The sequence below is a fragment of the Staurois parvus genome, unplaced genomic scaffold (assembly GCF_062004578.1).
Source record: "Staurois parvus isolate SC_StPar_1 unplaced genomic scaffold, SC_StPar_1.0 ptg001805l, whole genome shotgun sequence".
NCBI lineage: Eukaryota > Metazoa > Chordata > Amphibia > Anura > Ranidae > Staurois > Staurois parvus.
Window position 1 is genome coordinate 3208569 of NW_028319601.1, and position 59264 is coordinate 3267832.

At 43.2% G+C, this 59264-nt stretch overlaps 1 protein-coding gene across 3 annotated transcripts; it reads right to left on the reverse strand.

Moving 5' to 3' along the window:
- Window positions 1-506: 506 nt before the first annotated feature.
- Window positions 507-50607, reverse strand: CPEB1 (cytoplasmic polyadenylation element binding protein 1). Of its 3 annotated transcripts, none has more exons than XM_089663968.1 (11): window positions 50455-50607; window positions 50121-50321; window positions 29345-29562; window positions 25237-25489; window positions 23662-23775; window positions 15351-15440; window positions 12908-13044; window positions 12575-12773; window positions 12129-12223; window positions 9778-9858; window positions 507-1934 (listed from the first exon to the last, which is right to left on the reverse strand). In XM_089663968.1, the coding sequence occupies exons 2-11, from the start codon at window positions 50284-50286 to the stop codon at window positions 1824-1826; spliced, it is 1464 nt and encodes a 487-aa protein (XP_089520094.1). In that variant the 5' UTR covers window positions 50287-50321; window positions 50455-50607; the 3' UTR covers window positions 507-1823. The 3 variants fall into 3 exon arrangements, with proteins under 3 accessions (XP_089520094.1, XP_089520095.1, XP_089520096.1); XM_089663969.1 differs by having other exon boundaries at window positions 50435-50607; XM_089663970.1 differs by having other exon boundaries at window positions 50431-50607.
- Window positions 50608-59264: the final 8657 nt, after the last annotated feature.

Below are 59264 nucleotides of genomic sequence, written 5' to 3' on the forward strand. Positions count from 1 at the left end.
CACCAATGCCTCGGTCGGCGGAGCGGGCTCTGCCCCGCTGGGACCATCTGGGGCCGACGCCCCCACCCTACAACGGGCATTCCAGTGTGAAACTGGCTGAAAGGTCCCCCCCCTCACAAGGCCCCTGCCTCGCTTGGAGGAAGGGGGGGGCCTCAGCCAGGGACCCTCTGTACTCCGCCAGAGAGCCCAGACAAAAATAAAAAACGGGCGTAGCTCCTTCCTGGCCGGAGGAAACACTAAAACTGGGGGCCAATGGGAGAGAGGACGCCTATAAAGGGGGGGAAAAAAAAAAAAGGTGGAGCAGGTGTTTCCTGGGAGGAGCCCTATCTCTCAAGTGAGCTGTCCTAGAAGATGACTCGGGAAAAAACAACCAAAAACATCAAACACCCCTAAGCAGCAGCTGTGAAAATATCCAGGGAGCATGAGGCCTAAATGCTGAAGTGCATGTAAATGTTTAAACCAGAAATAAACAAAAACAAAAAAAAAAAAAAACACCCAGTCACACATACTGCTTCAACGTGTTTATTATGTGCCAAAACAAAAAAACAAAGAAAACGACACCACATCTGTAGGATAAGTGCATTTTTCTGCTTGCATAACTACAATGAGGTAGAGACTTTACACACAGCTTCACAGAAAATACCCGCACAGGGCAGCTAGTGCAGACTTAGCTCAGCGTGTACTGGAAAGAGGGAACATTACAGACAGTGGAATCTTTGGCACGGAGCTTCCAAACAGAAGGGGGACAGAAATAAAACATGGACACATTTCAAAAAGGCTAGCAACAGTTTTCATAGGTCAGCTTCTTCCTATAACAAAAACACTCAATACCTAAGAGCATGGGCACATCCCCTCCAGGAGAAAGATCTCATCTCTCTAGCCTCTACCCCATTTTTAAAAGAAAATATACAATACAGCCCTTTACTGTCCAGCCAAACATTAAGTGATTAAAAACTACCATCCCCTGAAGTGCAAATTAAAAAAGTGCAACAAACATCCTTAAAACTATATACACACACAAGGTCATCATCTGTTTCAGCCAAGGCCTCAAGTCTGTCTTTTGTTGGAAGTTCAGTTGTACAAATATATTTTATGTTTATTCTCAAACTAGCAGCTCCCAGAAACAGAAAAGTTGCAGTAATGTTAAAAGCTGCCAGGAAAAAAAAATTTGACTTAAAAACCATCTAAGAGTGTAAAAAGGAACTAGTAAAAATCCCAGAGGGTAAAATATGAAATATGATTTGATTCTAAATAAAGAGCAGATACTGCTATTGTTGTTCCAGTAAAATGCCAACTGAACAACCAGTTTATGCAGTTCAGATGGGACATTAAAGAAATTGGAAGGCATCGGAAGGCACTGTATGGCAACGGCAAAAAACTGGGCAACTGTCATGAATACCTGCAGTATTTGCAAGGAATGTAAAAGAAGCGCCTGCAATAAAAAAAACAAAAAAAAAAACAAAAAAAAACCAAAAAAAGACTGAGGCATTAATAGTCAAACCTTCAGACAACTGTCCACACACTGCTTACACTCAGCAAGTGTGAGGACTACAATGGAAACTGCAAAACATTGGGAGGCAAAAATATGCACCTCCATAACCATAAAAGAAAAATCCTCTATCCTTGGCAAAACTCACTGTGCACAAGTGCAAAAACTATTTCAATGTACAGTAAGTGCCAAACCACTATCATGTGACTTCCCCCACCATCCACTGACTCCTGTCAACAAAAAGTTACAAGTGCTCCATGTGCTGCCTAGAGGGGCACAGGACCTAATCATCTCTTCGGCACACTTGCTCTGAAGCATATTTCTATTGGCAACATTAGCTGGAATCACGGCTCTTCTGGTTGCGCATGAGTGGGCGGTGGTGACGGAGGATCTCCATTGAGTGCTGCCAGTGCCAGCAGGAACGGCAGAAATACTTGAAGCAAACCTTGAAGAAAAAGGTATAAGGATTACTTTTGAAACACTGATTTCTTAACTATTTAGCACTGGACTAAGGGCTTAGACAACTATGGACAAATTCACTGAGGCATTTTCCACACTTCACAAAAATGGCAGATAAATTACAAACTGTAAAAAACACTGATGTGCATTACCAAGTAGTATGTGCTGTACCACTAAAGTAGAAATGTTAGAGGGCATGCCTACAAAAGCTCAGCCATGATGCCACATGTGGCCGGGTCATTGGTACTTGTAGTCTATCCATTCACAGGAAACATCAGCCATTGTGGCAAAGAGCATGTAGTCCTCCCATGAACAGAGTGCTGGTGAGCGCTTGTAGTCTATTGATCCTCCTGCTCTCAGGTAACTGCCTGTCTGTACAGGGTATGGGCAGACAGCAATCCCAGGCCGCAGGAGACAGATTTTCACCCACAAGCTGCCGATTGTGGGTGCAGTGCTCTGCAGTCTTCGGAAAACAAAAATTAGTTGCACTTTACTGGGGGGGGGGGGGGGGGTAGTGCAGTATTTTCTTCCTATAAAGGTGAACTTATATTGGTAGGCGGACTAACTCCTTAAAGCGGAGCCCCACCCAAAAGGGAAAGTTCTGCTTTAAGCCTGTCACCTGCCCCCCCATTAAGGATTGCCACCTTAGGAGAGCGGGTACCAGAGTTTGACAGGTACCCGCTCCCACTGCAATCACCTAGGCAATCAGAAGTTGTCCTCCCCCCTCCCCATAGTCCTCTGCACACGTGATTGGCCCCGTAGTTTTCTGGAACCCTTTCACAAAGTGCAGCGCTTCTTGCGCATGTGCAGTGGGCATCCGGCTGTGAAGCTGCAAGCTGTCACAGCCGGGTGCTCCCACTGCCAATGCCCACGCCACGGAGAGAAGACAGCCGGTGAAACCAGCAGTGGCAAGGACACTGCTTGACACACAAGTGTATTTTTTTAAAATGTCAGCAGCTACAGTGTTTCTAGCCGCTATTTTTTTTCCCGCTGGAACTCCACTTTAAGGCTAGGTTCACACCTATGCAGTGTGCATTTGATCAGTTTCTGCAGAGCATTTCGCACATGCAGTTTTTAATAGGCACATTTAAAAATGCAAAAACTATCAAAAACCCGGCAAAAATGTTTTTTACGTTTCCATTGAGGTCTATAGAAACAAAAAAAAAAAAAAAAACCAAACAAAAAACACGCAATTTTGCAATTAAAGTCCAACCCTTTCCAAAAATCGCACTGGGTGAAAAACACAGAGATGTGAACCTGTCCCATAGGAAATATTAAATAGACTATAGTGAGCTTCTGCAAAATGCTGCGGAAAACACTTTAGGTGTGAACCTATGGTAAAGGATGTTATTCAGGAAGACTTGAAGGATTATGTCCCTGGCTAGACTTTAGGATTACGTGCAGTCCTCCGAGTTTTGAGTTAATGTGCCATCTATACCTTTGCCTCAAATTTTACACATTGAGAGCTCAGAAACTTGGACAGTGTTCACTGCTATTGACATGTGAAAGGGGAGATTTACTAAACTGGTTAGGCTGTGCATAGTAACCCGCTTCTAACTTCGGCTTGTTCAGTTAAGCTTTGGTGCAGCTGTACATAGACAACTATTTTCATAATCCATTATGTCGATTAGTCGTTTCAGCCCTGATTGTTATTTTGTAATCCATTATTTGGCCTGCATATAAAAAATTTTCTCATCAGAAAATACAGTGCAGCACATATACAAGCTCAGTACACAGTTCTTACATGTCTGTATACACAATACACCGTTCATGAAAGAAGCAACACCCCATGGGAAATAAGTGGTTCTAAGGGGGAAAGATTTTATCTGACTATAGGCACTCTAAAGTCTGGAGGGCACAGAAGCATTGGCAGGGACCCTAGAAGAGAAAATTGGATTCTCTGTGCAAAACCATTATACAAAGCATGAATGACATGTTAGCTGATATAAAGGCATTACAATTAAATTTAAAGTAAAAAAGTTTACCAGTATTGTGCATTAAAATATCCATTAAAAAAAAAGTCAGGCTTTAGTACAATAGAAATGGTTTATATCCCCCATCCACTGTTCATAAAGCTTCATGTGACTCCCAGTTCATATACATTGTACATCCTACTTCTGGAGAGACTATATAAATATACACTATATTGCCAAAAGTACTGGGAAGCCTGCCTTTACATGCACAAACTTTAATGAATCCCAGTCTTCGTCCGTAGGATTCATTATGGCGTTTGCCCACCCTTTGCAACTATAACAGCTTCAACTCTACTGGGAAGGCTGTCCACAAGGTTTAGGAATGTTTGACCATTCTTCCAGAAGCGCATTCGAGAGGTCAGGCACCGATGTCAGACAAGGCGGCCTGGCTTGCAGTCTCCAATATCTGGTTGAGGTCGGGACTGAGCATTCCAGTCAAATTCCTCCACCCCAAACTTTCTCATCCATGTCTTAATGGACCTTGCTTTGTGCACTGGCGCACAGTCAGGTTGTAACAGGAAGGGGCCATCCCAAAAGTCTTCACACAAAGTCGGGAGCAGGAAATTGTTCAAATTTCTTGATAAGTTGATGCCTTAATGAGTTCCCTTCACTGGAACTAAGAGGCCAAGCCCAACCCATGAAAAACCCCACACCATAATCCCCCCTCCAAACTTTACACTTGGCACAATGCAGTCAAGTACCGTTCTGGCAACTGCCAAACCCAGACATGTCCATCAGATTGCCAGACAGAAGAGTGTCATTGGTCACTCCAAAGAACATGTCTCCACTGCTCTAGAGTCAAGTATTGGCATGCTTTACACCACTGCATCTGTTGCTCTGCATTGCACTTGGTGATGTAAGGCTTGGATGCAGCTGCTCGGCCATGGAAACCCATTCCATGAAGTTGTCTACACAGTGTTGTGCCAATCTGAAGGTCACACAAAGTTTGGAGGTATTAAGCTATTGACTCAGACAGTTAGCGACTTCTGTGCACTTCAGCATACACTTACCCCACTGTCATTTTACGTGGCCTACTACTTTGTGGTACTATACAGTGAAGGAAATAAGTATTTGATCTCCTGCTGCTTTTGAATGTTTGCCGACTCAAAAGAAACGATCAGTCTAAAAATCGAATGGTAGGTGTATTGTAACAAAGACAGAACAAAAAAATCAAAAGAAATGCATGTCTAACAAATTATTCACCGATTTGCATGCTCATGAGGGAAATAAGTATTTGATTGCCTATCATTCAGCAGGATTTCTGGCTACCAGGTGTCTTACAGTTAACAAGCTGAGATTAGAAGCAGTCTCTTAAAAGGGAGTGCTGCTAATCTCATTTTGTTGTTATCTGTATAAAAAGACCTGTCCACAGGAGCACACAATCAGATTCCAAACTTTCCACCAAGGCAAAGACCAAAGAGCTGTCCAAGGATGTCAGGGACAAGATTTTAGACCTACACAAGGCTGGACTGGGCTATCAAACTATCACCAAGCAGCTTGGTGAGAAGGTAACAGTTGGTGCAATAATTCGCAAATGGAAGAAACCCTAAACAACTGTCAGTCTCCCTAGGTCTGGTGCACCATGCAAGATCACCTCGTGGAGTGTCAATGATCATGAGAACAGTGAGGAATCATCCCAGAACTACACGTGAGGATCTTGTCAATGATCTCCAGGCAGCTGGCACCACAGTCACCAAGAAAATTGGTAACACTACACCGACAAGGATTGAAAGCCTGCAGTGCCCGCAAGGTCTCTCTGCTCAAGAAAGCACATGTCCAGGCCCATCTGAAGTTTTCCACTGAACATCTGAATGATGCAGAGGACTCGTTGAAAGAGCTCGATTTTGGTCTCATCTGACCACAGCACTTTCAACGAGTCCTCTGAAGTTTGCCACTGAACATCTGAATGATGCAGAGGACTCGTTGAAAGTGCTCGATTTTGGTCTCATCTGACCACAGCACTTTCAACGAGTCCTCTGAAGTTTGCCACTGAACATCTGAATGATGCAGAGGACTCGTTGAAAGTGCTGTGGTCAGATGAGACCAAAATCGAGCTCTTTGGCATCAACTCAACTCACTGTTTGGAGGAGGAATACTGCCTATGACCCCAAGAACACCATCCCAACTGTCAAACATGGTGGTGGAAACATTCTGCTTTGGGGGTGTTTCTGCTAAGGGGACATGACAACTGCACCGCATCAAAGGGACGATGGACAGGGCAATGTACCATCAAATCTTGGGTGAGAACCTTCTTTCCTCAGCCAGGGCATTGAAAATGGGTCGTGGATGGATGCTCCAGCATGACAATGACCCAAAACACACGGCCAAGGCAACAAAGCAGTGGCTTAAGAAGCATATTAAGGTCCTGGAGTGGCCTAGCCAGTCTCCAGACCTTAATCCGAGTGAAAATCTGGAGGGAGCTGAAAGTTCAAATTGCCAAACGTCAGCCACCAAATCTTAATGGTTTAGAGAGGATCTGCCAAGAGGAGTGGGCTAAAATCCCTCCCGAGATTTGTGCAAACCTGGTGGCCAACTCCAGGAAACGTCTGACCTCTGATTGCCAACAAGGGATTTGCCACCAAGTACTAAGCCAAGTTTTGTGAAGGGGATCAAATACGTATTTCCCTCATGAACATGCAAATCAGTGCATAATTTGTTAGAACAAATAATTCCAAAGAAATACATGTCTGTTACAATACACCTATTTGATTTTTAGACTGATCATTTCTTTGTGAGTGGGCAAACATTCAAAATCAGCAGGGGATCAAATACTCATTTCCTTCACTGTACAAGTGTTCCCAGTTGCTACTAAATATTCCACAGTCAACTGCTGGTGGTGGTATAACAGAGGAAGAAAGGAAAATGTTGCTCCTGAGAGCAACCCATTTCACAAATGTTTGTAGAAGCAGTCTGCGTGCCTGATTTAATACACCTGTGATCATGGAGGCGATTGGAACACCCGAACCCAATGATTTGGAGGGGTGTCCCAATACTTCTGGCAATATAGTATATATTATACACACACTGCTCCAGAAAAAAAAAAAAAACCCACTTTAAAAACATCAGATCTCAATAGGGAAAAATATGCTAGATATCTATACAATATGGACTGGTAATGTTTTAGGAATGCAAGGATGCCCCATCATTTGATGGAAATGAAAATCAACCTACAAAAAGGACTAAATTCAGACACCCCAAAAATCAAAGTGAAAAAATGATGCACCAGGCTAGTACAAGCACCACCTAGTGTACACCAAGCACAAAGCTAGGTACTCTTAACCCTCTTTTTTCCCCTTCCCAACCAGTGTAATTAGTAACGTGATCAGTATATTAACACTGATCACCAGTGTCACTGGTTCCCACAAAGTGGGAGTTAGTCTAAAAATGTCCACTGCAATTCCACTATAAGTCATTGATTGCTGCAATTACTAGTATAAAAATAAATTAGAAAATTCCAGTATATACGTACCATAATTTGTAGATTCTATAGCTTTTCTGCAAATACATTTAGTTTTTTGTAAAATCCCACACACTTTTTGAACTGAAAAGCTTGAGTCATTATATAAATTACACAGTGATACAATTCAAGCATTTTTGATTATGGCTTGCATAGCTAGTGAAAACCTAAAATTCAGTAACTAGATTACATAAGACCAAAAAAAGGATTTTTAATACAAAAAATGTTGCCATACTGAAAACTGTGTTCATGTACAGTATGCACACAGTATTTTGTCAGGGCTCCTTCTGCAGTAATTACTGCATCAAAGCAACATGGCATGGAGATCAGCCTGTGGCACTGCTGAGGCGTTATGGAAGTCCAGGTTTCTTTGATAGCAGCCTTCAGCTTGTCTGCATTGCTAGGTCTGGTGTCTCATCTGCCTCTTGACAATACTAGATTCTCTATGGGGTTTAGGTCAGGCACATTTGCTGGCCAATCAAGCACAGTGATACCATGATCATTAAACCAGATACTGGTACTTTTGGCAGTGGGGGCAGGTGCCAAGTCCTGCTGGAAAATTAAGTCAGCATCTCCATAAAGCTGGAGGGAAGCACGAAGTACTCTAGAATTTCCTGGTAGTGGACTGTGCCGACTTTGGACACAGTGGACCAAAATCAGAAGATGACATGGCTCCACAAATCACTGACTGCAAACTTCACACTGGATCTCATGCAACTGATTTGGGGCTCTTCCACTCTTCCTCCAGACTCTGGGACCTTGATTTACAAATTAAATGCAAAATTTACTTTAATCCAAAGATGACTTGACCATTGAGCAACAGTCCAGTCCTTTTTCTCCTTAGCCCAGGTACGATGCTTCCGACCTAGTCTCTGGTTCAGGAGTGGCTTGATACGAGGAATGCGACAGTTGTAGCCCATGTCCAGGATATGTCTGTGAGGTAGCTCCTGAAGCACCGACACCAGCCGTAGTCCACTCCTTGTGAATCTACCCCAAATTCTTGAATGGCTTTTGTTTCACAATCCTCTCAAGGCTGCGGTCATCCCAGTCTTCTGGAGAACGGTTAAGTCAGCAGTCTTCCATGATTGTAGCTAGATGGCAACCATTTAAAACAAAGGATCTGCCCATCAAAGCGGGTTTTGCCAACTCACTGCAATCAGTACTGTCACTGTAACCAAATTACACTTCTCAAAAAAGGAAATTTTTTTCAGCAAGGAGCTGAAGCAGAAAGTGGTTACCTATGTGACAAGAGTGGTTTAATAAACCATATCGTAAAAAATATAAATTATAATAAACCAGAGTCTAGGATATACAAAATACACATAAATTTTTTAAACAGCAGGAAACCTTTACAGGCGTTTTGAGCTAGCCGATTAGAATGAGACCATGAGTCTACAATATTGAACTCACAATATTCTAAATTTGAGATACTGAATTTGGGGTTTCACTAGCTGTAAACCATAATCCTCAAAGAAATGCTTGAAATAAATCATTGTAATGAATCTATATGCTTACAGCGATTCTCTGTCCAGGAGAGAATCACACATTTCTTTTAAGGCTGTCAGACTCCTGGCACCCAGATTGATCACACCCCAACAGTGTCCCTGAAGAGACTGAAATTTTGTACCCTTTTGAGATCACGGATTGAACCCATAGGTCTGGGACATCTGAAAGGAATGCAAACTAACCACTGTCTTATGCTCTTTGTGCCTCTTCATTGTGAGGAGGACTTTGGGGTAGACTTGGCAGAGTGTGCTGAAAGGTGGAGGAAGTACCGGAGTACCATATAAGCAGTCTGGGCCGTAGTGGTGGTAAAAATGCAGCCTGTGGTGATGCAATACCTGGTCATCTACCTGAAACAAAGCTCTGAATGGAATTTTTACTGTTAAATTTTAAAGTTTTAATACCCGATAATGAAATCAAACATTCCTTCCTGCTAGTTTTGCACAAGCAATGCCATTTATGGGACATGCATTCAAGTGTACTGCAAGTATTTGGAATTTTGAGTCTCAAACCTGCTGTAAACATCTGATAACCAGGATGAGCATCTTACCTTACCATGTTGCCAACCTCTATACAGGTCTACATTCAGTTAGCTGTCAGCGGGGGTATACCCTTCTGGGCCTTCCACAGTTGTGGTAACATGCACCTTTTGTCATACATTTGGCAAAGCTACAGGTCAAACTACATTTTACGGAACACCCCCATATGTAAAACGAGTCCCTAAAGGTTAAAATTCAATGAAAGTGGAATGATGCAAAGCAGCAAACCGGCAATTAACCCAAAGTGAAGTAAAGCACAAGACTATCACAGGGCACCGCATTTTATTCCTTGCACTGAACAAGCTTGGAGGTTATAAGGAATGTTGGTCTAAGCCACTTTGGTGGATTTAGAATTACCTGGTCTCTGCAGAAAAATGGACCAGGCTGGGAATTGCAAGCCTGGCACACCGAATCTTCAAGATAAGGGTCAATCTGAACCTAGAAAGAAGAAAGGGATTTCCACTGTATCATGAATTTACTTAATATTGAAACCACCATGGCAAAAGTATTCTAAACCAATCCCAGAATTACTTAACCATTTTAGTCTTTTCCTAGAAGTTGAACAGGAGTAGGTGAAGAGGCATGTTTAAAGGTTTGCTGTACCTAATTTCAGATTTTTGGACAGTACCAAAAATGTTTACAGCGATGAGTCTAATTTACTAAAGGAGCTGAGAATCTACACTTTAGGACCAGTGATTTTGTCCAGAACATGGCAGTACTCCATTCTGGCACCTGCGTCATGCTCCGCAAGGTGTACATTGTAAACACTGATGCCAGTATTCTGGCTTCAGAGTTTACAATGAGCGCGCTTCTATAGTGCATAGACTGTCAAAAGGAGGCTGGTCAGCTACACTAGCCTCCTGGCAGCTGCATTCCCAGCAGTCCTTGCTTCCTGCCAGGACTTCCCCCTCTTCAGTATTTGCTGTTACGGAGTTGAGATTTTCTGCCCCTTTAGAATTCAGCATTCGATTCTAAAATGTACAGCAAAGAAATTACTGCAAAGACAAACCCCAACATGTGGAATTGCAATTCAAACATTAGAATGTCATTGCTTGTCCACAAAAACAAGAGACTCTGAAATGACATTTGGTTATGCAACTACACGTGACAAGCCTTCCCTATTTTTTTTGTAAGAGGTTTCTTGACTTTTGGTGCAGTTCTGCAGTCCAACAAGTGACAGGCTGCTGATCCACACAGGCAATACGGTTTTATTCAGCCCTTCAGAAAAGCGCATCACATAGCTCTTTGAGGGACAAGACATGTGCTGCAACATTCCATCCCATACATGTGGCCGAAAAGTAATAAAGCCTCAGGCGAGTTGCTTGCAGTGACATGTACTTTGTGGTCACTTCTGTAATATGGGCTGGGGCAAATAAGCAGTCTAGGACTTGTGAAAAATATTTCACAAGCAATGCATATGGCATTCCTTACATTTAGCCAAAGTCATGTTTATTGATTACATCCAAAATAAGATAGGCATGTTTGCTAGCAAGTTATATTTAGGTGTGCCTGTTGGGCACTAGGAGCTTTATTATTATTATACAGTATTTATAAAGCGTTGATAGTTCACTCAGCGCTGTACATTACAAAGGGGGACAGAACATGTGACAGAATACCAATACAATGCAAAACATGAGGGGATCAAGGGCCCAGCTCTTTCGATCTTACAATCTAGAAGGGACAGGATAGTGGTACAGGAGGAGATAGCTGTGGGGGATGGAGTGGTAGGAAGAGTGGAGGAGGTCAGTCAAGTTAGCAGGGGGTAGGCTTCCCTGAAGAGATGGGTTTTCAGGGTGCGCCTAAAGGAGAGGAGAGTAGGTGATAATCTGATGGGTTGGGGAAGGGAGAGTTGAAGGTGGAGAAGAGTCGGCGAGGGTTGGAGGAGAGGGTCTTGATGAGGGTCAGGAAGTAGGCTTGTTTGGCTGCGTGGAGGGAGGAGGTGTAGGTGCGGAAGGCAGATTTGTAGTGGGTGAAGGCTTGTTGGGATTGTGTTTTGCGCCATAGTCGCTCCAGGGCACGACTGTCGTTTGAGAATTTTGGTGTTATCAGTCTGCCAGGGCTGGAGCGGTCGGGGTCTGATGTTGCGTGTGGTTAAAGGCGCTAGTGAGTCAAGGGCTGTTGACAGCGCGTTGTTGTAGGCAGTCATAGCCAAGTTGGGGCAGGACAGGGGGAGGATGCTGTCATGGAGTTGATCAGCTGCAGAGTGGAGGGGGGCAGGGTTAAGGTTGCAGAGGTTACGGCTGGTAGTAGTGTGACATTTGGAGGGGTAGGCGTTGGAGGACGAGGAGATAGAGAAGGTAATCAGGTTGTGGTCAGAGAGAGGAAAGGGGGTGTTAGTGAGGTTGTGGGGAGCGTCGTGGTTGGAGAAGACCAGATCAAGAATATTACCGTTGGAGTGGGTGGTGGATTGTATGCACTGTGCAAGTGCAAAGGAGGAGGTTAAGTGGAAGAGACGGGCTGTGTCTGGGTTGTCGAGGTTGAGGTATGACTGAAGACTTCAGCTAGTGTCACAACATTTCATGCTTCTAACCTCAAAGGCTCCTCTTACTGGGTGTTACAAGTTAAATCGCTCTCATTTTTAGCAGCTAGCCCATTTATGCAACATAGCACTTATGTTAGTTACACCTGGGAGATATCAATTTGTGCAATTTTCACTTTATGGGCAAATATTGTTCAGACACTTTGCCAAGAGGCAAGTCAACACTTACCTTCTTGGTAAACTTGGCTGTTTTTATTTCCACAAAAGCTGCACTTACAGCCTTTAGATAACTGCGCTGGTTGTTGAAAGTGACGCGCCCAGAACCTGTGCAAGATGAAAAAGGTACAAGACAATTTGTTTCCTAGTTTGTAACAAGGGCACAGAACAAACTGACAAGTTCATTTTTAGCTACGCTGTTGAACAGCACCCACTAGTCAAAAGAAAAAACCACGAGAGCACGTAGTGCTGGGTTAGAAAGACCAAGCAAAATCTGACATCAATACCTGCACCCACTTGGATAAATATGCTTTTGCTACAATTTGTCAGTTTTTAAGCTTTGCATTTGTGTTGGGTACATTTTCCTCACTGGCTTTCTGATGGGGACAGTTTCTGACCTTTCCCTACTCTACAGCGACACACCAGTTGAAATGATCAGTTACTAAAAATGTTGCTCACCTATTGGGTACTTGTGCTTATCAGTATCAATGCCAGCGTAGACCACGCCACCGAAAAGGTCATTCATTATTGAGGCAAGGGCTTCCGCATTTAGCATGCCATGCAAAGCGCCAACAAATACAGTTTTACTAGGATCCAGGCGCTGTGATGGACTGCGCACAAAGTTGCTGTCGGCCAGCACCCAAGGAATGACCTGCACCTAGATGTTGCACAAAGACAGTGAGCAAAAATTGGCACACTGAAAAGTAAAAGGCATTTTCAAGCTTCAAAAAATTGTGTCACTTGTTTAACCCCTTGGTACTCCTGCCATAATGTATTGAGAAAGGCAGTTACCTCCTTGCAGCGCATTCTGCGACTTGACATTTTGAAGTAGTGTTCACTTAGTCCATCCTGATTCAGCAAATCTTGTGTGCATGCCTGAAGCAGAGCACGCACAGACTTCTCCGACTCAAAAACCAGGTATACATAGCCTGAAATATTGGAAACATGAATTACAGTTATGAATTCAAACTGATATGTTGTAGCAAGCCCTACATAAACTGTCATGTGAACTATTTCAAAAGCATCAATATAGTATAAAAAAGCCTACCATTCACCTCCCTTTTGGCATTCTCATCTAAAGATTTGAGTGGCTATAAAATGAAAAATCCTGGTATGCATTTTCAGGTAGACATTCTAGACTACCTGCAAGTTTGAATATTCAAGTGGCTCACAGCTTTGAGGCCAGAGCCAGCCAGTAAGCCTTTTAAGGGGCAGCATTAGCAGCCTCAATATTTTGCAGTACAGTTCTCATCACCACATACGCATCTTTAAATTAAAAAAATTAACAATCCAACTATCACTCAGTTGCAGAGACTTTGTAGCAACAAGTGTTCAGTTAGGTACAGTATTCACTCCTGGAGTATGTCAACGTCCGGGTAAGCATATCATGATTACCTATGCCCAACAGAACCTTTAGCATACTAAGGAACAGTAACAAGTGGCTTGTCAACAGGGTAGATATGGCTTAAATCATGAACTAGTGAAAAGGCACGATTTAATTTTTAAAAACAGCAACTGTCATCTGTACCGCAGTGGAGGCTCCTCTGGCCTGCTGTAGACTCACCGATAGTCCCATTCACTTTATTGGGATAGCTGGTGATGCAGCACTGACAAGTTAAGGGATGTGGCAGCAGGAGTGGATGCCCGCTAACAGGCACTGCCATGATGGATCTAAAATGACAGGTGCTCTTTAAATTAAGGCATCTGACTCATTCTTGCTGGTAGTTAGAATCTTTATTTGCAAACCAAATTAAAGGTTTCCGTTTTAGAATAAGCTGTCAGGTTAGTAAAACAGCGATATCAGAACTGATTTTAGGTTAATCCACACATAGCTGGAGAATTACAAATTTTTTATTTCATGTTTTTCCCTCATGGTTACTGTGAAAATGTGTAAATGCATCAATGCAGTTCATGCTGTCTCAGCTTGGATGCATTGAAGGCATTTACCAAAAATTTAAATATTGCAGAATATACAGCCTCATGCTACATAACTAAGCTCCATTTCATGCTGAACTAAATTACTGCATCTTAAAGAAATAAAACAAAAAAAAACAACTTAGATTTGTACTAAACAAATCTGATTTGAATAAAAATCAAATCAGTTTTAATTTCTTAAAAATCAATTTTTATCCACCCTGCTTGTCAAACATGCTGGTTGGAGGAAATTCGAGCTAACACTTTAAAGTGATTCTAAAAAGGTAGAATGCATAAAAACCAACGCCGTTCAGCCGCCCCCCCCCCCCCCCCCCCTCCTCTTATACTTACCTGAGCCGAATCTCGATCCAGCGGCTCTCGCTGCTGCCTCCATGGCCAGTGAAGAGCAAATAGCTCACATAAGTGCCCTCATAGCAAGCGGCTTGCTATGGGTGCACTTAGAGAGTACCCAAAAAAGGAGCATCAGGTCAGCTTTTGGCCGGAAACAGGCAAGTGCAACATTTAAAAAATTCCCTTTACAATCATTTAAGGGTACATCCACACTGCCCAATGCAGGTGCAAGGGAGCCCACGCATAAAGCTTTAAGTGTTCCCACATGCAAAACTTTGTTTTATTTAATGTTTAGAAGATACATGTACAACACCAATGCAAAAACTCACTTATGGCTTTCCATGCCACCTGTGACATAGCAAGAATGTGAAATGTAAAGAGTTTTATGTTAGAGCTCTTGTGCCTGCATAAATGTGTGTACCCCAATACCAACAGTATTTTTGAGATGCAGAACTGATGTATATGCCCTAAAAAGGAAACCAACCAGCATATACCATAATACAATTCCAGTCACTGACATAGGACAAACATTTAGAAAGCATACAAGTCCACACCATGAAAAGTTTGTACACCTGCTCAAAATTCTGGCTTCAATTATTAACCAATAACCGTAGTCCATTTGTAAGACTAGCATATCCAGTCTATGCAAGACTAAACTGTGGCATTTTTAATTAAATCTGCATCCACAACACCCTACAGCTGTGTTCAGGTTACTTTCAAATCCTTTAACTGAGCTGTAGGATGTGAACTCTTAACCAAATGGCAATGCCATGGGTGCTTTAGTAAAACCACTCATTTGCTATTGAAGACAAACTGATGGCTATAGACAGCAGATTGCATTGGTTAATATTAAAAACCTAATCCCATCACCGTGTCCTAGAGGTTCCAGATGTGATCTGTTGTGCAGCACCACAATGTGCTCAAATAAAGTAAGCTCCTACCGCTCTGGCATTACCTTTAGGCATATTACCTTTAGGAGGACAACGCGGATGCTTCCCATCCTTACCAGGCCACTCAACACTCAGAGCACCAAACACACGGAATGTGTTTATCAGGCCAGCTGCAAAGCAAAGAGGCAAGGCATGATATACAAACTAAGGGCAATATCTTCCTATCTAGGCTTTAAAAAAAGTAATCTTAGAATTTTTTTTTTTCCTTCGCATGAAGAGTTTTATCAGAACAAGATACTAAACATTTTGTTAGGCCAACAACTAAAATTTAGCCACAACTTTTGAATTCAGTAGGGAAAGGATTTAAACCTCTTGAGATTATCCTTTACTTTTCCACAGATGCAACAGAAGATGAAATCTTTACAAAAATTTAGTAATTCCCCTAGGACAGGGGTCTGCAACTTTTAAGACATAAAGAGCCACTTGGACCCGTTTCCGAAGGGAAAAAAAAAAAAAAAAGACTGGGAGCCGCAAAACCATTGCAACATTTAAAACAAATCCGACACTGCATATATTGTTTCTTACCTTAATGCTATATACAGGATCGTGCAGTTAGCTTCATCCCCCATATAGTAATTCATCCCCCCATACTGTAATTCATCCCCCCATACTGTAATTCATCCCCCCATACTGTAATTCATCCCCCCATACTGTAATTCATCCCCCCATACTGTAATTCATCCCCCCATACTGTAATTCATCCCCCCATACTGTAATTCATCCCCCCATACTGTAATTCATCCCCCCCATACCGTAATTCATCCCCCCCATACCAATTCATCCCCCCCATACCAATTCATCCCCCCCATACCAATTCATCCCCCCCATACCAATTCATCCCCCATATAGTAATTCCCCATATTGTCTCAATTCACTTACCTTTGCTCCGCGCGTTCCTCTCGCTGTGTTCCCGCGCTGTGTTCCGGTCTTCAGGGCGGACTGTGAGAGGAGTTCGTCACGCTGCCCCGCCTACATCCTGGCTGCCCCGCCTACATCCTGACAGCTAATGTTCCACGCTCCGCGGGCTGGATTAAAAGAGTCCTGACTTTTCAGGCGGCCGCCCGAGAGGAGGGAGGGGAGCGGGCGCCCGGCACACAGAAGAGCCGCATGTGGCTTGCGATCCGCGGCTTGCCGACCACTGAAACCCTATTGCCTGTCACCTGGTGGGCAGTGTGCTCCGGAGCCGCAGCAAAGATGAAAAAGAGCCGCATGCGGCTCTGGAGCCGCGGGTTGCCGACACCCGCCCTAGGACAAGGTGTACTGAATTGGACTCATACAGGGACAACTAAATTTTGGAATGCCAATCACTTTTCTGGTATTGTCCAGATATCCAGTACCGCCAAAGCAGGCTATTCTCAGCAAGGGATCTCAATAGCCAGGTATAAAATCTGACATAAGAACCAATTCTTTCATACAAACTAAAAAGTGTTAGGCTATACACACACTTTAACCATGATTCTGCAACTAACAATGTTAAGTTAGTACCAGCAGGGACCCATAAACAGACAACTGACTTACAGCAGCTGAGAGTTTTACATTCATTCTGCAGGCTGTCAGTTTACTGTAAGTGATGTGGGTGGCTGTAAAGACATCTTCACTACTACCAACTGCAGAAGCCTCATGTGATAAGACAAGTCAAGTAAAGTTTTACATAAAACCCCATCAACAATTTTGCAACACTCCTGTCCCCCACAAAATGCACACTTTGGAGCAGCCCATGTAGGAAAAGACTAAGGTTGCGTAACATTAGGTATTGCTTTGCATGCCAGAGTGAGCGATCATTTTAGGATTATCATTCTCTAACTCCAAATTATGGCTTGAAAAGGCTTTTAAAGCATCACCTATGGACAAATTATGGTGTCGTAGTTTGCTGCCCTTTTCAGACATTCTAATACTTGACATTCTTTGTATTCATTTACGCATGGTTACCAAAAAAATTGGCGTTTTTGTGCATCAAAATCAACTAGCATTTAACTATTAGATCTGTGTTTGATCAATCATTGCACCAAGTGAAAACATTTTTTGGCTTAAGTGTAAAATCCTTTTCCTTAACCACTTCCTGTCCACCCTATAGCAGAAGTACTGCTACAGGTGTGCAAAATCACAGCTATATACATGTGATTTTGCATTTCTGGGTAGGGGGTGTGGCTTTTTATAGCGCCAAAAATAAAAAATGCACAGGCAATACCACTGAAAGAAAGCTCTAGTTGTGTGTAAGAATAATGATGTAAAATTCATTTGCGTGCAACGTTGCATGACCGTGCAATTGTCAGTTAAAGTAACGTAGCTCTGGAACGCAAAAAATGGCCTGGTCAGGAAGAGGGTATATCCTCAGGACCGGAAAAAACACAAAAAAAAAACTAAATTCCCCTCCTAGACAAAATGTCAACTTAGCAAGCTGTGAAGAAAGGGATGGGATCCTAGTGTCCTGTGATGTACTAGAAGAAAATTATTTTACAAGTAAACCAAAACACACTTTATTGAACATGCCAGGACACAGGGTATCTTTAGATTCATGATAGGAAAGACCCAAAGCACTACAGGAGAGAGGCAACTTTACAAGCACCAAACTGAACCAGGACATTTCAGAACCTCATGTGGCAGCCTGCAAGATATGGTGCCCCAAAAGTCACATCTTCAAATGCTAGAACATAGACTTGTAAAAAAGTTTAAATTGAAGACCAGGTAGCAGCCTTACAACTTGAGCTACCAAAGACTAATTCGAATAGTCCAGAAACCACTAAGACTTCTAGTAGAATGAGTGGTCATTTTGCCCTTTAGACAACAAGCTTGAACAAATTGCCAGATCCATATAGATTCTAAAGCTGTGTACTTCCTGAAAGCCTGCAGAAGGGTCAAAGAGGGAAGCTGCCTGACAAATTACTTCAGTCAACTTCAGATAATTCTGGACTGCACAAACATTCAAGGTACGAGCCTTGTTCCCTGGCATCTAGGGCATAGGACAGAAAAAGTCAACGATGCCCTGGTTGAAGAACAACTTTTTAAGCTTTGGATAGAGTAGAGAAGGATTAGCATACCTGTGAGTTTGCAGTCTTTTAGAGCAATTCACCCTGTGTGTCCTGTTTACCATTATCAAAAGTGAAATTTAAATAAATCCCAAATTTTGGGTTGTCCCCAGAAAAGTAAGGATAAAATTTCCAATGGGGAAACTAGTTCTGGTGACCTGGGGTCCCCATGGAATTCCCGTACTTTGCAGGGATTTTCACTCACTTCCTGTTTTGTCTATGGGACAGGTAGTGAAGGTAAATTTCACCAATGGGACACAGATGGGAAAAAACTGACAGGGGTTATAACCCTCCGTTACTTATCCAAAATGAAAGTTTTGCCCATAGTTCTACTTTAAGAAAAAAAAGCCACCTTGTCATAGTGTAACGGTTCTCCACAGCCAAGAAGCTATACAAGTCGAAGTAATCGCAACCAGAAACATTACCTGTGGTAGAAGGGCCAAGGGAATATGTTCAAATGGAAATTTCTACAATACAGAAAGAATCAAGTGGGGTCGCGCATGTTCTACTGGTTATGACTTCATCTCCATAGGACCTCTTGTACAAAAGGCTTGCAAGGCATTTGATGCACTAGGTCTATGAAGGGCTGCCAAGGCTGAAATCTGACCTCTGATTGTTCTCAAGTTTAGACCCTGAATCTGCAGAAGGTGGGTAACCAGATGTGGATCGTCTGACATCCAGAGTTCCTAGAACATCTATGGGCAATAAGGGCCCACTCTGCCAGAGTCAGTTGACAACTAAATATTCCTGTGAATCTGGTGGGTGGATTTTCTTAAACAACTGACTCTGGGAGAATGGGCTTTCCCCATAGGTGTTCAAGAACTTGCAGAAGGTGGGTGTAAGCCCTACATGACAGGCCGGGGACAAGACAGAAAATGTAACCCACTTTCGCTTGAGCAGCCAGATTTCTTGTGCCTCCAATTTATATATGCCACAGCATTGTCTGGCTGAATCCTTACTGGGAGGCCCTTTTGCTCTGCTGACGAATGTGGCAAGGCAAAATAGCCTTCTATTCCAGGATGTTTATGAAGACCTCTCATAGTGGCCAAGTCCCCTTGACAGATTGTTCAGAACATGACCCCAGACCCACTTTCCCTACCCGAAGATAGCTGCATAACCTCATCGTAATGGATATAAAAAGGTGTCCTGGGATGTACGATAAAGAAATTGCACTTATTTTTATTCTCCAGGGTCTTTAACTTGTAATGAAAATGTAAAAATGTTCTAAAAAGCAAAGTACATAGGTCTTATCTTCCCAAGGTGTCCTAAAGCACTAGCTGCAATGTCTGACAGGGTGCATGCCCTTGGTGCACAGCTGCCCAACACTGCAGCAGGCCATTACTTTGCAGTACCCGTCCCCAGCTGACTTTTGCTGGAGGCAAGCACCAGCACAAGAAATGGAAGGAAGACAGACTACATCCCCTCCCTCTGCATTCCTTGCCTCAGGCAAGTGCTGGGAGTAGGAGACCAGTACTCAAAGCAGCCTTCTTGCTAGATGCAATGTTGGGTGGGTGTAAGCTGAGAGGGGGAACCCTGGTTCAACATTGCAGCTAGTTTTATGGCACTTAGTGGGGCAGTACATGTATTCCTTTTCTATGAAAAATGTAAAGGAGTGAATTCTGACCATTTCTACCAGAAATGTTATTTTTGCTACACTTTTGCACACCTAAAAATCTGTGCTACTAAGACTACTTTAACCCCCTAAACAGATTTCTGAAAGCAGAAAGCCTGAACCAAAAAGAAAAAAACAAAAACAAAAAAACTTGCAGTTGTAATTTATGTTGCACATCCAGTAAATGCTTCTTTTAAGAAAAAGGTAAAAAAAGGCTTTTAATGCAAAAAGATGGAGTTACATTAAGTAGATAACACTAAACATGTCAAGCCTTAAAACTGCAAGAGCAGCAGAAGAGAGTCTTACCCCTCCCCCTCGTCTTTCCTGTTCTTAATACTTTGTCGGCTCCCTACTTTTGGTGTGTGTTCTATGTAAACTTCAGATAGGCTATGCAGTCCCTCTTGTACTGTTCCAGACCATTAGGACTTAGTTGGTGGCTCTTGCGATATCATGTTGGGCTAGCTATTGGATTGGCCCATGTCTGTACCATCGACCAGTGCCAACAGATTCCTATCTGTATAAAATAAAAACAAAAACCCAACAAGCTACAAAAGCCTAGTACCTAAAATTCACCATTGATGGTACACTAACCACTTCCAGTCCAGACACTTTTACCCCCTTCCTGTCCAGGCCAATTTTCAGCTTTCAGTGCTATCACACTTTGAATGACAATTGCGCGGTCATGCAACACTGAAACCATATGTTTTTGTTTTTTTTTGTTTTTGTTTTTTTTTTTTTAGACAGAAAGCTTTATTTTGGTGGTATTAATTCACCACTGGGATTTTTTTTTGCTATGTAAATGAAAGTCCAAAAATTTTACAATAGTATTTCATAATAAATCTTGGCCAAAATTTATTCCGTTATTTTGTAAAAAAAAATAATTTTTAAACATTTTACAATTTTTTTTACATACTGTCACCCTAGCAGTACAGTGTCACCATGGTGACACTACTACCCATAAAGGCTGTAAAAGCAATCATTTCTCCTCTGGCTGCATTCTTGCAGCCATTGAGAACTACTGTGAGCTGTGATTGGTCACAGCTTGTCACATGGTACAAGGCTGTTGTGAATAGCCTTGTATCATGTGACCTCTGATCAGATTTCACACGTAAGCAATGTCAGAAGTGACATCTTGCTTACTACTCTGCATGTGATCATCGATTAGCCAATCAGTGATCACATGATCCGGACCTCGCACAGAGGCTATGGACAATCGGTATTCCACTGTGTCCGGAGGACACAGCGGGCACCGGATTGCGGTGCTGCACGCTCCCAGGGAGCAAACAAGCAGGGTGCGGGGAGGCTGTTTATAAACAGCCACCCGACCCTGCCACCGTCCGGCCGTTTATATACAGTCAGGTCCATAAATATTGGGACATCGGCACAATTCTAACATTTTTGGCTCTATACACCACAATGGATTTGAAATGAAACAAACAAGATGTGCTTTAACTGTAGACTGTCAGCTTTAATTTGAGGGTATTTACATCCAAATCAGGTGAACAGTGCAGGAATTACAAGAAATGTGCTTCCACCATCCACCAGTGTGCAATCAGCATCAACCACACTCACCAGATAATGGTGAGTATTGCGCCTTTTAGGAATCCTAATCCCCCTCTATATCCTATATCATTCTCATTTTTATATTTTTAATATACCGTATTTTTCGCTCCATAAGATGCACTTTTCCCCCAAAAAAGGGTGGAAAATGTCAGTGCGTCTTATGGAGCGGCCGGTCCGGTATTTCCACCGCCGCGTCAGAATACAGGGCCGGCCGCTCAGCTCTGCAGCGGGACCTTACCTGTTCCTCTATCCAGCGCCGCCTTCTGTATTGTGGGCGCTCGGCTTGACAGCCGGGTGCCCAGTGTGCATGCGTGAGAAGCGGTGCACTTTGTGAAAGGTAAGGCGGCACCTGGGACACATGACTGGTCCGGCGGCTTCTGGGACCTATCACAAAGCGCAGCGCTTCTTGCTCATGCGCACTGGGCACCCAGCTGTCAAGCCGAGCGCCCACACTACAGAAGCCGGGAAGACAGTGCGGCACTGGATAGAGGAACAGGTAAGGTGCAACTGCAGAGCGGACACTAACCAAAGAACTCCGCGGAAGAGTGGATACCTGTCAAATTCAGGTACCCGCTCCCCCCCCCTCCCCAAAGGTCAGTGGTCATCCCCTGTACTGTGTCCGCCGTCTCTGGTCATCCCCTGTACTGTGTCCGCCGTCTCTGGTCATCCCCTGTACTGTGTCCGCCGTCTCTGGTCATCCCCTGTACTGTGTCCGCCGTCTCTGGTCATCCCCTGTACTGTGTCCGCCGTCTCTGGTCATCCCCTGTACTGTGTCCGCCGTCTCTGGTCATCCCCTGTACTGTGTCCGCCGTCTCTGGTCATCCCCTGTACTGTGTCCGCCGTCTCTGGTCATCCCCTGTACTGTGTCCGCCGTCTCTGGTCATCCCCTGTACTGTGTCCGCCGTCTCTGGTCATCCCCTGTACTGTGTCCGCCGTCTCTGGTCATCCCCTGTACTGTGTCCGCCGTCTCTGGTCATCCCCTGTACTGTGTCCGCCGTCTCTGGTCATCCCCTGTACTGTGTCCGCCGTCTCTGGTCATCCCCTGTACTGTGTCCGCCGTCCATTGGTTTAGAATATTTTTTTTCCAGTTTTCTGCCTCTAAAACCTAGGTGCGTCTTATGGAGCGAAAAATACGGTAAATATTCTTTACACAATTTAATTTTTTTTTTGGACACACTAGGTTTATTGGAGGTTTTGATTGCGCTATTTCTATAATATTTCTAATAATTTGTGTATTACACCGGTGCACAGCAGCATATTTTTTACCTATATCACCCATTGAGAGGTTTTCTTGTGCACTGGGGTTTGTGAATTATTAGTTTGTGCCATTTGTGTACCAGTGGAGACATCTCCCTTCACTTCCCATAGCCAAAAAAGGAAACGAGCCTACCTCCAAAAAGTGAGAATCCTGGGGTATCACTAGAACTAGTGACTTCCTGTTACTGTTCTGGTGTCAACCAAAGTTTGGGTTTCATTTTACCTTTGACTGTAAACCAGACAAATAGGTGTGAATCTTTAATGCAGGCACAGACCACAAAAACTGACAAGTGTTCTAATCCCTCTCCATTTGAATATTAGTTCTCATTGGGGCTGTGTATGGAAAGTGCTTTTAAAATGTAGCTCCTCACTGAACTTATTGCCATCACAAAGAGGGCAACAAGCCCACTAGGACAGCATAGGCAAGTGACAAGGTTCTCTTTATGGAAAGATCAGGGGTCTATTAAAAACGGTCTTATATCCTATTCTAGGAAAGATTTTCCTGGAGCTCCCTAGAGAATGTGTGCACTCAGGAACCACAGTGGGCAACAGCAGCGGGGTTGCCATACCTTTACAGCACCATAAAAGTGCTTAGTTAGCTTTAGGGCAATCCAGATCACTTATCTGAAAGTCCATCACTGGTTCTAAATCTCTACCAAGCTCATGGCTGCAAAGCAGCGGTGAGCTTTTTAACCCCTTGAATAGCAGGATGTTTATAAACATACCTTAGTAGGTAAGATGCTGAGCAACTGAAATTGGGTCTGGCAGCAAAAAGGGTTAGAGCTACAAATGTGGAAACCAAGAATTCTGCAAACAAAAGCTGCTTACATGGACTGTAAAAATACAAATGGAAAGAATATTTGGCACACTCACTCTCTGTGATATCCCAGGGAACGCCACCTAGAAATACCTTGCAGGAATAAACTGGATTCTTGTAGTTCCGGGGAGGCAGTTGACCACTCCATGTGCAAGTTGCTTCATTTACAGCTGATAAAATGAGCAGATATGGCATAAAATACTCCTGCCTTAAAAATACAAAGTGCTAAAAACTTTTGTAGGACAATTGACAAACTTGAGTATACAGCTCCTGACCTGCATACATGCAACTAATGCAAAGAAAAGAGTATAAACACTCACTGTCCCAGAATAGTAACATGGCAACAGTGCTAATCATGGTAAAAGTAAAGCATCTTTCTGCCATCTCGTCTTGCTGTGGAGCAGCCATGCAACCCAACGCTCCTGGCTCACCTCTCCCTCATTCCTTCTAAAAAAAGAAAGCCATCAGCATTCTTTGCTACTTAACAGTCCTCGTCTGCTCATTCCTTTTGATTAGCTTAAATAAGTTTACACAAAAAACCCACAAACTATAGAAAACCCACAAACTATAGAAATTAAAATGAGAACATTAGAAAGTAGCCAACAACCCACAAATTCGACAGACATCTATTTTCTAGACTCAGTTTATGTTCCTGTCCCCTCTCGACTATCTGAACTGTTATCACAACCCTATCTTCCATAGTTTTGCACAAATATGTAAGGCATGATTGTTTCAATGGAAGGACTTTGAATTCAGTAATTGGGAACTTGCTGCAAACCTTAATGGGGGGTTTGTGCACAGTCTTCACTTTTCCTTCTCCCTGTTGTATTAAATTAGAGAACTAGAAAGGTGGAGGGGAATACACAAAAACTGGACCATACTAGTTTGCAATTGGAGGGAGATGAAGTGTCAAAACTTTCCCCTTATGGAAACGTAATTTGGTGACTTTCAGGACAAATTGTTCGAAGCGTTAAAATGTTATAATTGTCACAAAGTTACGTTTAACTAGACAAGAGGGATTGTGTTTACTCAACCCTTCTTCCCCCTCACCTATTCAGCTTAAATTTCATACTAAATATTATATTTAAATTTTAACCATCTTAAACTTTACAAATGCCTGACAGAAGATTCACAGCCTGTGGCTGTTTTGGCAACATGAAGGCAAAGTAGACCCAGACTGCTTTGAAGCAAAGTAGTGACTGAAACAACTGAGCTGACTGAACACGCACTGTTCCATTGGCTTCTTAAGGGCAAGGCAGATGCAATGCCATCACATGAAAGTCTGTATTTAAAAAAAAAAAAAAAGTAATTTTGAATAAAAACAGCACATCAAATCCTGGTCCAGAAACTGAAAAGAAGCCCACTTCAGTGATCTTCAGCTGGTTTAAGTCTAATATGTTCCTAGCCTGTGCCAACTCCTGAACTCCCCTATTCAAGGTTACCTACCAAAGCAAGCAAGAGGGGCAGCTGTAAGCCTACTTAACATTCCTTACTCCTACTGTAGTGAGGTTAGTGATAAAGGATAAATACTCTATGCATGCACAGTTTCAGGCATGGTGCCTGGAATTTTTGGCTCCCAAGCAATTCCAGATTCTCCCAAAAAGGTATGCGACTGTCCATAAATTTCTTACCTGCAGCTTGTCTATGCAGCCGAGCTTCTCTTTCAATGGAAAATGGATCTTCTGCAGATTCTAAAAGGTCCCAGGAGGGCCAGACTGAAGCACCTGGCCACCGCTTCGACATCCCCATAGGGGAAGCAGTTGCGGCTGCTAAAGCAGCATGGTCTTGATCCAGCCTTGAGCCAATGCCCAACTTCAAAGGGTCTCGAGACACACCACCTCCCAAGGGCAGGAATGGTAGAGGGGGAGAAATCCGCAGACTAGACTGGATTAACCACAAACATACCCAATTAGTGAACCTTTATCAAATGATAGCAAGCAACACAGGTCATTGCCCAGCAAAACAAGACTTCTGACTTGCCAGTAAAATACTTTTCCTGGAGTACAGTAAAGGACACGTGTCAAGCTGGCCACACAACAGCCAAGTGATTCTCTACCTCCCCCCAAAAAAAAAAAATTTAAATCCACAAACAGACCTACAGGATTCCACCATCCACACTATACAGTGTGGATGGATGAATGAATCTCCTGCTGTGGCTATTTTGTTCCAACAATCAGAATGGCAGCTGCATCTGACTGGATGCTGCAGTTGGACCATTTTCCATCAAGCTCTTTATTTCACAATAGTGAAATTTGCCCACTATGACCAGCTTACAACTGGTTATATGCAGCTACCATCAGATGACTGTCCCAGAAGATTTGCCAGTGTTTGCTTATAACCCCCACCACTCCCAGCTAGCCTCAGTTTTATAGCAATCAATAGGGAAAGCAAAGTGAAGTGCTCTGTGCCCCATACTGTACTCCAAAAAATTGCTTTTCCTGGCACGTAAAAAAAAAAAAATTTTCCTGATCGTACAGTGCAGGTCACAGGCTGGGACATCCAAAAGCAGACCAACTGAAGGGTAGGGTAACAATGTCAACAGGTCCACATAGTTGAACTCAGCCTGTACCACCTTATGCCTGAAACTGGCATCAGAAGAGGTGAACACCAACCTGATAGAACTTTATTAATGTGTTAAAAAGCACAGATGGCAGCCTTGAAAATCTGGGAAACCAAAGCATTGTTGATTAACCCATGAAGCACTGCCAGATCTGATTGAACTTGTCTCTACAGGGAAAGGAAAATCCTGTCCTGCAAACCATTCTCCTTGACAATACCTAAAACTACGAAAAATGGTAAACTAGATGCAATCTGGAAAATGTTGTGGTCTGGAATCTATGGTTCTAATATAAAAAGGGGTACAAAGTCACGTATACCAAAGACATAATGTAACTTGATACTATGGCTACACGCCATTGGAGTGTAGCTTGGTTGTCTGATTATATTTGTACATGGATCCATACTTAAAAATATCTGATAAAAAAACAAAAAAAAAAATTGCAACAAAACCTTGTGTGGGCCCTCAGGCAGAACAAGAATCATTTCCTATGGAGCAGTAGTGAAAAGGTAAATTCTTCATCCACATCTTAGCAGTACCACGCTACTTCCTTTGGATGCTTAGCAGCCAGATAAAAGGACAATAACCTGGATAAGATGGATGGCAGAAACCATCTCGGGGAGAGAAATGACCAAGGGTCTAAAATGTTGTAGAGAACATCTTGGGGTTAACTATGGCTAAGTGCTGAAAATTCAGACACTCTCCTTGCAGGTGTGTTGGGCAACCAGAAAGGCTACCTTGCATGAAAGATGAAATATCCCAGGACAAAGATAGTTAGACTGCAACACCCCATAGTTCTCATCTTAAGCTACTCATATTCCAACAGTCACTCAAACTGAGCCAGAACATTTTTGGCATAACAATCATTACCTCTTACACAGGTGTTGACTTCTATAAAAAGGCACCCCATTGCCAGTGATACTTCAATATGGAGATGTGTCAATGTTGGGGTGTATAATCACTTACCTGAGCACCCCTTGAAATACTCTCACCAGGGCTTTAGACCCCTGTGAATGTGCCTACACTGGCCAGAAGGAAGAGCCGACTCTATAGAACCGTTTCTGGGAGACAGCCTGTGTGTTAGTGATAAGAACCCATGACCATAAATGAGCTGTAGAAAGGTTTTGAATACCTGACTTCCAGACATATGCATTTGTTTCATGCCAGACATATGCATTTGTTTCATGCTCACTATATATACACACACAGTACTTTGATTCGTTATAGAATGTACCTTTATTAATCTCCCAATGAAGCCGTAATAGTAATGCAAAATGTTTTTAGTCAAGCATACCCTATGCCTAAGGACAACCAAACCGTTTGAAATAAGTCAAGGCTTAGAGGATGTGAACAAGGTGTTTTTGCAGGTACACAGAAAAACAAAAAAACAAAAACAAAAACACAGGTGTAGCCATCTGCCTGTACCACACGGGCAGGAAGTTACTGAATAAAAGTTAGAATCAATGATCTAAAGTGCTCATCAGCACCCTGGTAGCTCATTGAGAACTACAAGCAGTCAGATGGCTGAAGGTAGTTTTAGCTCTCCCATTCACAACTGACACAGCTGGGTGGATGGAGCCCCAACATGGCTGTCTTAACCTTGTGACAGGGGGGACAAGAACTCTTGACCTGTCGTCACAATGGGGAACTTAGGCTGCTCATTCAACATGTTACCCCCCCCCCCCCCAAATATGGGTGTAACATGTTACTAAAAGCTGAACTTAACCTTTAAGTATACAGATCATTTGGGTGCTCCTTGGATGAGCACCACATTTAAAGATTTTTTATGATCTGCAAGATATTTTTATGAGTCTATTACTTGTGTATATGGTGCCCAAAAGTAATATTTTTTTGGATGATACCCTCTTAAAGTGTTACACTACAGAAGTAGCACAAGTATGACTGTCCATGGCTTGAAACCCCACCTATGACCTCAAGGAAAAGGGGCAGCCATCAGGACAGGATACATGGCTCCTGGACATCCCCACAGGAAGAAAGGCTGAGCCTGAACTGCTGAGAACCTAGTCCCTGTGCTTCGCCACTGTTCTGTGCCCTGCACAACGAGATGCTTCTGGTCAAGTGCCATAGGACAAGCACATTCACTATAGCAAATTATATTCGGGTGCTGCTAAAAACCTAAAACTCCCACCCATAGATGTGTATAAAGCCTAATAGTGTATACACCAGTGGTAAACTTGCTACATGGCAGCTATATTAGGGATATTTTGGGGAGTGTGTTATGGGAACAGTTTTTTCTATTAGAACAGTGCTATAGCGCCACCACAAGCATATGGTGAACTACACACTTCTGGACAGAGGAAGCCAAAAGCACTTCTCTGCCATGCTTCACCTGAAACAAAGCAATGCCAGAAACATCCCCCCAAAAAAGTAAAAATGCACACACCACCCTGAGTGAAGGATTAAAGGGCTCCAGTCCTACACCTACTGCCAGATGAACGAACAACCCCTATTCCTGGCTTTGCTCTCAGATGGGTCCTCAGAGTCTGGGCTCCATGCAAACCATAGCTCTGGACCTATAGAGCACACTGCGGGCTACTCAGTGTGTCGTACTGTGTGCCAAAGGAGTACCCACGGCAGGATCCAGTGCAGAATCCACATAACAGGCTAGCCCTGTGTCTTCATTACAGTGGGGTTTGAGGAATGGTCCCACAGCTGAGTCAGGCAAACTAGAAGCAGCTATGGTGCAGTCAAGTTTCTAAAAATCAGTAACGGGAAAGTGTAAACCTTAGTGGAGAGGCAAGCTTTAAAGGATAAATTCAACAAAAACTTGGTTCCATGAGCTACCATGGCACTGACAGCTGGTATGGGAAACTTCCCCCTGTACTGCTGTAACACCAGGTGCTCAGATCCCCAAACGGATGCAGGAGCAGCAACAGGTTGCACCCTAAACAAGTGGAACATGTTCCTGAATGAACTTCTCCTTTAAGGCCACTGTAATATGAGACTAGCTGATGTTCCAGCATCATTTTTGCCAGTGTGCAATCACCTGAAGGCAGCTGCATATAATTCAGGTGTAAGGATAAAGAAATACTGGATCAGGTAATAAAATTCAAAAAATTGAAGTTGGAGATGCAATAATCATCATGAAAAGCAATCAATATGGACATTTACAAAGCTTGGACCTGCCTGAGCAAAGCCAAGAAAAGCTTGTGTCAACTTACAATCAAGTCAGAAAGGTGATCCGAACCAGAGCTGAATCCACTTGTATCAGAATCTGAGGGGCTGCTAGAACGGGAGTCTAAAATCGAACGGCTATCCAGTCGAGAGCCACGCAGCAGGGGGGATGGATATTTCTCTACCAAGTCTGAGCCAATGGGATCCATTGGCAAGAAGCCAAGAGGTGGCGGTTTTCCAAGAGGGTTGTTGAGTAGGTTGAAAACTAGAAAAAAAAAAAAAAAAAAAACAGTAAAGTGGTGTTTAGTCTTAAAATGTTAAAACCACAGCAGTAAAATCAGTCTATATGCAGTGAGGAAAGTGCAGCTGATAACCGGCAGCTGTATTTACTTGGTGATCTGCTGTCATTGGACACAGCTGATCACATGGTAAAAGGCCACTGTGATTGGCCGTTTACCGTATCACGTTATCAGCTGTGTCTGTAGGACACAGCTATCACTGGCAGCGCCAAGTGCGCGCCACTGGGGGGTGTGTTCTGGAATGACGTCCATGGATGTCGTCCCAGAACTAGACAACCACGCTGTAGCAGTCTTTCGGTTATAGCACGGTAGGGAAGAGGTTAAGAATTCAGGGACCCTCAGGTCACCAGAACGAGATTCACAAAAAAAAAAAAAAAAGATTCCCTTTTTTGTGGGTAACCCAAAATTTGGCAAATTTTTTTTATTTTTTTAACTTTCACGTTTAGTAATGGTAATTGGAAAAGAAGGCTATTTCTACCTAAAAGGGACACAGACCGCAATAAAAACTAAGTGTTCTAATCTTTACCAAAACAAAAGTTTTGGCCTTTTTTTGCCTTTAGTTATAATTTGGGTCACAATGAGTTGGTGTTCAACCCAGGACCCTGCATTGTCTGTCTGGTCTCTCTCACTCCACGGAAATACCATTTTACTATATTGCTAAATTTTCTCAGCGGTTAGGGCAGTCTTGTGACTTCTGTCTGGCTGAACACTGGTTAGAGCTTGTAGGATGAGTTTTTTTTTTTCTTTCCTCATGCTGCGACAGTACTGTGTGCCAAAGGAGCACTGGAAAATACTGCTGATAACCGGCAATTGTCAGAAGTGATCGGCACTGATCTGTGCCCAGCAGTGCCACCCATCTGTGCAGTCTCAACGCACAGTGAAGGAGAAACAATTACTGGTTTGCAAAATTAAACAAAAACTTTCAAATTTGTTACTCTTGTTTATAGCGCAAAAAAATAACACCCAGTGGCAATTAAATACCACCAAACCAAATCAAGCTATTTGTACCCATATGAAATTTTTTCCTTTTTTTCACACAGTGTTGCATGACCGCACAATTGTCATTCAAAGTGACAGTGCTGAAAGCTGAACATTGGCCTGGGCAGGAAGGGGGAATAAGTGCCCAGTAGGCAAGTGGTTAATTTGCAGGGATTTTCTCACTTCGTTTTGGCTATGGGACAGGAAGTGAATTGAAATCTCCAATGGGACACAGATTGTTATAACCACCCTTGCTCTATCCAAAATGTACAGTTTTCACTATAGTTCTATTTATCACAGTCCACTGAATTAAACTGCAAAATCATGTTTTAGCACAATATACAAATTGCCTTAAAGAGTCAATAACCGCTTTCCCGCTGCCCTATAGCAGAAGTACTGTATACACGCACGCGCAAGTGCATATACGTGATTTGCATTGCTGGGTGGGGTGTGTCACTATGGATGTCAATCAAGTCCCGGCCAGCAATTCCCAACCAGCACTCGATAATCGCTGGGTAAAGACGACAAGAGAAAGACCTGTGTATAAACAAGTTTCTCCCGTCAGTGTGGACATGCCATTTTGTATCAGATACAACCGCATGCCTCCTTTGTAAAATAGCACAGTGAACCCTTTGATTGTCCCAGATGTTAACCCCTTCCTGCCCAGTGTCAGTGTTCATTAGCACTGATCACTATTCGTGTCACTGGGGATGTCCGTGGCAGTCAGTTCCCAGCCAGTGTCGATGGCCACTGCAGTCCCACTATAAGTCGCTGATCACTGCGCCACTACTAGTATAAAAAACACACACAAACACACACCATTTGTAGACTAACTTTTACGTAAACCAATTTTACATGTATTGGGATTTTTTTTTTAGCAAAGACATACCAGATTAAAATTCCAGCCTGAATTTATGAAGAAATTAAATTTTACTGGGTATGTTTTATAGCAAAGCCAAACTTTTCGCTCAAAATGGTTTATAGCGCCAAAAAAAAAAAAAAAAACACCTGACCATTTGGGAGCGAAAAATTTGACTTTGCTATAAAACATACCCCAATAAAATAACCAAATTTCTCTATAAATTTAGGCCAAAACAATCTGGTACATGTCTGCTTTGATTCCTATCACCCAATGTCTGAGACATGTAGTTCTGGGCGTTGGGCAGGTAGTTTATCTTTAGCCCTGCTGCAGGCAAGCAGCAGGCTCACCTGTCTGGTGGAAGCATTCGGGCAGCAGCCATGTCATCTGATTGCTTCCACACAGTGCCAGCCTGTCTTTGTCCCCTACATGATAAACAAAAAAAAAACAAAAAACAAAAAAGAAAGGTTACACCCAAGCACATACCATCCCCCAAAAAATTGAGGGCCCCCCCACACACACACACAAAAGCACGCGCTAGGGCGCCTACGCATGCACACGTCGATTGCAATACACGCAAGAATTCTAGCACCAGACGACCTCCGTAGCTCTAAACTGATAACCTATAAAAAAAGGAGCTTTCAGTGTCGACCTATAGAAAATATAGGCTACTGACAGTCATCGCCATTTCACAAGCGCGCACAAAATTTAACAAGTTGGATATTAATTTGCTTGATGCAAGCTCATCTTTTACAGTATCACAGGAGTACACCCCTCATTTTTGTAAAATTATATCTTTTCATGTGACACTGAAGAAATGACACTGCTACAATGTAAAGGAGTGTACAGCTTGTATAACAGTATACATTTGCTGCCCCCTCAAAATAACTCACAGCCAACAAAACTGCTGGCAAAAGTGCACCCCTAAGTGAAGATGTCCAAATTGGGCCCAAAGGGTCAATATGGTGTGGCCACCATTATTTTTCCAGCACTGCCGTACCCTCTTGGGCATGGAGTTAACAGGTTGCCACTGGAGTCCTCTTTCCCTCCATGACATCACGGAGAATCTGCCCCACAGATTCTCAATAGGATTTAGGTCTGGAGACCTGCTTGGCCAGTCCATCTTAACCCTCAGCTTCTTTAGCAAGGCAGTGGTCGTCTTGGAGGTGTGTTTGGGGTCGTTATGTTGGAATGCTGCCCTGTGGCCCAGTCTCTGCTTCAGTATGTCACATTACATGTTGGCATTCATGGTTCTCTCAATGAATTGTAGCTCCCCAGTGCCAGCAGCACTCATGCAAGCCCCAGACCATGACACTCCCACCACCATGCTTGACTATAGGCAAGACACGCTTGTCTTTGTACTCCTCACCTTGTCGCCACACATGCTTGACACCATCAGCAAACTGTTTGCGGGCTCTCTAGTGCATCATCTTTAGAAGAGGCTTCCTTCTGGGACGACAGCCATTCAGACCAATTTGATGCAGTGTGCGGCGTATGGTCTGAGCACCGACAGGCTGACCCCCCCACCCCTTCAACCTCTGCAGCAATGCTGGCAGCACTCATCTATTTCCCAAAGGGAACCTCTGGATATGACAGAGCACGTGCACTCAACTGCTTTAGTCGACCATGGTGAGGCCTGTTCAGAGTGGAACCTGTCCTGTTAAACCACTGTATGGTCTTGACCACCATGCTGCAGCTCAGTTTCAGGGTCTTGGCAATCTTTTAGACTAGGCCATCTTTATGTAGAGCAACAATTCATTTGCTCAGATCCTCAGTTCTTTGCCATGAGGTGCCATGTTGACCTTCCAGTGACCAGTATGAGAGTGAGAACGATAACACCAAATTTAACACACCTGCTCCCCATTCACATCAGAGACCTTGTAACACTAATGAGTCACATGACACCGGGGAGGGAAAATGGCTAATTGGGCCCAATTTGGACATTCATTTAGGGGTGTACTCCCTTTTGTTGCCAGCAGTTTAGACATTGATGGCTGTGAGTTATTTTGAGGGGACAGCATATTTACACTGTTATACAAGCTGTACACTCACTACTTTACATTGCAGCAAAGTGTCATTTCTTCAGTGTTGTCACATGAAAAAATAATATTTACAAAAATTTGAGGGGTGTACTCACTTGTGAGATACTGTATATTTTACCAAAAAAAGGGTAATTTGCTTTTTTGCACTTTAAAAGCAACTTATTACTGCAAAATTCCTGTAAAAAATATCATGCGACAAAAAAATTGTAACTACCACCATTTTATTCTCTAGGGTCTTTCAGAAAATGTTAGGGGGTTTATGTAATCTTCAGGCCTAAAATGATTTTTTAAACTTGTGCAAAAAAAATTGGCACTGTCAGTGAAAGGGATAAAGAATAAGCCCTGACCCACCCTTTCCCCAGTAGCAGCCAATCGGTGCTCATTACACTGCAAGGTCACTCCTGTTAGTCCCTGGGTGCAGTGCAGGAGGAGATAAAAACAGCAAAATGTTAAAAATATTACACTTTTAAGCTATCAAAGCCCCTTTTGTTTTCAAAAGCCCCAGACCTTCCTAATATCACCTCCGATTTAAATACAGTTTTGGTTAAACTTTATATCTGGACAAGTAGATTGTCATGAGGGACAAGTAGACTGGGGCACAAATTTAGTTCCTGGGCAAGTAGTTCCCAAACGTTTTCACACCTCTGACAGCGTTGCATGACCGCGTAATTGTCAAAGTAACAGTGCAGTGTTGCCCAAAATAAATAAAAAAAAAAAAAAAAAAAAAAAGGCCTGGTCAGGAAGGGGAATAAATCCTCTGGAGGGCAAGTGGTTAAACCCAAAATCAAACACTCAATGCTATACTACAATGTGTATATACACTTGACGAGCATTTGTAGACTTTCAAAATCCCCTTGGATCCTACTATTCACTGTAACTCCCTCCTTGTCCCTACTGCAGCCTGGGATTGTATAGATCAGCTGTTGATATCCGAGCCTGCTCCAGTTCCCTTCTAAGCTGCCAATTACCTTTTCCTTATCTGTGCATGTATTCGTATTGCTCAACACTATGGTGGCAGGATATAAGAGTGTGATTGGAGGTTTCCGCTCCCTGTTATTCCAAACACACGCTGGACGGGCATGATGGCCTGTGATTAACAGAATGTGTATACCAACTGGTTTGAGCGAAAGTTAGTGCATTTGCAAAGCATGGTATTTTTTAGTACACAGAAGTATGCTGAGTTTTTTTAAGTAATTTGGCAGTTTAACAACTTTTAGGGGTGCACCGAAATTTCGGTGGCTGAAAAGGTTTGGCCAAAAAACACCCCTATCGGCCGATATGAAAATAAGCACCGATACAGGTGCTGAAAATAACCCTGCATCCTCGCTGCTACCCGGTGGTTCTCAGCCTTACCCGAGAAACCACTGAATGATCCCAGCGCTGGGCATAGAGTTAAGTGAAGGAAAAAACCTCCACTCAACTCTATGCCCTTGGAGGACAGGAGCAATGTCAGTTCTGGTTCCAGTGCCTTACAAACCCCTTTTTTTTTTTTAAGCACTAGATCAGTGCTTTACATTGTAGAGGAGATGTGGGGTCTTTTTGACCCCATATCTTTCCAAAAAGAACTTGACTACTTTATATCACAAGGGATGCATGCAAAGGGTTCATTTTTTTTTTTAAAAACAGAAAAAAAATTAAAGTAAATTAGAGAGTTTAAAGTGGCCCCGTCCCCCTGAACGCAGTGAATGCATACGTAGGCCACGCCCACATATGTAAACTGCGTTCCAACCTCATTAGGTATTGCCACGAACGTCAGAGCAAGAGCAATATTTCTACCACTAGACCTCTAGTTCTGCAGTTTAACGCCATTCCACAAGTGTGTGCAAAGTTTAAAGCATGACATGTTGGGCATCTATTTACTCACCATAACTGTCATTTTACAAAAAAAATTGGGGTATATATTGCGTTTAAAAATGTGAATTTTTTCCGATTTTTGGCCAAGTGCACCCTGAATTTTCGGTTGGCACCAGAATTCATTTTGGTGCACCAATTAATTTTTACACAATTTGATTAACACACTATCGCCAGTACAGCATTATATGGCATGGCATGGTCACCAGTGCAGTACAGCATTATAGGGTTTGCTTAAAAAAATTAATTTTTTTACATACTAACAATTTTACATCCCGTCAGTAGGTCTGTCACCATAGCGACTACAATAGGTTTAGAGTTCATGAATGGGTTTCCCTTTGACAGCTTGCTCTATTCTGATTGGCTACAGCTAATCACATGGTACAGGTAGCCAAGTACCAGCTGATACAATTGTAATCAGTTTGGCCCACAGCAATCAAGTCCAGTTACAGGGCATATCATCACTGGTAATTGCAGGAGAGCCGTACATTTCCAGCAGCTCCATTAGGAGCCATTGGTATAGTGTAAACCATATAAATGAAAGCTGAATGCTGTAAGCACCCTAGTGCTATATGGCTGGTCGTAACCCTTAATTACCATCGAGTTGGCTGACTAAATACGACCAAGTTTATTATTCAGGATTTATATAGTGTCAGTTTGCGCAGCGCTTTACAATATAAAGTGGACAGTACAATTACAACAGAAGGAATAGAAGGGCCCTACTCATGGAGCTTACAAACTAAAGGAAGAGGAGGTGATACAAAAGGTGATGGCTGCAGGGGATGATTTGGTGGAGGTGGGGTAGGCTTCTCTAAATAAGTGGGTTTTCAAAGATCGCCTAAAAAGGCAGACAGGGTGGGGGCTGACCAGACAAACTGGGGGGGAGCGGGGTGGGGGGTTGGGAGTTCCAGAGGATGGAAGAAGTCCTGGAGGCGGGCAAGGAAAGCTGCTAAAAGCTAAACAGCAAGATGTCTTGGGAGGAGCAAAGTGGATGATATCTGCATATAAAAATTAGTGATGTAGCTAGGATAGTGTTGGATAGCTTTGTACATTGTTAGTATTTTGAATTTTATACATTGGGCTAGTGGAAGCCAGTGAAAGGATTGGCAGAGGGGCATCAAAATTCAATTTTTTGTGATCCTTTATTGAACTTTAGGCAGCTGTGTGCTGGCAAATGTTCTAAGCATGGAGTGTATTAGTTTAGTCACATGTTTTAGACACCTCCATCCCAAAGGGGCAGTATACAAAAGAAAATTGGGATTTTTAGAGTGAGTAGTCTCAGAAAATTACCATTACATATTGTATATAGATAGCACAATGTATTCTTGACTCAACCTGAACACATTTTATGCAATGTGTATTTAATATTTGGGTGGTCATATTTATGGCCTACTCCCAGATAGAAGAATGTACCTTTTGCACGAGGAATCTGGTTAAAAGCTATAATACCTCGGTTTACAAAAGAATCAGTTAATGCAATTTTCAGTTTACGAATGAAAATCCGTTGAAAATAATGAAATAATGCCTCGGTTTACACATTTTTTTTTCCGCAATACAAAGTGCATGTCAGTGCTGATTTTTAAATGCAATTGCCGGCTTTTTTAAATTCACTATAGCTCACAGAATTAGCTGTCACTTTCCCCGGAGTTAACGGAAACCTGTTTCTTTTAAGAAACTAAAAAGGAAACAAACTAAAAAAAAAAAAAACTTTAGCTGGGTGGAAAGTGAAAGCCGAATCTGAGCTATAGTGGAAAATAAAAAAAAGCAATAATTACATTTAAAAAACAGCACCATAAATAAAATAGCATGGGGTCTCCCCAAAATCCATACCATGCCCTCAACATGGGGGTGCTTGGGGCAGTTCTTAAGGGTAAGGGGTGCGGCCACCCAGGAACATCACCATCATTGATGTCACATGCGTGATGTCCCTGGGTGGCCCGACCCTTACCTATTTAAGAACCGTCAAGCCACCGAGCAGGCAGAAGGCTGAAAGCCATCGTCTGAAGTGGAGCTTTTGTTTCAAAAAAAAATTTCGGTTGGCGGCAGGCATCGTGATAGACATTGGATCTACTGTGGGGGACAGTTTCTAGTTTTCTTCTTTTAATAAAGTACTTGTCAAAGACAGCGTCCTGTCTTTTTTCACACTACTCATTCATAGGGGGGCCAGGATCTGGGGGCCCCCCTGTTAAAAGGGGCTTCCAGATTCGGATAAGCCCCCTGCCTGCAGACCCAAATAACCACCAGCCAGGTTGTGGGGAAGAGGCCCTTGTCCCCATCAACAAGGGACAAGGTGCTTTGGGGGAGCCCCCCTGCCCCAAAGCACCCCTCCCCCCCATGTTGAGGGCATGTGGCCTGGTATGGCTCACGCACAGAGGTGGTAATGGAAGCCATGGGAGGTTATCAATTGGCCCAGAGAGGTGTAGAGAGAAAAGGTGAGGCCCAAAGATCGAGCCTTAGGGTACCTCATCAGAAATGAAGACGTGGAGGAGTTTGTATGAATATAAGCTCTGCACCATCGTTCAGCTATTAAATGACAGAACCTCTGGATAGTATAACTGTTGGGGTGGGCAACAATTCTCAAATTCGTCACAGGCCTGTGTATAGCCCGACTGCAGATCCACAGGACTCCACTAGGACAATGGAGTTTGAAGAGCAGAGATGCTTTGTTGGCTTAACCACTTTTCAATCCATGCCCACTTTGAGGGCCAAATTTCTGCTTGAGATTTTGAGCATGCACACTAAATGTAATTTTTAGGAACAACTCACTGAAATCTGTCCGAACAAGAGTCTCATAAACATCCTGGGTATATTAAAATTTGAAACACGAAATCATAAATTATAATTTATGAAATCAAAAAAATTTAATTACATCATATAATCAAACCAAAAACACTGAAATTTGAAATATAGCACCAAGTTCGCACATCACTGAACAAAGTCGCAAAGTCTGTTTCAGTGTCTTTACGAATTTCCCCACAAATCATAAATCACTCAATTCTGCAAGTGATTCTAATTTACTATCGCTGTTCTCTTAGCTGGTCTAAAACAGATTTTGACCTAAAAGGGACGCTTTTTGGACGCCATGGACATTTCTCAGTTTCCAGGCAGAAAGAACAGTAAAATGCTTTGATACAGTAAGGTTTGTGATTTTAGTGAATGTCCCTTTTAAACTTTCAAATTTCCTGCGAGCTCCGTCCCCCGTACATTCCAAAGTCGCAGGGAACAGAACCGAGAAGACAGATGCAGGCATCCGCCGGAGGACATTGCAGGAGGGACATCGCGGGAGCGCAGGACAAGGTTAGTGCAGAAGAGATCCCGGAGCAACGCTGCAGGGTATTCCCGAGTGTAGCTCGGGGTTACCGCTTGTGGTGCTGAAACTTTACCCCGAGCTACACTCGGGAATACTGCCAGGGAGGTTAATTTCACACTTTTTTGGCTACTATGGGTAAATATGAAATGTATTTTCTGTACTGTACTTTTGAAGACCAGTGTGCTGTGCACATAAATGCTGAAGTGGCTATATGAAAACCACAAGCCATCAAAATTTCTGAACCTTTTCAATGTGAGGACATGTCTTTCTGCCCCTATCATTCAAGGGTTGGTGGCATTTTTGATGCAGCCTATCATCGCATACAGAACAGGACAGCATTCCATGAAGATGAAGCCATTCCCATTCTTGGAGCAACCTACAACCCTTCGAAGTTTTCTTCATCCCTGAATAAGCACCCTCTAAACGTTTAATCCCACAAACTAGAACATTTAGCATAAATACTTTATTGGACATCCCAGCCACGGCACCTCCTGCCTGGAGTTTGCATGTTCTCCCTGTGCCTGCGTGGGTTTTCGCCGGGTACACAGGTTTCCTCCCACACTCCAAAGACATGCTGGTAGGTTAATTGGATCCTGTCTAAAATGGCCCTTTTATATGAATGTGAGTTAGGGACCTTAGCTTGTACACCCCTTGAGGGTTAGGGACTGATGTGAATGTACATTATATGTAAAGCGCTGCGTAAATTGACGCTATAAGTACCTGAAATAAATAATGTGAAGCTTCCATTTAGATGTACCAACACAAATGACATCTGCTTTAGGCTGAAAACCCAGAAGGGACAGACCCTGACACCAGAACTGCAGCCCTCATTCCCCTGCAATATCTATTTTAGAACTTGGCAAACAGTAAGGTAGAGCATGGGGTGCATTCTGCTGAATCACACCCTTTATTGCAGGAGTATATGCAGGGATTAGATCCAGGACCAGTCAGTCTTTTCCAGAACACAGCTTTCTGTATTAACAGCATCCTTGGGGCACAGCCAAAATAACAGCAAGCTTGGATGTTGCAATAAACTATTACCACCAATAGTCACTCAATGAGTACAGTTAAAGATTTTCAATAGGATTCATTTTGTTTTAACATGAAATTAAAATAAATAAAATTGAATTAAAATAATTCATGCTTTTGTAAGGGAGTGTTTGTGCATCCAAATTTGCTAGTACATCTAAATTGAAGCCAAACTCCGGCTCACTCTGCATGTACAGCAACTTTTTTGCTTTTGGGATAAAGGTTTTACATGAGTAAATAAAAGCGGACCATTGTAAGCACCACTGTCCGTGAAATGGATTGTTGCAGCACTCTAATCTGCTACATTTGCAGGACGGCGTTTGCTGTTTAAAGACTTACTGGCTGGATTACATGAAAAAAAAAAAAAATGCAGCCACCACATCCAAGAATTGGTAAACTCCAATATAATTGTTTGCTTTTGGGTTTAATACCGCATTAAAGCTGAACTACAGATAGAAACAAATTAAAGCAGTTCTGTAACCATTAATACAAATTAGATACTTAAATGCAAACCAGGCAAGTACCTGAACCTGGCCTGTTATAAGCCTCTTGCAGTCCCTTTTACAGCATTACTGGAGTGCAGTACAAAGCCAATCCATTCATGTGCTGAAAAGCACACTGACAGAAGAGAAAGTGTTTGATTAGTGCTGTGCTGCTTTTTTGACTGTCTAGTCAGACTGGGCAGGTCCAGGATAATCTGGGCTCAGATAAACAGATTAAATTATGCTGGCCAGACTAAACCCCAAGTGGCCCACATGATTTTGAAACCAAGTTTAGTATGACAGTTTAATTGCTCAGTATTTTTATCCCAGTGACACCCACAGTCTTGCTAATCCCAGTGTCAAAATTAAAGCATAAAATTGCCACCTGGAGTACCAACAGAAAGCCTAAAGTGGAGTGCCACCCCAAAAGGGTAAGTTCCATGAAGTACTGGTCCCCCATTTACCATGGAGGAATTTGCACCTTTTGGGAGTGGGGGGGTGTCAGGTAGCAGGTATCCAATTTTAAAAAGGTACCTGCTCTCACTGCAATAGCCTAGGCCAAGGGTTGGCAACCTGAGAGCCACAGGACTACAAGTTCCATCATGCCTCTGCAAGTCATAGCTGTAACTGTCCATTTTGTAATCTTTGCAATGCCTCATGGGAAATGTAGTTCAACAGCTAGAGAGCCACAGGTTGCCTACCCCTGGCCTAAGCAGAAGTTGCCCTTCCCGTAGTCTTCTGGAACACATGACAGACGTCCCAGGGACCATTCACAAGGTCCATACGCTACTTGCGCATGCGCAGTGGGCACTCAGCTGTGAAGCCACAAGCTGTGAAAGCTGGATGCCCACACCTGGGATGCCAGCACGGGGGAGGGAGGACAGCCGGTGAAAGGGGCTGCGGTGAGTACACCGCTGGACCCTGGGACAAGTGAATGGCTTTTTAAAAGTCAGAAGCTACAATTATTGTAGGTTTGACTGGAGCTCTGCTTTAAACAGAAAATCTAGCTTTACCCACTTTCAAAAAACCAGAAGTTTGGCTGGAGCTGCCCACACTGGGACACTCCAATTTAATGTTTGGCCTCCTGCCATCCTTGGTTGTCATTAGCTGCAGTGTTCTTGGTTGGTCATTTGGAATCTCATGACTGGCAGCTGAATAGGACAGGGGGATGTGTCTCAGGTTGCAAGTGATCCCCGAGCAGGTAGTCCCATTCTTGCCGAAAAGAATGAAGCAGTTTCACCGAGCACTGTCCTCTGTATGCAGAGTTAGGGTTTGTCCACGTGTGTTGATATGAAGAATCAAGCAATACTATGTTCCTATTGCATTTATGATTTGTTTAGGATGTTCTCAATGTATTTATGAAGCATTGAAAAAAAAGCTTCAAGAATGCTGACTAAATGGCCATGGAAGCGATGTAGAGGATATTATCCAATTTGATATAGAATATATTACAGTTCTATAAAATGAAAAAAAACAGCCATCTAAAAATCACTCACTATTGCTCTCCTCTTTGGAGAACAGTTTTTCCCAGTCTAAGGATAATGCCCACTTGGTGGTTGCCAAATTTGTTTTTTGTATGTGACAACAACTTGTTACTTGGGTCGTTAATAGTTTAACTACTTGACCTCCGGAAGGTTTTACTCCCTTCATGACCAGGCCATATTTAGCTATTCAGCACTGTGGGAATAAAAAACGCACTTGTCGAAGGACTAAAATCAGTGTCCCAATCTGCTTGTCTCTCATGGCAGACTAGTTGCCCTGATAAAACAAAAATATGAAGAGTTTATGGTTTTAATTAGGCAGAGGTTCTTTTAAGAATGTCTGGGGCTCTTAAAGGGGATTTATGGCACGTTTTATTACAATTTTTTTTTTATCTCCTACTCCCCTGCGTCTCCTGCACTGCACCTGGGGACTAGCAATGAGGGGAGAGACCTGGCCGTGTGACTGCAATCACTGACTGGGTGCTCATCAGGAGTGTCGGGCTCCTAATGCTCTGCCGACGCACATCTGCTAAGAAAGGCTCCGGCCCCATTGAGTTCATTCATTCCGTCAGGCTACTCTTGCACACAAACTTCGGTGCTCAGTACTAGCGCCTGCTGAGCAGCCAAATCAAGCTCCAGTGTGTGCTCCATTAGGCCCTGTTAACACCTGGGCGTTTTGGGATTGAGGCAAAAATCGCTGCGATTCTGCCTGCAATCTCAAAATGCACTACAAGCACAAAAAAAAAAAAAAAACCGCAAGTTCTGGCGTCACTTTCAATTGCACCTAAAACACTGCAGCTTTGCCATGTAGCAAATTGCATCACATGAAGCTTGTTGCCCAAAAAGGAGGATCTTCTTTTGGGCGACAAGCTTCACATGATGCAATTTACTGCACAACAGTTGTGGCAAAACTGCACCACGTGTTAGTTGCTATTGAAAATGTGAACCTGGGGTTTGCGATCGCAGGCATTTTAGGCAATTCCTCCAAACTTTACACAAACAGCTCAGTGTCACCATAGTGACCTTGTACTATGGGGAGGTGACCAGGGATTTTTTTTATTTAAAAATTTGGGATTACGTTAACAGCAAATGAATGAAACCCATAACAGGTGTTTGCATTGTGATCGCATAGCATTCACGATACCTCTAATGCGTCAAATGGCTGGGTACCCCTAATCTGCTGTACCCGGTGGGCACGACCGTGTACCTTCAGCTGGTGATGTCCAGCCTGCCCTTGCCACCCACAGTAAGTTGGCATGTTATACTCACATTAAAATCACAAAATAGCATTTTAAGAGTGCACAGGATGGCCAACAAACCTCTCCTTCATAACAGTATAGCTGCGGTTATAGTGTATCTGCGCCACATGCTGAAGGTCTCCAACTTTCACATAACCCTAGGCAGAGCTTCATATAGATTTGTGTTTAAATAAATGTTTAAAATGTGTAAATATTAACATTTTTAGGTTTAGGGAGTTTTATAGTGCTGTACAGCAATCTTTATAGCTATTCTGCAAGAAGGTGTCAACACACCAATCATACGTGGGTCTGTGCATAACATTTGAGTGGTCTCGCTTATGCTGAGATATTGATCACTGGAGGGCCACTTCACACTGCAGTTGAAATGCAGTCCAAAGTGCAGCATTCTACTCCATTCAGAGTCCAAAATCCAGGCTATCCTATGTGCAGAGGTCACACCATTGCAGCGCAGAAAAGTACAGCATACTGTTTTTTTCTACATTGCAAATACACCCAAGGAAAGAAGGAAGTGACCTCACAGGATAAAATGCATTTACAAAAACATGCATCAAATGCATGCATACGTACAAGGAAAGAACATGCAGTTACTTGCAGTTTTTGGTGTGAATGGGCCCTGAAGGTATCTTGATTTTTTTTTTTTTTTTAATACCATTATTCATGCTTGTGTTGAAACATGATTTAAACATTTTGAAAAAAAAAATTTAGGTTTAGGGAGCCTCACTTCTAGCGCTGAGGTTATTTTTATTTTGCCTGTGCAGTGACATGGACATTTCCTACCTGGCATTATTAGTATTGCTGACCAGCTGATGCCCACACACAGAAATAGTTAGCACAAAGCTATTCTACACACCCAGAAGAGACAGGAGCTGCTTTGTCCAAGCTCTAACTCCCAGTGCATTCTGGGAGAAAGGAGACCATCTCCCAATCCCCAGCCAACACTTCATTTACCAACACCATAAATGCCCTAGGTCAGTGATGGCGAACCCGTGGCACGCGTGCCACAGCCGGCACGTCGAGCCTTATCTGTGGGCACGCCAGGAGAATACCGTATTTTTCGCTCCATAAGACGCACTTTTTTTCCCCCAAAAAAGGGGGGAAAATGTCAGTGCGTCTTATGGAGCGAATATAGAGCGGCCGGTCCGGTATTTCCACCGCCGTCGTGTCAGAATACCGGGCCGGCCGCTCAGCTCTGCAGTCGGACCGTACCTGTCCCTCTATCCAGCGGCGCGCTGTCTTCCCGGCTTCTGTAGTGTGCGTGACAGCCGGGTCCCAAGTGCGCATGCGCAAGAAGCAGTGCTCTTTGTGAATGGTAAGGCGGTACCTGGGACACATGACAGATCCCAGAAGCCGCCGGACCAATCACAAAGCGCAGCGCTTCTTGCGCATGCGCACTGGGCATCCGGCTGTCCGACGAGCGCCCACACTACAGAAGCCGGGAAGACAGCGCGCGGCTGGATAGAGGAACAGGTAAGATAAAAAAAAAAAAAAAAACTCTGCGGAAGAGCGGGTACCTGTCAAATTCAGGTACCCGCTCCCCCCCTCCCCAAAGGTCCGCAGTCTCTGGTCATCCCTGTACTGTGTCCACAGTCTCTGGTCATCCCTGTACTGTGTCCACAGTCTCTGGTCATCCCTGTACTGTGTCCACAGTCTCTGGTCATCCCTGTACTGTGTCCACAGTCTCTGGTCATCCCTGTACTGTGTCCACAGTCTCTGGTCATCCCTGTACTGTGTCCGCAGTCTCTGGTCATCCCTGTACTGTGTCCGCAGTCTCTGGTCATCCCTGTACTGTGTCCGCAGTCTCTGGTCATCCCTGTACTGTGTCCGCAGTCTCTGGTCATCCCTGTACTGTGTCCGCAGTCTCTGGTCATCCCTGTACTGTGTCCGCAGTCTCTGGTCATCCCTGTACTGTTAATTAGTTTGCACTACTGTACGAGTTGTTTTTTCTAAACCAAAAGCTCGATATTCAGGTTTCATTGCAGTGTTGGCACTTTGAAAGAAATAAGTTGGTTTTGGGTTGCAGTTTGGGCACTCGGGCTCAAAAAGGTTCGCCATCACTGCCCTAGGTGCTGTTAGTTATTGTGCATCACTATTGAAATCAATGGAGGTTGACAAGTGTCAATTCTTCATGAAAGTGACATGCTGCTTAACATTATGCTACTGCTGTGTGGTACCAATGTAATATTCATGGCAAATTGACAGGCTGTTATGAGGCTCTAAAACGCAGAAAAAAAAAAAGCTGCATATACACGGTATTGATACTTGAATGAGCTCTTAAAGAGTTGTCTTAATTACTTTCAGGTTTGATATCTAGGAACTGGGAGGCAATATTTTGCATTTGCTGCAGCCTTAGTGACAAAGAACTACCTGTTACCTGTTGCACATCACAACCATTGTAAACCTTTCATAAACTGGATGCAAGACTTTAGCGGTACCCATTCTACCAGAAGTTTGGGAAACCCTTTGAATAGTCTCCATTATATGGAGTTAAATTCATCCCAAAGGTTATCAACGGCAAACAAGGTCTTCATTACATCAGTACAGACAGTAACAGACTTCAAAAAAATGTTCTTGGCTGAATGGGCACAAATTCTGACTCAAATCTTTTAGTAAGCCTTCCTAGAAAAGTGGTGTTCTATAATGGCCTCAATCTACCCCCTCCCCATGCACAATATTGATGCTTACAGTGGGTATAGAAACATTGTTCCTTTGCAGCCTGAAATGAAGGCAGGCCATTTTATCCAGCTTTATTTACTCACTGCAACTCATAACATCCAAGTGAAAGGTACAACACCAACATGCCAAAAATAAAAAAAAACCCCAGAGCTACTGAGTTGGAAAAACTATTTCCCCCCCCCCCCCCCAAAAAAAAATTACTTTGTAAACTCGGGTGTAGCTAGTACCCTGCTCAATGGCACACAGCCATTTGACTCAACTGATCAGCTGTGGCCATTTTGATTAGTTCAGCATAAAAAGCATTCCTGAAGCATTTCAGCTTCTAGTAGTGCAACTGAAGCAAACAATTAAGGGTGGCAAGGCACTGTCAAAGATTTCTTGGGATACAGTTGGACACATACAAGTCAGGAGATGGATAAAAAAAAATTCAAAAGGCTTTAACAATGCCTAGAAGCACAATGAAGTCTTAAGTGGAAGGTATTTGGTATAAACAGACCCTCCCTTGTTCAGGGCATTGCCTTAAACTGGATGAAAGAGCCAGGAGGAAACTGGTCAAAGGCGACCAAGAGGCCTACAGCAACTGAAGCAGTTGCAGGAATTTACGACAAAGTGGTCATTGTGTGCCATGTGATCATATACCATATTCTCCACAAATGTGGCTTGTATGGATGGGTTGCTAGAAAAAGCCAAAGGCCACATGCAGTCACAACTGAGCTTTGCTAAAACACAACCTTGAAGATTCTGGAGGCCACATGGAAAAAAGGTGTTCTGGTCAGATGAGACTAAAGAATTTAGCCTCAACACTAAACTGGCGGCAATCAAATACAGCTTACCATATAAAATAACTTCCTACAGTAAAGCATGGAGGTGGTAACATCCTGTTATTGAGATGTTTCTCTGCAGCAGGGACTGGAGCACTTCAGGATAGAAGGAAAAATGGATGGGGCAAAATACTGTAAAATTCTTGAGGAAAATCTGTTGCCCTCTGCCAGAAAGTCAATGGGAAGGAGATTTACCTTTCAACATGACAATTACCTAAAGCACACAGCAAAAATGACCACAGTGGTTGGAGAAAAGTGTGAAGTCCTTGCATGGCCTAGTCAGAGCCCAGATTTAAACCCCATTCTGTGGAACGGCGAAGACTGCAGTCCAGTCATCAAATCTAGCTGAACTTTAGCAGTTCTGCAAAGAGTGGACAACTATTGAAAGTCTAGATGTGCAAAGTTAGTAGAGATATCTTAACAGACTAAAGGCTGTAATTAAAGCAAAAAGGTGGTTCAATATACTGACACTAGGTAATCCTTTCCTCAACTCCATGATTGTTTTTTTCCCGACATTAGTGCAACTTATAACATTCAAGTGAAAACACCAAGTAAATACAGCTGGATAAAACAAACTGTCTTCACTGTGTTAGCAATAACCCATGTGTATTTTTCAGATGTCATACAGTAGATGTATGCTTCCATTGCGGACATGAGAACTATAGTCTTAGTTGTCATGATTTGTTAGCTTCATGGCTTTGACACTGACAAAGAACAGGTATAAACCCAATTGCTGGTTCTGGGTCCGTGGGTAAAATGTACTGCAGCAAGGCAGCTAGCATTTCAGGATCAGGAAAAGGTGGCCCCATATTTCTATCATGACAGGTGACCAACATTCACAACTCAAGCATAGATGGAGCTACTGACAGCACTGAGCCAATTATGTGTTCCTGTACAGCACAATTCTGTCACCCTGGCTTGGGTCAAGATATGGAAGGAATACTTGCCAGCACACATTCATAAGTGACATTTGTTTGGAAACTCAGGACTCAAAGGCCTTGAAACATTGCCTTGGAGTGCTCCAGTTACAAACATTGAACTTTTGACTCATGCATCAATGGGTTTTCCCACTATGCCATTCACTGGTTGCTACTGACCGATGCACAAGATGACCAGTATAGAGTCCAATGTATGGATTACCCAACATATTTCAGGCACAAAAGGTCTGAAGGGGGGATGTTAAAGTGTTACTAGTCCACAACTGTAAAATCAGTCTGTATATGCAGTAAAGCATGCTGGTTATACACACTTTGGGACCTAAGGGGTTAATCACTGCGTTGTGTAAAAGGTTTTACCTTGTCTTCTCTGATCCACCCCTTCTACTGCCCCCATTTCATCTCCCAATAGAACAGCTTTGCCGGGGGGGGGGGGGGGGGGGCAAGCTTTGCATGCTCATGTTTGGTGTGTACTGCTAGAGTTTCTTGGGAGAGTGCATGTAGTCATCACAGGGTCAATCTGCACTGTCCAGGAGGTCATGGGTCCTGCAGCCTCAGCATAGTCAGAATGAAAACTCCTACAAGCTTTAACCAGTGTTCTGCTGGACACTGATAGAAGTCACAAGACTGCTCCAACTGCTGATAAGAAAAGGTATTTAGCAGTTTATATTTACTAAAATGATTGCATTTCCATGTTGTGTACTGTGGGTGACCAGATAGTGAATGCAGGGTCCTGGGTTTAGAAACGCTAAGGAAATACTGCACAGGAGGTAAGGACACCATTGTATTGTAGCTCATACCTCATAGGTTTGGTGGGGATACAAAGCAGCAGAAAGCTACCTTCCTTGCTGTCCAACAGTGTGTATGGGGGGGGTGAACACAAAGCAAATCAAATTGGTAAATTACTGTTGAAATGTATAAACTGACTTGGCTTTAAGAGCATCAGCAATTAATGGTGTTTCAATATTGTATTGAATTAACCAAGTTTAGATGATATTTTAAAGTATTCAGATGTTTGGTAGACATGAGTTAAAATAATGGCAGATTTATTCTCCAGAAGGCCCTAGGCACTAAAATGTGTGACTTGAAAGAAAGCAACTTCGAATCCTACCATAAATGAAACAAACACCTGTGGTAGGCCAGAATTTCTTTGCAAAATATCTGATGTGCTAGCTAAATTAAGGCAGTTCAAACTGGCATGTTAAGGTGGTTGTAAAGGCTCAAGGCTTTTACCTTCATGCATTCTATGCATGAAGGTTAAAAAAAACCCCACCACAACCCTGTGCAGCCGCCCCCCCCCCCCCTTACCTCAGACCCATCCTGATCCAGCAATGTGCACAAGAGCAGAGGCTCTCCTGGGACTCCCTCATTGGTTGAGACAGCAGGAGGAGTCATTGGTCATCCTGCTACTGTCAATTACAGCCAGTGAGGAAATGAGGAGAGGGGTGGGGCCAAGCCGTGCTCTGAGTGCACACAGAGCATCAGCTCAGCAGTCCCAATAGCAAGCTGCATGCTATGGTGGCACTCAGCAGGGAGGGGCCGGGAGCACCAACAGGGGGACCCAAGGAGAATTGGGGCTATGCTGTAAAACCACTGCTCAGAGCAGCTCAAAAAAATTATGTATTTTTTTAAATTGTCTTTTATCATCACTTTAAGACATAACCATGCAATTTGAATTTCTGGAAGGATCCTTTAAAGAGCTGCCTTTCTGGCCTGAACAGGCTATGGCCTGTTCAAAGCATAGGAACCACACAAGCTGAGTCACATTCATAGCTTCACAAGTAACATTAGTTTGAACTGCAAGATGACAGGAATATATTTGTGATAATAGTGAGCAAACCTAGCAACCTGCTTTAAATCACATTTCCCTTAACCTCATAGGGACCAAGTATAAGCAGCATTGCAAACGTGTACAAGGCCATTTCTGTTCAATGCAAAAAGTAGTTTATTTTAATACAAACATTGACTTGATGCATCTCTCCATATGCTTTTGGTATCAATATACATTATCACAGAAAACATTTAGTAAACACTGCAGAGAAACCATTAAAGTCAAAGATTCGAATGCAAAAGTTATGGTTACCAAGTCTACTGTACCACACAATCCATTAGGGTAATCATGCATTTGAGCCGGCCACCCATCCTGATCTTTGATCAAATGCTGTTGACTTAAACAACTTGAACTGGGGTGGCCAGGTGCAGTTCTTACAATGCAAAGTACAGCCAGATTGGCATAGGCCAAAAATCAAGAACACTTGTGTGAACACACATTTGATATGGTTGACAGCATATGGGCCAACATTAAAAGCAGAAATTCTAGATTTAAAAACCTCTAGAGGTTAATTATAAGCATTGCACTAGCCTGCTCCTTAATCTAGAGGTTTTATAGCAACCTGCACCCATAGCAGACAGCAAGAATACATTGTCAGCCCTATACAAGTATGACTTTCTGACAAGCTGTTAGGCCATCGGGTCCCTAAAATGGGGAATGGAAGGTAATGCACTTCAGTTGTGCATGCATTTCACTACGCTAGAAATTTCTGGTATTTGCCTTTCCCTAGCATTTTAAAACCATGCTACAAACATTCTGCACTGTTGCAAACTGGCTTTAAATAAAGGTAGACAGCCTAGAGTCAGACAGCCTCCCGTTTTACAATAAATGCAGGGAACAAACAAGTTTTATAGATTTTCAACTTAATGCATTCAGGAACTTTAGGTGCTGCAGAGATATGATTTCATTTCAGTATTCCAATCAAGCAAGCCTGTCTTCTAGATTTCTTTCAACTATACAGACAGCATCTTACCTGACTGGGCTGCTGATGGTGTGCTAGACTGCCCTGAAACATCAGAGTCCTGAGTGCTCCATGGTCTGTCCCAACCAGTCAGACTGAGGGACTGCAGACCAAGGCACAAGTCGTTTGTGTCAGGAAGGCCACGAGGGGATGGATCATGAGATGTAGGGAAAAGCATCCTGCTTGCTGTAGCTCCCTCTGTATCTGGGTAGTCTGCTTAGAAAGAAGAAAAATAAATCAGAATTCTTCAGGATGATTCTAGTAAACAAATCTTCACCTGCAGCAGGTACCATCCACTGTTGTGTAACAGAAGTATCAATACCCACACCCTTGTGTTCTGCCTTGCCTGCTATGTTGAGAGCGCAGGAATCATTGTCTTAGCATCATATTATGCAGTCCTGAGGATAAGAAAAGCAAAAACTTTCATAGATTTTGCAGCTATCCGAGTAATAAGCAGTCTCCTGCGCACATAACGCAGACACTTTGCTTCAAGTGGCCCTGCCTTCATCCCTCTCCCCAGCACCCCTCCCACACATTGTTCTGGATCGACTCCAAGCCTGAATCAGCAGCAGTAATGCTGGGCTTCATCATTGTGCTAGCATAATCTGTTTGCTTGGAATACAGACAGGAACTTGGTGTATGTAGCACTGTTTACCAGGGAGTAGCAAGGCAAGCTTTTACAGAAATATCTGAAAGCAATCAATGGTCCACCATTTAAATTTATTTAAGAAAAATATTTTTACTGAACCACTTGAAGCCAGCGTCAGCTCCCATGCATGGCCTGAATATTTTATCTACCTACTTCTGCTGTAAATGCTGAATATGTCTGGTCTAGTCCAAGCTTGTCTAGACAGCCCCTTATATTAAAAATTAGGAATACTCCATTCCACTCTGCTCATGGGCAGTACAAGGTTTCTCTGCCAACAAGTAACTGGACTGCAGATTGAAACACATTTAAAAGTTGCCCAGAGGTCCCTCCACTGAGTGGTAAGAGCTGCTGCAAATATATTGGAGACCTTTATCCTGCAGCCATAGCCCTCACTTTCCAGACCAAATTTATTCCAGGAATTGAGAAGTCAAGATCAATGACAGTCAGCTTGAAGTCAAAAAGGTAATTGTCTTGGCAATAAAAGGGACTTCAGTTCTAGAACTCCAGAGAAGTGCGCATGCTTTTTTTTTTTTTAATGCTGAAGATCTGTTGAGATCCTTTCACATTAACATCCAGTCATGTTTTTGCCAAAAACAGATTCAGTTTACATCACTCTTCAGTTTGACAGTCTACATTTTTGCATCAGTTTATAGTTGTTACATGAACCAAATCATGAAGTAAGGAGTAGAGGTGAGCAAACAGGGGGATCTAGTACAGAGTTAAGCAGAGGGGGTTTTGGGGTACAGAGGTGAGCAGAGGGATCTGGTATATAATGGCGCAGAGGGGTTTTGGGGTACAGAGGTGAGCACCCCAAAATTAAGGTTCACATCTGTGCTACTGCATGTAGGCTAGTCCATTTCAGTGGGCTTCTCTACCCGCAGAGAAAAGGCAAGTTGTCAGATTTTTTTTTTTTTTTAATTGCGCTGTACCAACACAGCATCTTCACGTGTGGGGTACTGAACATATGAAAAGCAGAGAGAGTATTACTGGATTTTAAACGGCATAGGCATTTTTAATGTTTTACATAAATATACCTGCAAACAGGTCCAGCCTAAAGTGCTCTAGCAGGACTTCAAATTTGACTAAAATTTCACCAAAAAAAAAAAAAAAAAAAACCACTTTGCAATTACTATTAAAATTACAAAACATTGCATACCAATAGTTTATGGCTCTGAAACTCCTTCTGGAGTACCCCCACTGGTGCTCTTGGCTTCTCCCTTTCCAATGCCCCCATAGTAAGCTGTTTGCTATGGGGCACTTGAGCAGGCTTGATCCTGAGCCAGGCTGCGAATCTATTCAGACAGTTCAGTTTGATCCTGCCCCTCCGGTTCTCTGCTCACAGGGTTTGGGTAAAAACAAAACCTCACCCCCCCCCCCCCCCACAAAAAAAATAAAAAAAAACCCACTTACCTTTAAAGCCACTTTTAAAAAAAGGAAAAATTTTCAGCTTTAGAACCAAAATTTTGTTAACAGTTTATACAGTGGAAAATTTCAACATGCAGAAGTTTGCCCAGAGACCATCTTTAAAGAAAGCCTGTGGGCCAACACTGCCAATGTCAAAATGTCTCTCCATTCGAGTCACTTGCCCTGAGAAAACACTGCCAGTGAGGTCAAAAGCAAAGTCTGCAGTCCTGATTTGCATACCTTAAAGATCACTGCGTTTACAGGATCAGCAAGACCGCTAGCATTTTGAGAGTTTTGTTATGGCAGCCTCTATTAAAAATTAAAGCTGACAAATGCAGACATCTGTTGGAAGTCTTCAAGTGATGAGAATCCAGTGAGGCATTCTACATGTTGGCAGCCAACCCATACTGAAGTACCAATTTCAGAGCATTGATGTTTTGCATACAATCAAGTCACTTTACATTGCATACCACCAATAAAAGTAGTTTTTTACATATACATACAGAAGCACAGCAGTAATACCCACATAAAGGTGTACCTTGCAGGTGGTCACATTTACCCTTGGCATTGGGAGTGGTACAAACACCAGTGAAGTCCAGAGAGTTGTCCAACATGGCATTTATCCTTCTGAAAATATCAGCATTGCTGCATGTAGAAAGCGCTGGAGTGTCAGAAGGGCATCCCCAACAATCCTTTGTTCTTCCTAAATCATCTTTCTGCAAGAAAAAATATTGACTTAATATGCCAAACCATATGGGAATAACACATCTACAGTCAATGCACCTTATCCTTTAACCATGTGTATTGCGCTCTCATACAAGGAATTAACCCCATTCTAGGAACACCATAAATCCTAGTAAATATGGCAGCGAAAAGGATTCATGCCAGGCTCTAAAATGACTGAACTGTTTAAGGCTCATATATAAACAGTGCTGGTTTTGTTTCAGACACTTCCCAAACCTTGTGGGATTAGTGCAATTAGAAGACTAGACACTGGAAGGTTAGGGAAAAAAAACAAACAAAAACAAAAAAAAAAAAAAAAAAAAAAAAAAACTACTTCAGTCACCTGTTCAGTCACATTTATGCATAGAAAAACTGGATTCAACTTACATCCATCTCATCCGATTCCCTACTGATAGAATGTAAACAGAGCAGATGTGTAAAAAAACAAAACAAAAAAAACAAAAAAACTGCGTGCAGATCCCCCACAGTCCTTTGGTTTTTGGTGTGAGATCCATACTGGACCCAGACTAAGCAAGGTCCCCAAAATACATGCACCCCAGCAGGCCAGGAAAGGGGGGAGCATACACCCACTCCTGAACCATAGCAGGTCACAAGCCATCAATATGGGGAACCCCCCACCCTGCAAAGCACCTTGTCCCCATGTTGAAGACAACCACTTTGCCATAACCCTGGCCTGGAGATTTGCGCACCCGTGCCACCCTGTAGCGCACAATGTACACACGATTATGCATTTCCGGGTAGGGGGCACACGAGCCGTGCCACCATTTGTGGCCGACTGTATCACAGGGTCCCAGCTGGTAATTACTCACCGGCGCCAGGTGATTTCCGAAGATCTGACGGGGAGAACTGTTTTGTTTACCAACAGTCCTCTGACAGCTCGGGCACACTGCTCTGGATGGCTGTGCACAGTGAAGCACACCTACACTGCCTCCTAGTAAAAACACTCCCTGCACAGTTAACCGATTGCCCCTCATGTTAACCCCTTCCTGCTCATCACCATTAGTACAGTGTCAGCTTTCTTTTTTAGCACCGATCTTTGTTTTGATGTCACTGGGGATGTCTGACACCAAGTCAGTTCCCACCCAGTGTCAAAATGTCTGCCGCAGTCCTGCAACAAGTTGCTGATCGCCACCATTACTAGTTAAAAAAATAAAATTGCAGTATACACACACCATTTGTAAACGCTATAACTTTCACGTAAACCAATTTACACGTATTGGATTTTTTTTTTTTTTTTTTTTTTTTTAGCAGAGATATGTAGCAGAATACACTTTGTAAATGTATGGTAAAATTTGATTTAAAATTTTTTTACTGGACAGGTTTAATAGCAAAAACTCAAAAATGTTCTCAAAATGGTTTGTCTTTTTATAGTGCAAAAAATAAACACGCACAGGCGATCAAACACCAGAAGAAAGTTCAATTTGTGTGTGTAAAGGCTCAAGACAGCAAGTGGTTAACAAGGGGACGCTAAGGTCAAAGCCCCCACCACTGCGAACAAGCAGCCTGTACAGGCACAGCAACTGGCCCTGGTAACTGCTGCAGTCATTGGCTGCTGGACAGGTTTGTAAGTGTACTGGCCAATGATTTTGCCAGGGACCCTGCTGATCGCCTGCAGCCAATGACAGATCGCCCCTGTGCCTGTATTTGTAAATGCAGACAGGATCTCTTCTTGGACCCTTTTCGGTCCAGGAAGAGGAGAGACTACCACAATCAGTAAAAGTAGCATATACACACACCTTATTTAAGCACATGTAATCCTTTGATCACCTGACACAGCCAATGCACAGTATTTTTCGTTACTGTATTACAATCACATCAGATAGCAACAGGGTCAGTTAGCGTTGGATTGTCAGCACACGCTCACGCTGTCTGTTGCTAATCACTGCCATTACTAGTACAGTGTGTACAGATTAATATGATCACAAACTACACTAGCAACCCCCTTAGTATAGTGTCCCCAAAAACACAGCGTTAGCAGGATCAGCCACAATACCTGTCAGCACCTGTGTTGAGCCCCTCTGCCCACAATGTGCAATGTCAAAACAGCACTAGAATCAGGACTGATCTCTGCTAGCACTAGCAGGTAAATTTTATTTCTAGTGGTGCAAGCAGTCCCAGACAGCAAGGAGCCCTTTCCTGCGAGTTGCACCAACTACCTGTAAATTTATCACCCAAAATAAAGTATACCCAACCCCAGGTAACTGAGGGGCTAGAAACGCATGTTCTCATATGCAACAGTGTGCCATTACTAGTGCGGCACTTCCTTTTGGTGTCTTGGCAATCACCAGTGCCCTAGTACATCCTGGCCTCACACCTGCACTACAGTATCTGTGATATGGCAGTTCCCAGGTGGTGAGGCAGCTAACACTAGTAGCATACCACAGCCACCAAAAAAAAAAAAACATTGTGTACAGACATCTAGAGCCCAGTGTCCTTCCAGAGGTGCATGCAAACCCCAATTAACAGCCCCCAGATTCAGGAGCACCCATTATTCTCCAATACACAACCCAAACCCCAGAAGTCAGGTGGAAACAAATTTAACTGGATTGACCTGTTTTTCACAGATCTGTATCGATTGTGGACCAAATCAATCTACACAATACATCAATGCCCACCCAAATTCAACTCTTGCCAGACCATGCATGTGAAAACCCATCACTGTTTCCGAATGTAAAAAAAAAAAAATATAAAGCCTAACTCTTAACATGGGCATTACAAAAGAACTGCGGTCATTGGCCCACAGACCCTATTCGTCATATGCCCATATTCTCTGCTGCAATGGCCAAGAAACTAGACTAATAAGTTTCCTGCATTTTAGTAATACACTGTCCTCAGTGTGTCCCTGAATGTTTGGTTCTTCAAAAAAAAAAAAAAAAAATTCAGCTCCTCAAACTACCTGAGAAATTTGCAGATGTGTATCTGCCCCAACAAAACATCTGTAGACTAGTCCCTTAAACATTTCACTGGCCGCCTTCAATCAGCAGCAAGTGTGCCAGATCTGGGGTCAAAATGTATAAGGAGAAACAGGCTATACAAATTTAGAGTTTGAGGGAAGTGGATCTCCCCAAACTGAACACCTGCCTAGACTACATGGAGAGCAGTGGCAAGATATAGGACTTTGTCACCCTTGTTCTGGAAGGGGAATCATTTGTACATGGACAACTGTACAAGCCATTGGTAATTTTGCTCATGTAAATATATGTCAGTTTGTCAGCTACACATTCAGTGACAATTTAAAAAAAAATTCAGACAATTGAAAAACTGATGAAAAATAATTCCAATTTTTACTAACGAACAAAAATGTGAGGGGACATTTACCTACCTGCTTCCCCGCCGCCCTATAGCAGAAATACTGCTACAGGGTGACAGGGGTGTGGAATTACACATGTGATTTTGCATCTGCGGGTAGGTTGCACGAAGTTAGAAAAATATGCCTTTTGAAATTATGAAGGGGATCGTTTTCAACCCCCCCCCCCCCCATACATGGTAAGGCTCCCTATAGTCTCACATGTGGTATCCCCATACTTTGGAGAAGTAGCAGAATGTTTTGGGCTGCAGTTCCACATATTGTATACCCATGGCATGTGCAAAAGCTCATTAACATTACAAAATGTAAAAATACATATTTTTAAATTCAGTTTACTGTGGATATAAAAAGTATACACATGCCCCTGTTAAAAAGTCAGGTTTCTGTGATGTAAAACAATGAAATAATTTCAGAACTTTTCCACCTTTAATGTGACCTATAAACTGTACAACTCAGTTGAACAAAACTGAAATCTTTTAGGTGGAGGGAAGTAAAAATAAACTAAAATATGGTTGCATAAAGTGTGCACACCCTTAAATACTTTGTTGAAGCATCTTTTTACAGCATTCTTCAGGCTTCTGCTAGAAAGCTGAACATAAAGAGGAACTTTATTTCAGTATGACCTAAAGCATACATCCAAATCAACAAAGGAATGGCTTCTCCAGAAGATTAGTTTTGGAATGGCCCAGACCTGAATCCGATCTGTGGGATCACCTGAAGAGGGCTATGTACAGGAGATGCCCTCCCAATCTGACAGATTTGGAGTGTTTTTGCAAAGAGTTGGCAAATATTGTCAAGTCAAGATGTGCTATGCTGATGCTCATACCCAAAAAGAATGCTGTAAAAAGATGCTTCAACAAAGTATTTAAGGGTGTGCACACTTTATGCAACCATATTTTAGTTTATTTTTACTTCCCTCCACCTAAAAGATTTCAGTTTTTCAATTGAGTTGTACAGTTTATAGGTCACATTAAAGGTGGAGATTTGTGAAATGATTTATGTCTTACATCACAGAAACCTGACATTTTAACAGGAGTGTGTAGACTTTATAACACACTTTAGTTTGTAGACTGCCCTGCTGCCCGATTGCTTTCACAGCCCCTGGAAACTGCTCTCCCACCATGTATTCCGGGCTCTGCTTGCCCATTGGCGACATGGTGGGGAGGGGAGCACACATTTCCCACTCTCCTCTCCTTATTGTGACCTAAAATGCGTGGTGTATGATGCCACTTCCAGGTCACAGCTTTCACTCTAGGAGAAGCGTCTTGCAATGTGATCTGCATTGTAAAACATCCAGTGGATCCTGCACATCTCGTTAAAAGAACCTGTTACAAAAAAAAAAAAAAAAAGGAAGGTAAAGTAATTTCTTGGCCTTGATGAAAGAGGCCATCTTGGATAAAAGGCTGGGTTTGTCCTAAACGTCACTATCCGCAGAAATTTGGAGGAAGGGGTCCTGATTGACAGGGCTTCCAATTCACTAACTCCTTACCGCTACAAGGAATACAGTCTTGAGGGTCAGGGTCTTGAGGGAGCTTGAATCCAGAGGTTCAAATGGGGGGCCTGTCAGCATATTAAGTATTGTAAGGTTCCACTTTGGAAAGGGTCTTACAGGTCTGTCTGGTAAAGGACAGAAACTCGCCACCAGCTCTTCTCAGGCGAAGGGAGACTCTAGAAAAATGCTAAGAGCCAACACTTGGCCCTTCAGTGTACTCACTGCTAGCCCCTTGTCAGCCCCCGCCTGCAAAAATTCCAGGACTGACACACACACTTTCCAAGGAAGTGTACCTGTATCAAGTCATCTAGTGATCCCAGAGATCCAAAATGAACAGCTGGAGGGGCCGGAAGTGCAAACCTGCCCATACATGGGGTTATTAGGCCTAATACTGACATGGTTTTCTAAAGGGTGGAATCCAGTTCATAGCCCAGGTACACCATCCTTTGGGCTGGGAGCAGATTGGACTTTGCAAGATTTACTAGTCAGCCCAGATTTTCCAGGTGTCTCATCACCAAGGTTATGTCCCATGACAGCTGTTCCTCTGAGTCTGCAAATAATGAGATCGTCCAGGGTAGGCCACCAGCGAGACTCCACTTAGACACCAGGGCCTCGGTCATGATCTTTGGACTTTCCTCCTCGCCCAGGATTTTCACAAAGGGCAAGGCTCAGAACTGCAGATGAAGCATTTCCCTGGGGCCCTGAACTACAGACATGAATTTTTGAAAGGCCTCTGCTTTCTGGCCTCAATAGACCTAAGGGATGCTTACTTGCACGTTCCTATTGCAGTTTGGGGGGGTTTGGGAAGCAGGAACCTGACCGAGACGATCGAATCCATCCGGAACTTTTTGTATTTGATGGTCTCGTTCAAGGGCTTGAGGTTCAGAATCAGCTTGTAAGTTCCTGAGGGATTTCTGACAGACATGTGACTAGAACCCCCTGCCAATCTCTGCGGCAGGGACCCAGACAACGACTCTCTGCTCCTCCAACACCTACAAAGAGTAGGGCTGACGCCTTCTCTGCACACCTTGGGAGCTCTGTCACTAAATCTGTGGCGGTGACATACGAAATTCCAGGCAGTACCCCCTCCTCACTATGCCTAGGATAAAAGGGACTGAAGGACTGCTTCCCACTGTGGGAGGAAGACCCCCCCAATCTTCCTCCTACAGGGGGAATGTCATTGTGATTTTTGGGGCTGCTTAGGATGGAAAACTGCTCCTCCCTTGCCCCTTCCTCTGCCACCAGGGCCTCATCTGTACTTCCTGCCTGACAGCTTGTACCCTCTTTTGGGGGTAGAAACTTGCCCCCAGGAGCTTCCTCGTAAGGGGAAAAGCTTCTTTCCTGTCTGCAATACAATCACAGCATCATCTCGAGACCTAGGCCAAAAAGGAAGTCACCTGTGAACAGGATGCCCCAAAGTTTAACTTAAGAGGCAATGTCCCCCTGCCATGTTTTGAGCCACAGGGCTCTGCAGGCAGAGTTAGTTAGGGCTGCTGACCTAGCCGTCATTCCTCAACGACTCTGCTGAACCGTCCACGATATAGCCCACACCTGCAGTAA

Bases quoted from the DNA above. Each gene is read 5' to 3' on its own strand.
- CPEB1 (XM_089663968.1), bottom strand. From the start codon at position 50,286: ATGCTTTTCCCTACATCTCATGATCCATCCCCTCGTGGCCTTCCTGAC. The intron at 29,563-50,120 runs GTAAGATGCTGT...TTTTTTTTCTAG, and splicing joins ACCATCAGCAGCCCAGTCAG to TTTTCAACCTACTCAACAAC. The intron at 25,490-29,344 runs GTAAGTTGACAC...TGGTTAATCCAG, and splicing joins ATCACCTTTCTGACTTGATT to TCTAGTCTGCGGATTTCTCC.